General features: G+C 55.4%; 4 protein-coding genes across 9 annotated transcripts; 2 read left to right on the top strand and 2 right to left on the bottom strand.

The window, feature by feature from the left end:
- Positions 1-9,899: 9,899 nt before the first annotated feature.
- On the bottom strand, positions 9,900-34,198 carry SDC4 (syndecan 4). Of its 2 annotated transcripts, none has more exons than XM_087749759.1 (5): positions 34,063-34,198; positions 13,520-13,661; positions 12,524-12,576; positions 12,099-12,282; positions 9,900-10,857 (listed from the first exon to the last, which is right to left on the bottom strand). In XM_087749759.1, exons 2-5 carry the CDS (start codon positions 13,641-13,643, stop codon positions 10,706-10,708), a joined length of 513 nt encoding a protein of 170 aa, XP_087605885.1. In that variant the 5' UTR covers positions 13,644-13,661; positions 34,063-34,198; the 3' UTR covers positions 9,900-10,705. The 2 variants fall into 2 exon arrangements, with proteins under 2 accessions (XP_087605885.1, XP_087605884.1); XM_087749758.1 differs by lacking the exon at positions 34,063-34,198 and adding an exon at positions 27,786-27,940.
- A 2-nt stretch (positions 34,199-34,200) lies between these two features.
- On the top strand, positions 34,201-38,522 carry SYS1 (SYS1 golgi trafficking protein). 3 transcript variants are annotated; one of them, XR_015702949.1, is made up of 4 exons: positions 34,201-34,420; positions 35,045-35,112; positions 35,695-36,027; positions 38,391-38,522. XR_015702949.1 is itself a non-coding variant. In XM_009461569.2 (3 exons), exons 1-3 carry the CDS (start codon positions 34,259-34,261, stop codon positions 35,933-35,935), a joined length of 471 nt encoding a protein of 156 aa, XP_009459844.2. In that variant the 5' UTR covers positions 34,202-34,258; the 3' UTR covers positions 35,936-36,567. The 3 variants fall into 3 exon arrangements, 1 of the variants encoding a protein (XP_009459844.2); XR_015702948.1 differs by having other exon boundaries at positions 38,386-38,474; XM_009461569.2 differs by lacking the exon at positions 38,391-38,522 and having other exon boundaries at positions 34,202-34,420; positions 35,695-36,567.
- Positions 38,523-38,715: 193 nt separating this feature from the next.
- Positions 38,716-46,540, bottom strand: LOC104009595 (neuritin-like). Of its 3 annotated transcripts, none has more exons than XM_087749761.1 (3): positions 46,406-46,540; positions 45,795-45,942; positions 38,716-41,704 (listed from the first exon to the last, which is right to left on the bottom strand). In XM_087749761.1, exons 1-3 carry the CDS (start codon positions 46,446-46,448, stop codon positions 41,479-41,481), a joined length of 417 nt encoding a protein of 138 aa, XP_087605887.1. In that variant the 5' UTR covers positions 46,449-46,540; the 3' UTR covers positions 38,716-41,478. The 3 variants fall into 3 exon arrangements, 2 of the variants coding, with proteins under 2 accessions (XP_087605887.1, XP_087605888.1); XM_087749762.1 differs by having other exon boundaries at positions 41,563-44,191; XR_015702950.1 differs by lacking the exons at positions 45,795-45,942; positions 46,406-46,540 and adding an exon at positions 42,133-44,449 and having other exon boundaries at positions 41,618-41,704.
- Positions 46,541-58,396: 11,856 nt separating this feature from the next.
- DBNDD2 (dysbindin domain containing 2) lies at positions 58,397-65,495 on the top strand. Its single transcript, XM_009461568.2, has 4 exons — positions 58,397-58,564; positions 63,347-63,502; positions 63,973-64,116; positions 64,899-65,495. The coding sequence occupies exons 1-4, from the start codon at positions 58,522-58,524 to the stop codon at positions 65,105-65,107; spliced, it is 552 nt and encodes a 183-aa protein (XP_009459843.2). The 5' UTR covers positions 58,397-58,521; the 3' UTR covers positions 65,108-65,495.
- The last annotated feature ends 374 nt before the right edge of the window (positions 65,496-65,869 follow it).

Here is a 65,869-nt window from a genome sequence, read left to right as displayed (position 1 = left end):
CCGGGTGAGCTTTAAAGGTCCCCAAACCCTTCTGGGACTCTATGAATTGTTTCCTCGGCCCTTCTCGCCTCCGTCCCGCTCCCGTCTGCTGGATTCAGCCAGTTCTGTGTTTGCAGCGTTCCTTTTCTCGGAGGGTTGGGGCTGGCTCAGCTCCTGAGGCTCCAGCTCCTGCGGCTGCTGGCCCCCAGCTGCTCCTGCGCCACGGGGCTCTTCGGGAGGAGGACGCCGTTCATCAGATTTCTTTATAACAACCCCAGTCCTCGTTGCAGGGGGGTCCCTGCACACCCGCACCCATTGCAGGGGGGTCCCTGCACACCGTGGGAGCCGCATAGGAACCGGTGGTGGCCTTGAGGCCGCTCAGCAGCAGCCGAAACACCCCGGTGGTATCAGACACAGCTGTTTTGCTCCCGAACCCAAGGCTGCTGCCGAGAAAAATAACCACCACCATTGCACGAGTGTCCTGTGAAACGACCGCTGTCGCATGAGGGTCCTGCAGAAGCACCACCATTGCACAGGGGTCCTGCACAACCACCGCACGGGGTCTCCACAACCACAACCATCGCACGGGGCTCTCTACACAACAACCACCACACGGGGTCCCTACACAACCACAACCACCGCACGGGGTCCCTACACACAACTGCCGCCCTCGCAGGCGGGGGGCGGTGCTATGCAAATGAGAGCGGGCCACGTGGCGCCGGGGCACCGCCTCCTCTCCCCCGCGGGACACGTGACGCGGGAAGGCGGGGCGAGGCTAAGGAGCGGCGCCGATATGCTAATATGGGTGGGCGGGGTGGGCGGGGCTATGCTAATGAGCTTCGGCCGTCCCCAGCGGCCCCACAGAGCCGCTCGCCGCCCCTATGGAGCACCTACAGCCACATAGGGCCACCCCGGCCCTACAGAGCACCCAGGGCCTTATAGAAACCCCTACGGCCCCAGAGACCCCCCCCAGCCCCATAGGGACTCCCCATGGGCCATATACCCACCTCTGCCCTATAGGGCCCCCAGGCGGCAGCTCAGCCCCACCCAGCCGCTCGCTCACTCCCCACAGGGGGATGGGGGAGAGAATCAGAAGAGTAAAAGTGAGAAAACTCGTGGGCTGAGATAAAGACAGTTTAATAGGTAAAGCAAAAGCCACGCACGCAAGCAAAGCGAACCAAGGAATTCATTCACTGCTTCCCATCGGCAGGCAGGTGTTCGGCCATCGCCAGGAAAGCAGGGCTCCATCACACGTAAACGTGACTTGGGAAGACAAACGCCATCGCTCCGAACGTCCCCCCTTCCCCCTTCTTCCCCAGCTTTATCCGCTGAGCATGACGCCATACGGTGTGGGACAGCCCTTTGGGCAGCTGGGGTCCTAAATAAGAGATAAACATAGCTTTAAGTAGCATCAAGAGGAGCAGTGCCATCAATCGCACGTAGAGCTTCGGTGATGTGCTCTGAATATCACAGCCTCCTTAGTCTTTGTGGTCCGCTTTGCAGGTTAATCCTCCAAAGGAGAACAACGGAGAAAAGCAGCTCCACCTGGTGATCCAGTCCTTCGCTAGGCGAGGCGTGAAAAAGGTGGCGAGGGTGAAAGAGAGGGAAGCAAATTAAGTGCTGTCGCTCTTTCATGCACTTAAAGAATGAGAGAACTGTGGGTTAAGCATGTGCACGGGAGGGTTTGAGGGAGACTGCTGAACGACAGGATAATATTGCATCTGAATCAAAATAACATTTATGGAAGAATGTGCAGGTAAGCGTCAGGGGATGCTCCTAGTTGTCTAACAGTCAAAGCTTAACCGCCAGACTTGATGTTGCCAAGAAGTTTAATGTGGGATGGCAAGTGATGTGTTAAGCCCTTTCCTTTAGGAAAAACAAAAAAGAAAAAGAACACGGTAAATAGAAAAAGAACATAAATATAGGTATAAACATCTCGTTTACAATGCAAAGTTTAGTGTTTATTATAGCAATGGAATCGATAATAGCAAATGCTGACAAAGAGAAAAAAAGCTGAGCAGGTTTTTCTGAATGATGGTGACAGAATTGGATGAAAGGAGGAAGCAAAAATGCAATATAGCAGCCCCTTGGCATCACCGAGAACTCCTACAGAAGGAGGTGTTCCCAGCTGGATAACTGCTGACAAGAACTGTTCGCTGTTTCTGTCTCCTAAGGCCTGCACTGAGGACTAAGTGATCCTTTCCTACGCTGTGGATATCATTAACCACAGCTGGCTTAGCTCTGCCTTGGTTGTTTCCGTGGTATTTTAAAATCATATTTGCATGTGTGAAAAGGGAAAGATATAATGCTTACTTTTTAAATTAATTGCCATGGCTTAAGTTGAAGAGAGCAGAAAAATGTAAGCTGGCTGAAGAAGTGGGTTGAGCTTAAAGCTGTCTCTATCTCCAAACAAGAGAGATGTTTGTTTGTCCTGACGAGGAAGGATCATTATTAAACAGTCATCAGGTTACCAGATCACCAATGTATAATGCCATGTTACGTGCTTGTATATGGAACAGAGTATCATACGTGCATTTATTTCAGTGTGTGACTTTATGCACCTATGAAGCATATGTTGTAAGAGCGACAAGACACCACGTTACGATCTTAGGTGGATGGTACTCGTGTGACTAGCGCTACAGAAGAGGACGTGGGACAGAGAAGTGTCTGAACTGTGACGTTAAGAGAGAACTTTTGGTAAAACTCAATTAGTGCAACCCCAGGTTTCCTCCCAAACGTAATATCCACATCCTACACCCGGAGGGAAAAGCCGGGTGGGGCTGACAGCCGTTCCTCGAGGAGCAGCAGGAGGGATCGGCCCTTTCCCGTGGGACTGGTGAACGCTGACGTTAACGGCTCTGAAGGTGTTGCAGGAGCATAGGGGGTGTATTGGCACCGCATCCGATGGCAGACACTCCCAGGTGTTGCTGAGGTGCATTAATTAATAAACAATGGCTTTATTCTTTGTCCTCTCAGCTGTGGTTCCTGCAGGCCCTTGCTAAAAAGTGCCAGAAGAGAGTGCCCAAGGGTTATTCAGAGGGTCTGAGGGGGTGGGGGCTGGGTCCCAGGCCCACCCTTTGGGGTCCCTGGGTTTGCCAAAGAGCCCCACTGCTGTTCACACAGTTGCGGGGGATTTCCTTCGCACCCTCATGATCGCTTGGGGCTGCTGCTGGTATTTCCCATCACCCTGGGCCAGCTAGGGCCCCTCCAGGGCCGGGTGAGGGCCACGGGCTGCTCCTGAGCTTGCCCGCAGCAACCCGCGACGTCCCCGGTGTGTCTGGGGCTGAGGCGTGCGTCCATGGTGCTGGGAGATGGAGCTGCCACAGGGATGGGGGGTGCCTGCAAGGCAAGCACCTTCCCATCCCCACAGCATGCTTTGTGGCCCTTCTGGCATGCACCGAGCCCCTTCATTTGTATTTTGTTGTGCCCCAGTGCCCTCTGTTTCCCTTCTGAACCCCTCAATTCACATTTTGGGCTGCCCCTGAGGTCTCCGTGTGCCTTTCTGCATGCCCCTGGCCTGTGTGTTTGTTTTCAGCATGCCCAAAAGTTTTCTGTTTAGCTTTCTCCCCTGTCCCAACAGTTTTCCAGGTGCTTTTTTGTGTGCTCCTGGGTCACTGTTTTCCTTTCCCCTCCGTTTTACTGTATCGTGCCTCAGAGCCCTCTGTGTGTCCTCTAGTCCACGCAGAACCCATCCACTTTTCAGTGTCCTCACAACTGCTGGCCATCTTGCTTCAGCACCCCCAGCTGCTCTCTAGTCCACCTGAGAATTCTTCAAGTCCCTCAAGTTCCCTTGTACCTCTTCCTTTGCCTTTTGGTGCACGCCAGGGTGCAACCGCAGCACCTTCTCTTCTCCCGCTGTGCTCTAGAGCCCCGTTTATCCTCTGGTCTCATCACGGCCCCTCCTTCTGCATTTTGCTGTGCCTCAGTGCCCTCTGCGTGGCATCTTTTCCCCTCAGGACCTGCCCCAGGTGCTCTCCGGTTCCCTCAGAACCCTCTCCCTTGGCCCTTGGTGTCCTAAGGGCCCCCGCATTGACCTTCGCCGTGCACCAGAACCCTCCTTTTGCCTTCATTGCACCTCAGAGCCTGAGGCACTTTTGCTGCCATGACCCCGCGTTATTACATTTAATCTGTTCCCAGAATGAACGTATCATTACAGCTTTTCCCACCCACACTTTTCCCGAGCCACCAATATTTTAGGATGGAAGGAGAAATCCCTGCCCCTTCTGGTTTCCATGGGGGACAGGGGACATGCGTCTCCATCTGCTCTGCTGGGGAACGGGAGAGGGGAGAGCCCACCCCATGATGCCAGGGGCTGGTGAGCCGGGGTGCTCTCCCTGTGCGCCGCAGCCTGAGGCACAGCACCGTCTGATCAGCTCCAGGTGCGAAATGAAGCGGCTCCTTCCATCGGGGGGTCGGGGGTGCTGCCAGGGAGACGCAGCCTGACCCAGCCCGGCTCACCCACTATGGCTCAGCGGTGACTCGGGCGTGGGGGGAGCTCCCGGGACGCTGCCCTGAGCTCCGGAAACACGCAGCCCACGGGGAGAGCCAGGTCAGCACCGCTGGCCCTTGCTCAGCCTGAGCACCTCCTGCCACACGGCCACCCTGGGGGTCCCCCTTCCCCCCGGGCTCGCACCGGACCCCCCACCCTCCCCGGGTAACCAGCCGCTATGGGTGACCGTCCTCCGTCTGCTGCGGTGTCCGGCTGCGTGCTGCTCCTCCCTGCAGCAAAGCCCCACAAAGGCTCTTTTAATGCCTTTTGCAGGAAAATGGTATTTCCCTGTGGGTCCCAGATGCCTTTCAGAGCCCAGGTCACCTCTGTAAAGCTGCCCACGAGCTTTGGTGGCTATAGCTGGGACAAAAAGTGACATAGCTAATGCCTCGATAACACTTTCACTGACCCCTTCCTGTAAGGAGCACAAACCCGGGCTGGGGAGCGCCCCGGGAAGCGCTCGCGCCCGTCTGAGCAGTCAGGAGCTGGTGGCACCTCCAGGTGCGAGGCTGTTTCAGTCCCTGCTCCCCACTCCTGCCAAGGGCTCAGGGCCTTCAGCTGCACTGAGGCTCTTGCAATGCACTAGAGAGAAGAAAGAAGAAAGAAAAAAAGAAGAAAGGAAGAGAAGAAAGGACGAGAAGAAAGGACGAGAAGAAAGGACGAGAAGAAAGGACGAGAAGAAAGGACGAGAAGAAAGGACGAGAAGAAAGGACGAGAAGAAAGGACGAGAAGAAAGGACGAGAAGAAAGGACGAGAAGAAAGGACAGAGAAACAAAAGGAAAAAAGATGAAAAAAAGATGAAAAGAAAAGAAAGATGATGAAAAGAAAAGAAAGATGATGAAAAGAAAAGAAAGATGATGAAAAGAAAAGAAAGATGATGAAAAGAAAAGAAAGATGATGAAAAGAAGAAGAAAAGAAAGAAAAAAGGCGGCCAAGCCCCCCGGCAGCCGGCCGGGTTTCCCGACAGCGTTAGCACCGCTGCGGTTCAGTCCCGCACCCGAGGCCGCTGCCAGCCGAGGAATCGCAGCCGCGGCGGGGGCCCGGCCCTGCAGCCCCTCCCCAGCGGGGAGGCCGCCCCCAACGCCCGCTCCCCCGCGGGAGGCGAGGGCCGGGCCGGGCGGGTTTGCCCAGGAGAGGGCAGCAGGCACGGGCGAGCGGGCGGGAAGGGCCCCGGGGGGCTCGGCCGCGGGGTTCTGCCAGGGCTCGCAGGAAAAGGGGGCTGGTGGGCAGGCGGGGGGCAGGGAAAGCAGGCAGGCAGCGGCAGTCCAGAGTTTGCAGTCGAAACGCAGAACAGCGCTGCTGCACCCCAAGCGCAACCGCTGCGGCCAAAAGCCCACCCTCCTCATCCACGGGGTGTTTCTTGCCAGCCTGCGTGGGCGATGCTGCTCCATCCCAGGGCAGCGAGCATCCCGGCTTCCCCGTTCCTCAGAGCCCGCCCGAAACACCACCCTCGAGGAGCCGCTTTGGTAGGCGTGATGGGCTCAGCACCCCAAAGCCACCAGACCTTTGGGCAGCGCCGTCTGCGCCGGAGCTGGCACGGAGCGAGATAGGACAGGAGGAGCTGAAAGGTTTTGGCCCCAACGGTAGGAACATCCCTGCAGCGACGGGGCAGCTGCGCCCAGCGATAACGAAGGATGAAGGTTTTCACCGAGGACAACCTGCCTGGTTACCTCCTGCACAGCCCCAGCTCACCCAGTCAACCCCCAGTGGGCAAGGGGGGCTGTACTGGGACCCCCATCCCCTGGGCTTTCCCTGTCCCCTGCCTGCAGCCACAGGGAGCCCAGCTGCGCACCCTGCTCAGCACCCAGCAGGCTGGGGGATGCTTGGGAAACACCGTGTCTCTGGGGGACAGGAATTGTCCCCTCTTGGACTCCACGATCTCTGTGGGCAGCCTGGGTGTCCTGCCCGGAGCGGTGGGCGCCCTGTGGTCCTCCGGAGGGTTAGAGGCTGCAGGAACAGGCACTGCAATCACCAACGCTATTGCACACCACCTCCATGACCCATTTTGGCACCTCTCTGGCACACAGCACCCGCCCCAGGGCTGAGGCTCACCCTGCAAAACAAGGGACCCAAACACCCGTGAACTCCACCTCAGTGCCCCCCTGGAAGCCATAAAGTAAAGGGGATCGGCAAGGTCACCCCTCACCGTCCAGCTCCTCTGCTCGTTCCCCCCAGCCTCTCCTACCAGGGAGCGTTTGGGAAGGGCAGTGCTGCCCGCGGCCGCTCGATCACATCAGTGCCCAGGAGGGTTCCAGCTATTTTCAAGCCAGACGAAGGTCCTCAGGTTTGAAAACCAGAGCAGCGCTAGGAGGAAAAACAACTGAGCGTCATCTCAGGGGTCAGAGCTGATGGCCAGGAATTCGCGAGGTGTTAGCGCACCCTCAGCTAACACCAGATGCAGGCAGGCCGGCCGGGGAGGGCAGAACGGCAGACGGAGGGAATGGTGACAAATCCGTCCCAGGAACCGCGGCTCTGCAAGCACAGGCAGGCAGCCAGGCTTGCGCTCCGGGGATTTGCAGAGTACCCGTCCAGACTGCTTTGCAAAAACAAGGCGCTTTTACGCTGAGGGCGGTTTTGGAAAGTACACTGGATTCTTGCAACTGAGAGATGAAGCCCAGGACAGAAAGAAAAGAAAAAAAAAAAAAAGAAAAGAAAAAAAAGACAAACATACGTTGTTCCAAGCAGCACATCCAAGAACCTGTTACAGCCACATGAGGCACAAGAACACGAGGACCGCAGGCGTCTGTCACCGGTGTATTGACAAACAGCAGCTCCCCCGGAGCAAAGATCAGCCCTGCGGGCGCACGGCTTGTCCTTGGTACCAGCAGCAGATTCTCTGAGGACCTTCGAGAGCACGCCGGTGATGGACCGGGCAACAAGGAGCAGAGCAAGCACTTGCTACTCCCTCAGCCCCGAGGGAGCCTGTGTACTAGTCCTAATTTGTTTCCTCCATCCCTGCTAATCCTAACCACCCGGAGCAGGAGTTCCCACCAGGGAGAAGGGAATTAAGATCTTCTCGAGGACGATAATCCATTTAAATACAGCACTTCTGAGGAGACCCGGCACTTTTCCCAGCGAGCAGCCCTGCTCTCCGCACAGCCCACCCTCTCCCACATCCCCGGGGAGACAGAGATGGCTCCCATCCCTGGAGAGCACCAAGCCATCAGAGCAGAGGGGTTTGGAGAAGCAGCAGCTTCCTCCAGGTCTTGCTTAAGAAAAGAGCTGTTTTAGACCAAAATGGCATGAAGTCGCCTGTGGGCTTGCTCCCAGAGCAGCTGATCCCAGGGAAGCTCAAACAGCTCTGCCCTCACTTGGAGGCCTACATCAGTTAAACAGGGTTGGCTCGAAACTTGGGCGAGCAAGACTCTCTGCACGTTGCTCCCCTATGTTTGAGGGTACAGGAACATGCTGCTGTCAGACACATGCACAAGTCCATCTCTACCTCCCTCTGTCCCTCCCGGCCGCAAGGGGACAGCCCTCTCAAAGCACCATCACAAAACTGATCACCAGAGAAAGGATGGACTCACCTCCTTGTGCCATGCTTTATCTGCTTTACTTGCCTGGAAGAGCTTGAGTAGCTCCAGAAACCCAGTGACGCTGGTCCTACAGGAGTTACTGGTGGGTGAAGACAGCTTGGGAGCAGCTGACAAAGCCCCTTGGAGCTGCAGGTCACCACCAAGCCAGATCCCAGCGGGCCTCCCCTTCGGCAAACTGAAGTTACACAAACATGAGCTCCCCGTTATCCAGCTCCCAAAAGTAATTTCAGATCAGAAACAGTCCAAAAAGCCAATTTTAGAAAGTACCAGTTTATTTGAGGGGAAAAAAAAAAAAAAAAATCAGTAACAGTGGAAAATCCCCAAGAGCAGTTACACAAGCGAATCTAAAATTCCCGAGAAGCAGACACCACTCCTGCCTTCCTGGTAGTGCTGTCCATAGGCAGTAAAATCCTCCCTCTCCTTCCCAGTCTACAGTGAACTCTGCAGTTTTTAGAGCCTCCCTGAGCACGCTACTGGGACCAAGCGAGTGAGTCAACCTGGAGGAGAAGCCTTGGGAAAAGTCCTCTCGCAGCGATGTCCCAATACACGGCTCCCCTACCATCTCTGCTTCGCCTGCCCAGTGCTGAGAAGCAGCTGCCACCGGCTGAAGCTGAATTTCTTTGTTCTATCGCCTCTACAAATTTGGCCTCAAGCCTACAACAAAGCCTCAGTAAGGAGGCGTCAGGAGTCGACGACTTCTAAACAGCCTTCGCAACCATCTGGTTTTGTGCTGCCTACCCAGTTACACAGTTCAGGGACCCACACTCGGATTTTGCCTTAAACCACACCGGATTCAGAGCGCTGCAGTAGGACACGACTTGCGCAAAGGAGTTCTCTAACGCCTTCCTGAAAGAGGCATCGGACACGCGCGTTACCTTTCGCTCGAGGGGCACTGGGGGAATTGGTCTAACTCTCAGCAGAGGTAGGAGCTATGTACATGATATATCAAGAAAAACCCAGCGCAGGAGGCTGAGAGCCAGCCGTCTACGAAAGCTCAGTGCTCCCAGCTGGGAGCTGCCGCCGAGGCAGAGCCCTGGCTACCGCAGCCAGCCTTCTGCAAGAGGCAGGTACTTGGCACGGCACCACAGGGGACTCTGCCCCCAAAACAAAGAGCTGTTTTCTCCGTACCGCAAGCTTCCAACGCTTGCTCCAAAAAGCAACCCCAGAACAGAGGTGGGGATCTCTGCTCCGACTCACCCGGCACATCACCGACTGCAGCCAGCTTCCAGGCACGGCCGGGACACGGCGCTGGAGCCCCAGGGCTCCGGCTGCTCGCAGCTGCCTTCCCTAGCACGAGCCCACCTGCGCTCCAGACAAGACACCGGACAAACGGCAGTACAAACGAGACCGAGCCTCTTACACACAGTAAGGCTGCTGAAGAATTAACCCCAGCCTTTTCACTCTTAACTGTCTATTTCTCAGTAAAACATATAATATATAGCTCTATAGGACTGATTATAATATATTACAGGCTAGAAATACTCTCGTCTTTTCCCTACTTCAATCACATTATGAATCCAATTTTGCATACAGATTAATCCTAGCAGTTATTGCCTTGAACTTATAATTAAAATTCACAGAATAAAGCTTAAATAGTTTTCACAGAGACTCATTATATTAGTGTTTTACATAAGAAGGATAAAAGTTACCAAATGAGAAGAGCAGCCATTTCAGAAACTATAAATAATTCTATTTAAAAAAAAAAATCAAATCCTAAAAAAGTTATTGGAAAACCATAAATATCTTTTACCCTCTACAGCAGCTACTATAGAACTAGAAGAAACCTGTAACACGCTGTAGCTAACTCTGCTTCAATTCAGAATAGGAATCGTATAAAACAACATCTCTAGAGAAATGCCCGGCCAAAGGAAACACAAAGGGATTGAAAAAATAAATCTGAGGAAATTAAAAAAGTAGATTTTTTTATTATTATTATTTCAAAACAATTTCTACAAACTTTATATAAACGTTAGGTTATTTTCTTTAAAATTTTGTTATAAAAAAATCCTACAGGCAATCCTTAAAAAAAGGTAAGAGACTGAAGGCAAGGAAAGGGTGTCATCATAGCCAACGAAAACTGGCTGGCCTGATTTCGTGGACTCATGACCCTTGCCTGGGGCCGACAGGAAGAGACAGAAGTCTCCCGGGGAAGACATTCCCATAGGCTCCTTGTGGCATTCAGGGATTTTGAGCCCCTATGGGCCTTTTACTCCCTGATAAGGCAACATTATCTGTAGTGTAAGAGATTCATAAATAGTTCTGCACAAAAATGCTTCACATCAACAGCCTGCTGCAAGACATCTATTAGCAAGGTTTACAAAAAAGCCATCTTCTATAGAAGCAGCCAATCTGAGCACGGCACACTGGATGCAAACACATGGTGTTTGCTTCCATACAGTCTGCTTTGTGTTTATATACCCTCTATAAAACCAAGCAGAAAATTTGGCATCTTTATTCTTTTTACACTAGCTTTAGAAAAAAAAAAAAATACACTGAGGGTTTTTTTTTCAGACTCTTTGTATTTCATTGGGCCCTTGTTAGCTGAGCGGGATGGGAAGGGTCACGTAGGAAGTTTGTTTTTTCTCAAAGTCGCTTTGAAATTCAATCCAAAAAGAGCATTTGTTCAGCACATCTCGTCTGAGGGCACGGTGTTGCCATACAGTCTGTTTGTCCCTTGATGGGCTCAAGGTGCTGCTCAGCTTTAAGCATAGAACTCATTTGTAGGGGCTTTCTTGTAGATCGGTTTCTTCCCAAGGTCGTAACTGCCTTCGTCCTTTTTCTTCATGCGATAGACTAAGAGGAGGATCAGGAAGACAGCGAACAGGAGGCCCACCGCCCCTCCTGCAATGAGAGCTGGGGAGGGAAAAAGAGCATGGAATAAGTCCAAACTCCTGGACAACTCCAAACCATCAGCTACATCTCAAAATCTGCTCCAAGAGTACCAGCCCCCAGAACTGCCTCCAGAGTCAGTGCTGTCCCTGTGCCTGTCATCATGTGCGCTGGCATTTTCAGCAACAGCAGATGTTATTGGAAAAGGCCAGAAATTGCTTTCAGTCCAACCATAGAATAATCACAGGTTCCACATTAACCAGTTTGCGTTAATCTTCCAGTTTAGTGCAAGAAAGAAATTTTGACAAAAAGACATTCTCCCTGCGTGGAGACAAAACAAGAAAACCCACCCAAAAGCGCCCCACCACAACCCACAAGCAGCGTCAACTCCAGGAAAATGGTATAGTTCCAATTTGAATGCTTTGTTAACCACCTGTGTGAGCACGCTCTGGGGACACTCTATTTCAATTAAGCAGAACATCCCACCACCACCACCACTTCCCTCCAAAAAACCACCAAAAAAACCACAAACCCACAAAAAAACAAAGATTTTCTCTCTCCTCACACCAAGGGTGGCCACAAGACTTCAGTGAAGTTTATCCTTTGCTGTGATGCCTACTCATTGCACTAAATCAGCTTCTTTGTTAGGTGGCTTTGTAATCCACTCTTCCAGTCACTCCTCCGACTGGAAGGATGGCTGCAGATCGGCAAGATGTGCTGAGGTTTGTACTCAGACCATCAGGCCAAGACAGATCTGTCCCACATGCTGAAGGGAAGCCAGACACTTGGTTTTGCTCTAGATGGAGGTGCTTAGATTCATAACAGTTGACTAGGTGTTCAAATCCCTTAGAGGGGTTGTTTGGTTCCTGGCAAGGCTCAGAAAAGGCAGGACTTGGGCAGAGGTTAGAAGGAAAACATCCGCATTTGATATGAAAGTCTATGATGCCATTGATTTATGGCTAGATACGCCTCTTGTTGAGGTAGTATCGGGGTGCAGAGCAGCTGCCACATGACTCGTGTGGCGCTTACGTCCAACAGTCAGCTGGCAGGCTCAAAACCAAGCTGTTTACCCCAGCAAGGCAAGCAGTAGGCTCTTCTGCTGTTTAAGGACTAGAAGGCAGAAGTGACCCTGCTACAGGCAGTCACAGAGGGAATGCATCTCACTCCCCTTGTCAGCAGGAACTGCTCCCCAGAGAAACAGGGAACAATAGAAGCCATTTAGATTTACAATACTAATGATTTATCAGGACAAGGTGAAGTATTACCTGTAAGGACTTCTGTTCTTTCAAAGATGCTGCTGTTGGCTGTGCTTGCCATGGAGATCTTGTTGGACAGGTTCTCTTCAACAGGTACAGCTTGGTCTGGAATTATTTCATTGTCCACCACTGTGTTTTTCTTCTCATCTTCTATCTTTCTCTCAGTATCTCCAGGGATATAGTTGTCAGATATCTACAGAATATAGACAAACCGCACCCATCAGTAAGCAGCACTCAGCCTACCTACAACTGAAAGTAGGAGGGTGTGCAGGGAAAAGAAAGTTTGCTTAGTGCATTACGAGTACACTGTTCCTGCTCATGCAGGTAGATTCATCTTGATGCCATGTCTCGCAGGGGGGAAGGGTATTCAGAAAGCTTCACAGACAGACCAGAGTAGCTATGTGTTGCTTAAAACATGCACAGGCAATACCTACCACAGGAGTATCCATGGTGGTCAGATATATGGCATCTTCAGAGTCTGAGTAGTCTGCGCGGGGGGGAGAAAAATAGAAGAGGACACTAAGTTTTTCTCTCATTACATGCCATTTTTCCAGAATTCAGACACTTCCCGCAATACCAGTAGCTGCAGACAAACTAGGACTCTTGTTCTCTGATGACTACAGTTCCCTCTTATCTACTAGTACTTTCGCCATTTAATGGCTTTGATTGCACAAGACCATGAGATGTAATCTTAAGACCAACACCTCTCGCATGGGAGGGGTCTTCAGCCGGATCCATTGGCCCCTGCTGCAGATTATCAGGAGCTGCCCTGCAAAGCAGGTCTGCTATAGCTTGCTAAACTAATGCCAGTGGAGGGCAACGCTCTCACCACCCACACCTAAAGGATAGTTCGCCAACTCTCTAGTTACCAGATCTGCCCAGACATGTCAGGCACCGATTTCAGCACTTGTTCTTTCCCTTTTAGAGAACAAATGTTCACATAAAGGGGACACGGAGCTACAGAAACTGGTTTGGGTAGGGAGCTTTGCATGTCAGAGTTCACCTGAACACCAGTTAGTCCTTTACCTTGTTTGGCCTCAGCTGAGATACTAACTTTAAGTCTTTTAACATTGCCTAAACAATAGATTATTTTTAAAAAATTATTATTATTTTTAAGTTTCTCAGAAGTTCTTTGGAGTTCAACAGGAAAGAGATCCAGCCAGTGCAATGCCTTTTCACTTGCAGTGAGGCAAGCTTGGCTGGACTCCATCTGTCCTCCCCAAGTGATTCAACATCACGGTACAAACACTTTCACTGCTCTCATCCATGAGTGTCTATGATTCACAAGGCTTTCTCATCTCCACCTGACACTGTAGTTCCCTCTGGAGCTCTGGCTGTGCATTTAGCCCATCCATCACTCATGGGCTGGTGCCAGAAGAAATTTCACAGCATCAACTGAGGGAGATCCATTTCCCCCCTTCCCTGCTTACCTCCAGACCCAGATGCCTCATCTATGTCCAACCCATCAGAAGTAAAGTGAGGCCTGAATTCGCCAATGTCTTCATCGTCTGGCAAGTCTCCGGAGGCAGGGTAGCCAAGCCATCGGGCATCCATGGTCTCGGTTTCTCTCACCTGTAAACAGGGGTGGAGAAGTGTTAAGCATCAGGCAACTCCTCAGAAGCATTTCATAGACGGTCAGGAGTTCAGAGCCTGTGCTGTCACTTCCATCAGATGAACATTAAATGCTGAACTTCCTCTCCACCAAAAGCATTATCTTCATCAGCCTGGAAACAGCTGAATTCCCCTAGAATTTCTCAGAACAGAAGTGAGAGCCAGCCTGGGAGGGGAATTTCCTGAGGGCTCCAGATTCAGGAGGTTCACTTGAACCCACAGGGTGAAAATAACACAACGGGATCTGGGTCAGGAGTTTGTAGCAAAAGTATTTGGAAAAGCAATACCTTCAGTTTGTGATAAGGGGGGATTTGGAAGGACTTGCTATTCCCAGAGGAAAAGCCTGGCACCTATAGGTCAGCTTTTTGCATAGCACCGAAGCCTCACACCAAGGCAATTCGTTGCTTCTTGTATCGAGAACAAACCTATTTTATCACCCAAGGGTTAAAAACTGGTCTGTCAGTTCAGCTGAATTGCAGTGCAATATAATGTGACGTTCAAGAGCACTTGTTATCAATAATGACTTGCCTGAAGGAAGAGCTTCCCCTGCCTCACCTCTTAAATTGCACATAAACAAACAACTCTGTAAAATGAAGTCCTGATCCTATGGCCCGATGACCGCAGTTACAGACACGGGTTAGCAAAACGGCAGAAGGGCTTCCCAGAGAAGCAGCTGTTTGGCCACAATGACAATTTCCACACCAGAGCTCACTTGCACATGGACCTCCAAGGAGCCACAAGCCCAAACCTCCTGCCCTCACCAGGGTTATGCGATTTCCCCAGAACTATTCCTCCTCGCCCCACAGCCCGGGGCCAGCCGCGGTGAGGGTACCGCAGGTATGAGCTCTCGGGTTGCTCAACACCAGCCCAGATTCCAGCAGCTCCAGATGCTTCCACAGCCATGAAGTCATCGCCGTGGTGGGGGACTCGACCTGCAGGTGGATGGGTCCCATAGCTAGGGGCTAAACTGTCAACATTTTTCCATGCTGTCCCCACAGAAGGACTGGGAACATGTTCCCTGGGTGTCTCCTAGAACTTGGGCTCAAGTCCTGAAGGTTTAACTACCCAGGAGAGCATTTTTAATGCGCTCCACAGTCCTGCACATCCGAGGGCTCTTCTTAATGTACAGGTTTACCACGAGCTACAGCCTCACAGGGGGTGAGGATCAGAGACCTGCAGGGACAGTTAAAGCTGGGTGGTACCACCTGAGCCCCAGCGCTTGCTGCTTCATCAGGGCAGCATCGAGACCCTGAGCAGCTGGCATCAACCCTCCTGCTCACCCGGCCTGGCATGGCCTATCCTACAGCCCAGTGGTGACACCAAGTGACAAATCACAGCCGCTATCCATCTCACAAGTGAAGGCCAACCATCAGCCACAAGCTGTGCGTCAGCTTCCTCTGGCCCACAGCCCCAGCCCTGCTTCCAGCCCAGATTTCCCTGCCCATTAGCATATTGGTTTTGCCACGAACAAGGCCTTGTGGTCAGGACAAGATGTTTCTCATTTTGCAAAAGGAGCAGTGGCTACTAGATGTGCTTTTCATTAGCTTATTGAGGCATCTTTGGTTTCCCCAGCAACTCTGCTGAGTTGAAATGAGCAGCCTAGAGGGCATGAAGTGCTGAGGCCAGCTCTCCTCCCAGACCCCCTGTCTCCACTCTGTCCGAGCCTGGCACTAGGGTGATGGGAAGGGGGCTGGGGAGGAAGGCCAGCTGGGAAGAAATCACCTCCCAGCCTGGAACCAGGCGTTCCTAACGTTATGGATCACTCGCTCCAAGGCAAATTCATTTCAAGATATGTGAAACCCAGCCAAAGCCAGACCTGCAATGGAAACTGCTGCCAGCACGCAGTAGCTGTTCCCGTGAGAGCTTCTGGCCATTCCATCAAGGGGCAGGAAGAGCCCGATTCCCGCCTGCCCGAGCCAGGGCACCCGCGCTGGGGAGCACGTTTGCTGCAGATCCGTATAACCCGGCTGCCATGCCAGGGCAGATCAATGTTGGCAAGAGCGCTCCGCTGAGCCGCACCCCTGTGCCAGCTCACGCCATGCTTCACTATGAATCACAGCCAGCTAATGTCCTAACGAGGGTGGCTCAAGAAAAAACGCATTTAGGCCACTGAGTGGCTGGACAGCAGGCTGGCCTTCCCAGGTCAGCCTAGCCGTGAGCAAAGCCGTGGCAGACAGCCACCGTGATTAGTACATACTGTGCAATGCACCAGGTTTGGCTATCGGAAAACACTATTTAAATCGGGACAGACAGTGTTTACAAGCCAGAGGACATACATAACAAGGAAATTACTGACTCACAAGCACAAATAAGATTATATGGGAGCGTTCCCTGAACTCACTCTTCATCATCCTCTTGAGCAAGGACAGGGAAATTCCTGGAAGCCACAAGAGCTTCTCAAACCATACAGGAAACTTTTCTTGTGGGCAGTGAGCCTCACTTTACAGATTCATCTGTCGGGGAAGTTAGAGGGCTGCTGGGCACCTCCATACTTACCCTCCAGGTTTCAAGACATGCTTTCCCAGGGAGCAGGCTCCTCCTGGGAGCTGGGGCACAGGCAGCCCAGGAAGAGTTAACACTGGAGTGCCGTGCTCCAAGGGCAGGTCTGGAGCAGGCACATTCCTTGCATACGCACCTGGGAGAGGGCACACAGGCACTTTCACAGACTTAAAAAAGCAAGGGCTGCGGGCTTCCCAAGTGCCACATAAAGAGCTCCTTGGAGAATTGCTAAAAAAGTGCATCCCTTTCCAAGAGGATTCAGTCCTCCCTACAACTCCAGCACCAGGTGAAGAGGCACCACGGAAGGTGCCTGTGCTTCATCTCAGCTGGCAGGATGCAGCCAAGAGGAAAAAGCTATGAGACTGCTGCAGGACGATGGCCAGCCCTTGCCAAGTCGTCTCTGGCCGCATTCAGTTTAACACCTTCTGCAACTGCCAGCTGGAGAAGGGCACCGGCGCTTCTCCGAGTCTGCTTTCCACCACCTGTTATTCCAGCACTGGAGCCAGGCCAGGGACTTGCTGGGAGAGTCAGACTGGGCAGCTGCGCAGCCCCACCTCGCCCCGGCAGCCGAAGTCAAGCCCTACTATTAATATGCTCCTCTCCAGGAGGGGTCTGTACAGAAATCAACCCTTTCTGCAGGAGTCTAGTTCCAGGATTTCTTCCTCATGTTAAGCAGCTTTATCCCCAGTAAGCACCAAGGGGGATTAACCAACGTGCTGGGGAGCAGCAGCTTTTCCTGCCTGCCAGCAGCCAAAAAACATAAGAGTTTATTCCCTGCCAGACAACCAGCATGTCAGGCACGTGAACCATGAGCGTCATTCCTGGAAAAGCCGGGCACAGAGGTCTCATGTTTGAGCCCGAGACAGGCCGCACTACTGGATGAAGCCAGACGCTGTTTGCTAAGTTCAGGCACAGCAATCACACTCCTGGCACCCCCGGCAGGGGCTTGCAGCCCTGCTGTGCTCCATCTCTAGCCCACCCCACTCCATTTCGTGCTCCTGGGGCTTTCACTTACAGCCCCAGCATACCACTACCGCTCCTCAAAGCAAGAACCTCTATTTACTGAGAAAGCAAGCAAAGTTTCTGTCCAATGTGTGAATTTCCCCAGCCGCTGGCTAATTCTGGGAAATAACAAACCCAAGCAGCTCGCCTGCCCCAGCCCACACGTCCTCACCACAGCCTTTGCAAACCCTTTCAAAAAAACCCCAAATGATGTTTTGGGGCAGAGACAAAGTTTTCCAGACACGGAACTAGTTTTTACGGCTGGCCCTTGTCCCTGATCAAACACACCAGAGTTCATTAAAAGCTTCTTTGAAGGGTCACAGCCAGCAAGCCGCAAAGGGAGTCAGACCTGCAGAGAGCCGGGCATCCAGAGCGCAGAGAGCTCTTTATCAATTTCATAACTTTGGCGTGGAGACCCAGCACTCGCTCCTGCAACTCCCTCCCCAGCACTGTGTACATAAGTCTAGGAGTAAACAGGAGCAAGGTGAAAGTCAGCCTTTCCCAGACAAAAGCACATGGAGCTGGGCCAGCCTGGGAGGTGGCAGAGGCACAGACCGGTTAACTCTTTGTAGCCTGCAGGGACAGACATATGCAAGGGGCTCCTGGAGCTTTTGTCAGGGTCTCTGTGCTAGGGGACAGTTGAATGGATCACCTCGCAAGCAGTATTACACAAAACATCTTTCCCAGGCCTGAGCAGGTATCACCTCATGCCACCACGATGCACATCTAGATCAGCTTAACGAGAAAGGGCTCCTGGACAACGTGGGCAGCTGCCCGCACAGCCCAGCGGGGAGCCTGCTTATAAAGAGATGGTTCTCGCAAAGCCACCTCCCCAGCCCTCGTGCTGCCCTGCATCATGAACCAAAGAGCACTGGAAAGGCCCCACTGGATCCAGTGCAAGGATGCAAAGCTCTGTAAACCACCAAGCCTGAGAGCGGGGATTTCCATACAGTTCACTTCCCCCGAGCTCTTGCAGGAGCACACAAACCGGGAAGGTTTTAAAGCTCACGCAAAGCGTGCGAAGGAGCAGGGGTCAAGAGCTGAGCTCACCCCCTCGAAGCACGCCAGCCCCCCGAAACCAGGAAAGCGGAGGAGCCACGCTGGAAACGGGGCGGCTCAGATCGGTGCAAGTCACCCAAACAGAGCTGACCTCCAAGGGAAGGAGGCACGCAGCGAGGTAACCGGCAAAGACAGCTCTATCTTCCCATCTTAGTAAGCATTAAAAGTAAAGTTATTAGAAGCGACACGAGCTTCCGGCAGAGGCAGCTCCTGCCAGACTAGGAAGGGAAGGGTCTGTATTTCCACCTCTGCCAAACCACCCTTTACTCCCTCCCCTCCCTCCATGCTCCAGCTCTGTGCAGGGGGAAAAAAAAAAAATAAATAAAAACCCCAACAAAAGTCACTTTTGTCCTGAGAGAAAAGCAAATCCAGGTCACACCTAACTCCTTCAACACATCAGCTGCAGGAAAAAAAAAAAAATCCACTTGTGCTAACTCCTTGTGCTCATGCTTGCAGGGTACCATTTTACCTCTCTCTCGTCCTGGTCAGTCTGTCCCACGTAATTCGCAGCACACACGGCCCGCACTGGCCTCTGTGCCAAGGAGCAGGATTTAAGCAGCTCCCATCCAGGCACGTGTGTGTGTTCAGTTGCACGACAGGCTCACCCTGAGCCTTCCAGACACAATTAAATACTACCGTGCCTTTGCTCAACACTTTTCTAGCAATCCTAGAGCAGGACCACAGGTAGAGTGGCTTTGGGCAAAGCCAGCCTTGCCCGTCCCCTCTCCGAGGGCCACTGTACAGGTACACTCCCATCACAGTGAGCTACAAAGGTAAATCCATAACGTCGCTGAGGACCAAGGGGGAAATCAGAGACAGAAGCACAGACCAGGGCTTGCAGGCAGCTCCTGGCTGGCAGCAGGGGATAGCACTGCATCTCCAGTACCCCAGGACCAGTTACTGCGTGCTCTCTCTTTGTGCCTCTTATCAAAGAGGGAAAAAATATATTTATTTTTTGAATTGTGCTTGGTAATACAGGCAAGGAGGAGTGTCTGGCTTAATAATATAGAGTAAGACCGCCACGAAGGCTGACGAACTGTTCGGCTGGCAAAAGCGTCACTCATTACCCGTCTCCCTGCAGCCACATAACCAGTCCCGTGTGCTCACGTCCTCCGCGGGGGCAGGCGCAGCGAGGCACGTCCAGCACTAATGCAGCCTCACGTCCAGCACTAATGCAGCTCCCCCACTCGCCCCAGCTCCCCGTGTGATTCTTTAAGCCGTGTCACCGCAAGCAGCTCTCCTGGGGGCTCATGCGGCAGCGGAGGCATAACCCCCGTGACAATTACACCGTAATCCCGGGCTCTGGAGAGCAACCCGCTGTCACGGGTGCCTCCCCTACAGCAGGGATGAATCCTCCTGGGCTCTGCTTGCTGAAAATAGGCTTTCCTGCACTTACAAAGTCAAACCTCAGTTACCTTTTAACTCACGTGCATTTGCTTACACACAGCCTGCTCTCTTCAGACCGCACCATACGCGCGTGCCTTTCAGGCCTTGCCATAGAAGCAAGCAGGAGGAGGACAGAGAGGTTACAAAGGAATGAATTCTTGTTTAACTGCTCTTGCCTGATTCTCAACCAAGAGCAAAGCCATAAAGGTTGAGTCCTTTGCCAGACAGGCACATTCGGGGATCCCTTTACTGCAATGGTGGCAAAATAGCTGCTCTAAATACTCAATGCCCACCTCCAGAGACCTACAGAGCCCGAGCGAAGGAGATGACTGCTTCCCCCCTCCAGCTAGAGGAGATAAAGCTCAGCAGGCAGTTGCAGATGGCTGTGTGTCAATCACTTGCCCTGAAGCAAATAAAGATAAGATTCAGAGGAAAACTGCAGGAGGGGAAAGCAGCTCTCATGTGACTGAGGAGGAAAACAACTGCGGCAGAGCCATTCCCCCCCCCCCCCCCCCAGGTTCTCCCAGTCATGGGCAGCAATACACACCTAGTTCATAAAGAGATTATATTTTTATGGTAGTTATAAACCTGATCATAGGTATTTCATACATTTCACTACCCAGGGCTCAGCTCTGAAGTTGGAGAAATCTATTCAACCTTAAAAAAAAAAAAAAAAAAAAAAGACTCAGTTTTTCCAGCTCACAACTCACTCTGAGTTGCCCCACTCTATACCAGGAGGCTCCGACTGCAACCCTGTCTGTGGAAGGAAAAAAAAAGGATATAAAGGCCCCAGCAAAGCAGCTTTTCCATCAGGATGATTTCTCATGCTGATACTTCATGCCTGAGATATTTCATATATCATATTTCCCCCTCACGCGGGGGAGAAGCCTGCCCTCACTGCCCTTTCCTAGAAGACAGCTACACCCCAATATTTCCCTGGACACGCACACAAGAAGAATTTCCACTGGGTAAGAAACACATGATGTGCATTTTGGGGATCTTTATGCTACCTCATGCCGGAGCGTTAGCAAAATTAAGCCAGGCAGACACCCAACTTCAAAGGGTGCCTTTCCTAGCTGCCTCACCATACAGCTAATCTCAGCTTGTTTGTACAGTCAAGATTCCCAATGCTGCACCCTACAAATGCTTCCCCTCCCACAATCCATTTTAATCTAATCAGAAGTACTAGCCCAAAGATTTAGGCTTAGCCCAGGCAGTTGAGCTCTGCCAGCACTGTTATGCTATTTAGAGTTTCGCTCTGTTGGCAAAACGACCAGCAAAAATTGTAGCAGAGGAAGTTACCAGCGTGAAAGCACTTGAGACGGAGTATCTGCGCAGCTCCGCTATCAGGCTACACCCGTGTAAGCGTTTATACAAACAAACATTTCAAGAGCAGGGATTTTCCTAGTTAGCTACAGCAGCAGAGGCTGGGGTTTTGGTGTGTGGGGTTTTTTTGTTTTGTTTTGTTTTTTAATAGAGACATTCCCAACTTGTGCAGAGGTTGCCTTGGCTTGGGCCCGGAAAGCAGCAGACGGGGGATAACGCAGCTGTACTTTGGGAAACCTGTCACTCCCGGGCGCGTTCTCCTCTCTCGGAGAGCTCTGGACTCCTGGCCAGGCTTCCTCCCCTCTCCAAGCAGGGGGCGAGCAGCTGGCAGCAGTTTTCCAGCACTCCCTGACCACATCTCGGCACCGTCGCAGCCAGGAGCAGAGGGACCCAGCTATTGTTTTGGTCACTCCTTCCTTGGCTCTGCAAAGCCTGCGCTCGGCTGGACTAGCAAGTCATTTAGTAACCAACGCGCAGGACCAGCGCCTCATACTCAGCCTCGGGAAATTTAGAATTAGCGCCAAGAACAGCCCGCACATAAACAGTCTCCTGCAAGATCCTGGCTCCAGAGTCTGCGCCACTGCACACTGTGGATTTGCAATAAATATTTATCTTGCTGGGGAACAGAGTCTTCCAAGCAAAAGCTCCTGACATCAGTGAGGACTGTACTTCCATTTGGGGGAAAGTAGAAGTTTCCCTATTTTTAAAGGGGGACACTAGCCCACAAAAGAAGCTTCTGCCACCCTCCTAGCACCACGCTGGCCAGGGTCCGTCCCTCCACCTATGGGTCCCACTCCTCTCCAGGCCAGCGTGGCAGCACCCCATCGCGGCAGCACCCCATCGCGCCAGGCACGCTCCCCTCAGTCACCTCGCCTTATGCGCCCAGATTTCTGGCTATGGTGCCATGCAGGCCATTCCGGTGCAAGTCCAATGACTTTCACTGTCATTAATGCAAGTTAACATTTCTTTTTATTGCTATAGTTCGACTGTAATGGCAGCAGGCAGGGTTAGCCTCGCAGCAAGGTAAACGGGGCAAGGCCCCAGTGCTTTGTATTCAAGTTTTACAGCAGACAGCAGCACAGTTTTAGCTGAACTGTGGTGGAGACACCTCTTCCCCTTCGGCAGCTAAGGCAGAGCAACAACAGAAGAGACAAATCCTTCCCATGGCAGGCTTTGCTTTCCCTGACAGCGTGCAATTTGTTTAAGCAAGCTTTGTTTTTGCTTGACATGACACTAGCTGCTTGGGTAACAGTGCTACGGGTCTCCCAGTCTCCCTTCCTGCCCCGAGGAGTGTCTCTCTCAGATTTTAATTAACTGAGATTTTAATTAACGGCTTTGATTTTTAAGTTATCCCAATAATTTGTCTAACAACAGCCTCTTGGCATTTTATAAGCAGAGTCTCAGTCTCAAAGGATTTAAGGATAAAACTGACAAGAGGCCATATTTCCAGCAAAAATACGACTTTTACAAGAAGTGTATTTTTGAAGTCAGCCAGCCTTCAGAAATTGAGAGGGACGCAACTACATCTTGCATGTTTTCCCCTCCTACGCTAACATTTTCTCCAGATTCAGGATTAAGTATTTAACTCCCTCTTTTGAGACTTTCTGCTCCTTTAGCTTGCTTTGAACACTTTCAGTCATTTCAGACAGTACTGCAGCTTCCCTCTCTCCCCCATGCAACTCTCATTTCCAACTGGATCTGTCTGAAAACGCAGCAACCACAGAACTGCCACAGCAAGTTAGAGGCTGCTCAAGACAAGGACATTTTCTGATCTGCCTTTGCCAACACCAACTCAGCTACTGGCAGCAGTCGTATGACAGAGCCTGATAGCTTTTTGCCCACCGTAGCCACAACCCAAGGCAGACTAGACAAGAGGCAGCAGCGAAGGCACTCGGTGACGAGGGCAGCACAGACCGTCGGCCAAGCAGCACCAGCTTTGCTTGTCACCCCTTTTCTAACCCCATAAGACGAGATCCACCTCTGTGCTGCAGCGCCTCGGATGTCTGAGTCATAGCTTTGGGTAAGGGGCAAGGGCCATTACTCAGGGGGTGACAGCAGAGTCTCAGGGAGCTGGGAGGCCAGGGAGTGCCAGAAACTCTGAGTCAGAGCATGGCTGCTGGGAGTCAGGGCTGACGGTGATACACAGCAGAGCTGGGCAGAGGCAGCAGCATTTACTGGACAACCATTCAGGCACATGCTTAAAGACAAAAAAAAAAGTCTGAACTAATCTAGAAGTGCAGCCCTAACAGCTCATTAACATAGGATCTTTTATAGCCCCTCAGAGCAGTAGCTTATTACAAGTTAAAACTCTTTAACTAGGCTGCCCTGTCTATTCAGAGCCACCAAGCCCAGTCTCATCACAAGAGTCTCATTCTAGCGCAAATCATTTGAATCCTTAATCTAAAGCATTTGCATTCCACCGAGTCTCAAACAAACAGCCACACATGCTCTGCAAGAGCAGCCTGGAGGTCAGGCGTACGCAGGGTTTGTCCCCACAGGTTTTGTAGTGCTTCAACTACATTAGCTTCTAGTTTGAGGCTGCAAAAGCAGCACAACCCTGCTGTTGTTACAGGGCATAAAGGAACAAGCTGTACTGAGTGGAGGGGGAGAATGCAGCTGCAAGGATCTAAGAGCAGGCTGAAGAGGATAAATGTTAACTCAAGAGCAAGGAAGTGTTTTGAAAGATGGACACTGTTTTGTCTAGCTGGAAGTGATAGCTGAGGAGTTTTGCGGGATCAGCAAGCCACAATAACTTAATCAAGTAATCTTATGAGTCATCTTAAGTCATTTACATTGCAGACCATAGAACCACAGTTATCATGCCGCCTTTGTTGATAAAGTCACTACCACTGAATTTAAAAAAAAAAAGTTAGTTTTAAAGACGAAGCCCATCAATCCACCCATTTGAGGGGAAACAACACACTCAAAATGCAACACAACCTGGTGTTAATTTACAGCCAGCCAAGTGGGTTCAAGCAGCCAGCACATTTTCAACAGAGCATTTACCAGCACGAGGAGTCGGAGAGAAGGGAAAAGTAGCTGCGGTTGTGCTGAAGTCTGCATGCCAAGCAGCCAGCTAGCTTACCTCCTCTCCATCAGCACTCTGACGGTCAAGTTAGCAGTTTCCAGCTTCGTGGTGGAAGTGGGACACAAGTGTGTCAGGAAGGCAGTGAGCCACCACAGGAAAACCATGGCAAGGTCGCATCAGGCTCCACTTCAGGCATTTTGAGAAGAGCAGCAAATGGCCTCCCCACCCCAACCATTCAGACAGCTCAAGGCAATAGCAAAGCCATTAACAGAGGCTTGGATGGGAGGGGAGAGGGGAAGACACATAGGAGAAAACATTGTCATGGTTGTTGGACTAGATATAGGCCTCTGCAGGACATCGAAGTGCCAAGGCCTTGAGAGACAACAGCAGGAGGGGCAGGAAAGAGAGCAATCACTTTGGCCAACAGCCTCAGCTTCCTAGAGTGAATGAGTCTCTGGTATCCCGAGTCTGAAAAGTACCAAGTTCAGCCCCGATTTGCCTCTTGCGTAAACTGTTTGGAAAACTCCAAACCACAAGAAAGTGCTCTCCAGCATGGGAGCTAGCAGGCACTTGGGACAGACGAGAACTGGGCAGCAGCGCCAAGAACTGTGGGGGTGACGGCTCCCACCCGCGTGGGTACCTCCACGTCTAGTGTGGACACGGTGCTGGGCTGCAGTGACCGCACACCCCTGGACTCCCACCCCAGGAGCTGTGCATGCAGTTCGACAAGGTACCAGGTGCTAGAGAGGCTATTTCTTTCTATATGTTCCAGGCTTTTCATCCCGACAGCCAGCTCTAGGTTCGGCTACCAGAAGTCATGGGCTCCTTCCCTTCAGGACTAAGGGACATCGCCTTAGACACTGTAATTTTGCTGCTCTGTGTTTTAGGGACGCTGAAGCAAAGCAAGGATTTGCTCTAGATGTTCAGCTGCCCCATGAGTTTGCCAAGTCAGGAGGTAAAAGAAAGTAAAACGTGCAGATAGCAATGTCTTGATTTGATTGGGAGGGACAGATGAGAAACTGGGCAAAGAGCAGAAAGAACAGGCCTCGGGGATCAATGGCAGCAGGACAAGCCAAACCGGTTTTAACATTAATAATGCTGCACTACTTTCCAAACACAGCTATCATCAACAAGACACCAGCTTTGCCAATCAGGAGGCCTCAAAGCATGATTGCTTTAAACCAGCAAACAGAGCTCACAAACAGCACGCAGCCTTCCCCCCCCCCCCCCCCCCCCGCCCCGAGCAATCCTCGGCCAGCAGCTTCTGGGGTGGATTTCTGCTTGTCTACACCACTGAGGACACACATACACGATATGGTGCTGCACAGAAGCTTTTTCTGCTTACTTCATGGCAGAAAAGTAGGACTGCTGCAACAAGCTTACAGCCCATTAGGGCTGTTAGGGCTCCGCTGAGCTCCGGGCACTCAGAGCCCTCTTGCAGCTCAACGGCAGGAGCAGCCCAAGCCTGCAGCAGGCAGACACCTCCGCGGCAGGGGAATACCCCCTGCTTCCCTCCTCTGCTGCCAGGGGCACTTTGAGATGCTACAAGCGCAGGGAGAGCCCAACAATGCTACTCTGCCCAAGCAAGGCAGACCTCAAGGCCTTCATCAACCCCACTGATCCCCTGTCTTGGCTGCACTGGTTTCTGCCCATCCCCAGCTGCAGGCCCCTAAAGCATCTTCTGCAGGAGCTCTGTCCTCACACAGCGCAAGCAGAGGGGAGCAGCCTTTGCTTTCTGAAACACTCGACCAGAGAGGACCGGGGGGACACCAGGAGATGTCAGGCTTCGGCTCGAACCCCCCTACACCCCACGGGAACCAGATGATGTTCTCACACAAAGATGCTGGGCTGTTGTAACACAACCCACCCACAGCCTAAGCACCGACGTCACACTTCGGCACTTCAGTAATATTCCCCACCCTCTTACACATCCAAGATTGCTTCACATGGAGAAATCCCATCTACACCAGAAAGCCATGCAAGGGGAAAGGAGCCAAGGCATTTTTGTTTGTACAGGCTTGGGGAAATATTCAAGCACCGAATCACTCTCAAAACCCGTGCTCTTACATAAGCACAAGAAATACAATCCCTGTCTTGTTAAGAAAGAGCTACCTGTCTTCACCCTGCCCGCACAGAAAAACTAAGAGCCACATGCTGTGCAGCCCTGCACGTTTTGGCAGTGCTATTAAAAAAAAATAATAATATGGGAGGAGTGCCAGCAGAACTCTCCCAAACAGTATGTCATCGTCTCCTCCCCAGCAGCCTCTAACCCAAACAATTTGTTTGGATAAGGCTTTATAGTAGGCCAGTGTTACTTCTCAAGCACACACTCTATCTTAGGTAGCTTAAAAGATACAGACAAATACTCCATACAAGTTCTATATAAGGATTTACAGAATATATCTGTGCAAAATTTGTTGTTTTTGCAGAAATCCGATGCTTGCAGACCACTCAATTCCCCAGGGACACCAAGTTGCATTTCATACCAAACATGGGCAATGCAACTTCCAGATGCTGCCTGCCCCAAAGGTTTGCCCTACTAGTTTGGGCCAGTTCTCAAACGAGCAATTCACGTGCTTAATAGCAGGGATTAAGACACCAGATTAGAGCAAAGTGGATTTGGGCTGGTTGGTCTTAGCAGAGAGTAGCTGTCAATTACTACAGATGCTCTCTGTGGAACAGTTTTCTACTCTACCACCAGCAACCCCCCAACCCTGTGTCCCTAGTAGAGAGCAACCGAGCAGCAGAGCCTTATCAGTTCCCATCTGCCCACCCAGCCTTCAGTCCAGAATGAAGCCATGTGGATGATTAAACCTAGTTTTGAGAACCCCTGATCTCCTGCAGTTACCTTAATCTCAGCAGCTCTTTCAGACTAGCAGAGGAATTTGCCCTGACTGCACCATCAGCAAGATGGACATACACACAAACAAACAAACAGCAGGGAAGGCAGAACCCCGAAATCTCTGCTTCACCACAAAGATCCCACGTGTGCCCGGCTTGAAGCATCCAAACCGTTTCACCTTATTATATATTTAAGAGACTCTTAAACGGTAATGAATCGTTTTCCACTCCCATGTGGGAGCGAGGAAGGTTTGATACACATAGAAGGACACCAGGTACCAGCACAACCAAACTCAGGTAAGCTCGGAAAGCCTACCCAGGCACTGTATTGCATTGCATGTATCTAACCCACCGCACGTTCACAGCAAAAGAGGGATTAAAGGACTGAAGTCCATGACCAGCAGTTGGAGATCAAAGCTGCAATGGAGAGCAATTCATTTCCATCACATACCCTTGTACCCTGCACTGCTCTAATCCCACCAGCCCTGATTACCGAAGAGCAGGACGAGGCTCACCCGTGCGCCGCGGGGAGAAGGGGATACCTGAGGAGCGGCACAGCCACCGGGGCAGGTAGTGACCGGGCGAGGGGGCCACCCGGGGCACGGCCGGGCCAGGACACCGCTGCTTTGGCATCAGCCGGAGGAAGCAGCAGACAAGCCAGGAAGGAGGCAGCGGAACCGGAGGAAGGAATGGGAACTGCCCTGTTGCCATTAACCCATTTTGCCCCCGCTTCCCCGGAGAAGGACACACGGCGAGGGGCAGACCCCCGGGCGGGCAGCGGTGGCATTAGCCCTCAGGCTAGTGGCGAGCGGGACCTGCCGCAAGCGCACCCCCGTCCGAGAGCCGTGCCGAGCCCCACGGCCCGGCGAGGCGGGGAGCAGCCGGGTCGCCCACCCCCCCGGCACCAGGAGCACCCTGCCCTACCGGGGCCCGGCGGGACTCACCGACTCGGCGGCGGCGGCTTGCAGGAGGAGGCCGAGCAGCAGGGCGGCGCGGAGCACCGGCGGGACGCGGGGCAGCGACATGGCTGGGCTGGGCTGTGCCGGGCGAGGCGCGGAGAACGGCACCGTAGGAGGCACGGCGGAGCGAGCTCTGCCCGGCCCCGCCGCCGCGCTTATAGGGCCGGCGCGGCCCCGCGGGGGCGGAGCGCCCCTGCCGCCCGCCGGGAATGCCCGCGGCCCCGCCCCGCGACCCGGCACGGCGGGGGGAGCCGGGGGGCGGCCGGCTGCCCCGCACCGGTAGGGGCGGCCCCGGGCGGGCGAGCGAGCGGCCCCGGTCTCGCCTGGGAGCCCGGGCACCGGGCGGCTGGGGTGGCGGGGGAGGAGGGTGGGTGGCACCGGGACTGGGGGGCTCGGTCAGGATGGTTGCGGGAGGGCTTCGGCCCTGCCGTGAGACCCGGGGGGGGAGAAGGGGAAAGGGAAGGGGAAAAAGAGGGGGAGAAGGGGAAAGGGAAAAGAGGGGGGAAAGGGGGGAGAAGGGAGGGAGAAGGGGAAAGGGAAAAGGGGGGGGAGAAGGGGAAAGGGAAAAGGGGGGGAGAAGGGGAAAGGGAAAAGGGGGGGGGAGAAGGGGAAAGGGAAAAGGGGGGGGGAGAAGGGAAAAGGGAAAAGGGGGGGAGAAGGGAAAAGGGGGGGGAGAAGGGGAAAGGGAAAAGGGGGGGGAGAAGGGGAAAGGGAAAAGGGGGGGGAGAAGGGGAAAGGGAAAAGGGGGGGGAGAAGGGGAAAGGGAAAAGGGGGGAGAAGGGGAAAGGGAAAAGGGGGGGGAGAAAGGGGAAGGGGAAAGGGGGGGAGAAAGGGGAAGGGGAAAGGGGGGGAGAAAGGGGAAGGGGAAAGGGGGGGGAAATGGGAGGGGGAGAAGAGGAAAGGGGGGCAGCAGGCACGCAGTATCCGCTTTCGCAGCACTCCACAAGTGACAGTCTTACGTTTACAGAAAACTGAGGAGGACTTTCTGTGACTCGCAGCATGTCATCGCTGCGGTTATCGGGCAGGGCGTTACATCACAGGTTCTTGTTGGAGATGGAAAATGAAAGCGCTGGGTTTTCTCTGTAAGTGGCAAGTGCAAAAAACCCATACAGATAGAGGGGAAAAAACCCAACAGCACAGTTTAACTATGGCAGTTTTTCTTCTCTCATTAATAACCTTGCCTGATCATGAACATTTGCTTGAAAGCATCCATTTCAGCCCCTTAACAACCCGAGGTGCACCTGCAATACCATACTGGTGTGCCCTCTGCATCAGTCCCTTGTTCATACTGCAGCCACGTCAGTTTGCACTTGGCCTCTAGTTCGTACAATATAAAATATTTTCTTAACAGGGAAGCAGCGCACAGACTACAAAGCATGTGTGCCATGATGCCGTCTGCCAGGTACAGATGCAAACTCTGCTAGATCTGGTTCTCAGCCCGCTCCAGCACTACAAAGCTCTCCTGAGAGACCTTGTAGCCTTCCTCCTGTCCCACCTTAACAGGCTAACCCTCAACCCAAAAAGATCTCTAAGGGGAAGCAGCCTTTCTAACTGCCTGTTCCTTTGGGAAGAAATAGGTAGAGAGGGTGTGAGCTGAGGTCGAGAGATCTCCTCAATGTTTCTTAGGACCGTGCCTGCATAGATGACTGTTGGCAGGAGAATCTCCTGGCAGCACCACGCTGAACTGGCTGTGGAGCTGGTTGGCATAATATGAAGTGGCAAGAAGTTTAAAAAAATAAAATAAGATCTGAAGACAGCACACATCCAGGTAAGGGTAGGAACCAGCCTGGAGGAGGCTGTGACCCTCTGTGCTCAGGGCAGCGATGTGCTGCTAACCCTCTAGGTCACCTCAGCATCCAAGGCCACCAAGGACACGAGGGAGGGATCTGTGCTGCAGGCTGGATTACTACCCTTCCTTATTACCCTCGCTTCATCACACAGAGGAGCTGATGAAAGTCACTCCTGGTGCAGCTGCAGAGCCCAGCTCCAGTGAGTCTCCAGCTCTGGACACCCAGCAGAGGTGGGCAGCAGAAGACGGAGAGGAACAAGAGCACATGGGCTCAGTCGAATGTGCAAAGACTGGTCCATACCATGACAACATCTGCCAGACAGGAGACAGCCTCAGCAGCACAAGGTGGCCAGAGCACTCCACTCCTCCCTAGCCCTCTAAATGGCACCTGTATTTGTGTGTGTGTGTGGCCATGACCCCTCTACACCTCTTTCCAGGTAAAGCAGTCACCACAAAGATGCTTTCAAAACCAGCTGTCTGTATTGTGGCTACAAACACTGCTAACTTGCCTGTTAACTTCCTCTTCAAGCAAGCACAATACACCATGCTCCTCCTGGTAGTCATACCCTCAGCACACCCCCCTGACACCAAAAAGTCCCGCTGCATGGCACAGGACAGCATTTTCCCTCCTAGGGAAGTTCTGCTTTGACAGAACGGAGAGAAGCCAGTCTGCCTACCTGGCCCAGGGACCACGCACAGTGTCCATCAAAGTCACACCTGCACGTGCAATCCTTCGAGCAAACTGATAGAAATCTTGGGCTTCTAGAAACGGAAGAGAAAATCAAACTTGTCCCTAATGTATTTTCCAACCCTGAGAACAAATTTACATAACTTTACCAATGACATTTTCAAAGTGCATTGTGTAGATCCAGCTCCCTCACACACACACATACACACTTTCTGCGACTGTGTCTCAAGAGAGGAAATGCAGCCACAAAAATCATAGTATGGTTCTGTAAACCCATGACATAAAATAGCCTGCTTCATTTTGCCCTTCAAATGTCCCCTCTCAAAATGCTGACATTTTCCTCTCCCTGGAATAATGCAGAAAAATCACAGGTATATGACACTCACCGAGAGCAACAGGACAAATGGGCCCAGAGAGAAAAAATACACAACTGAAACGTACTTTTCTGAAACCTCACTACAAGTGAGAGAATCAGAAGAAAAATAAAACACACGATGAGCCACACATTTGTTCTGGGCGATGAATTCTCACATTCAAGGTGTGTCCGTTACCTTCTCCATTTAAAAATTACAGTTGGCAGAGAAATAACATAGGCTGGCCACCATTGTTCCTAACCCAGTGTTCAACACTGAACAGTTACCTAACTCTTGCATTGAAAATACAAATAAACACCTGCCAGTTCCCAATACATGACACAAACATGCTGGAAGTGGAATGGAGCGTCCAAATACAAGGCACTTGGAGGGTGAAGGAAATCACATTTTTACATGACACAAAGAAATGTCTAAATAATCTTGAGAAGGCTACAGGCAGAGCCCTTTTAGACAGTTTGAGATCATAAATGCTACTGCACTGGCCAGGAAAAGAGATTCTTCAGCCAAGCTCAGCACAGTTCCTATAGGCAGATTTTAAAACAAGCTTAGAGCAGGATTCTCAGGCACTAAGAAACCTTAAGCAGAGCTTTAAAAAAATCTCAGCTCCCTAAGTCCATTCAGGATGCTGAGCTCTTTGGAAAAACACATCTACAGACTGCATGGGTAGAGGAAGAGGAGCAACTGAAAACTCTCATCCCACATTTTGAGCTGCTTAACACCGAGTTAGTCTGGAAATGTATAATCTTAGCCTTCCTGTCCCTTTAGCAAAGGTCACCTTAGCATAAATCCTACCTGCCTGGCAAGAGGGAAACAAACCCCAGCAAAGGTCAGTTCAGATAGCACTGCCCTTTGTACACCAGCTGGTAACCAGCTGATCACCTAAATAAACAGCTTCCTGTTTTAGGCAATGATTCCTGAGGAGGAAAAACAATACCATCCTATACAGCCATTTCTTACGGAAAGAATCCCTGGCTAAATAGGGCATTCTTTTTCCACACTCCTGATAAAGAAGTGACCATGATAGTTGCATGTGATCTGGGTACATTCTCAGGGCATCTGCTATGTCCTGGGCACGTCGCCACTTCTTCTTCCACCTGCTGCTCTTCATGACACGCAGGTGTCTCGCACAAACCAGTCAGCTGGTTAAAAAAGGACATTCTAACCAGAAGCCAGGCGAGCAGCACCTAGTATGGCACCCTACAAAGCATAATCTCTGTGTTTCGACATCCTTTTCCCCTTTAACATGTGCTTTCTCCACAGCTGTCTCTGAATTTAGTTTGAACGAAAGAGGAAGAAAAGGAAAATTGAAAATGCCACTTATTTCCCCCAAAATGTTTGCTTTCCAGGTCCACTTTAAACCCTTCCCACAGAGCAGGAATGTGGGGCAAGGGTCCCCAAGGGAAGAACACAGTCCCCTTAGCTGGAGCAGCCTGGAGAGGAGGGAGAGCTGAATTCAGGAGCGCAGACGAGCAGACGTGACCATGCAACATGCCATCGCGAAGTCAGCCTGGAAATGAATTTATGAACCGGGCTGCAGCTGACTCACAGCACGAATGTCTTTGCGCCACAGCACTTCACTGCATCTGTGCTGGTGCGCTGCCCGCAGAAGGCGGGAGGGAGCCTCAACTCACACCTCTGACGTGACTGCTGCTGTGCCGATCCCTTCAATTACCGGGCAGCAACCAAGCAGGGAGGAGTCTCGAATTTGGAAGGAATTTGAGTCAGCATCTCCGAAAACACCAGGTCATATGTTGTGATCCCAGGGACTATTGAATAAATCAGAAATATTGTTGCTGATGACTTTGGCTGTGGAAAGACACCAGCAATTATACCAACAGTCCTACCAGGGCTTCTATCACACTAGCTTGGAGTTTTAGTCAGCTATGACTAAACCACCACAATTTTTGCTGGCAAAGGATAAAGTCAGTTCTATAAAGCTTGAAAAGGAAAGAGGAAAGTGAAAATTAATATCTAAGCGGTGGTTTGCATGTCTCAGAGAGCCAAACGCAGCAGATTTCAGGAAAGGAAACCAATTTCTACCAAGAGTTAACAGAGGAAGTGTTGAGTCTCGCAATTTATGCTCAGCAATGTGTTGGCAGCAGACAGCCCTGATAGGGCTGGGATTTTCCCATGTTCATTTCTGCACTGGCTAAGGCTGGTAAGCTTCTGCAGAGATAAATTCTCTGAAGGCCCAAGTTGGAACTCAGCAGCAGTGGCCCACGTCCGCCACGTGATGCCTCTGCCTTGCACAATCCTTTCTAGGAGCAGCAGGTCCGGGAACAGGGAGGAAAACGTGTCAAAGCTGCCTCGGCACAGTGACATCCACAGAACAAGGAAGGGAAAACACGCAGCAAAGCTGCATAGGGAACTTCCCATATGGGGACATGGAAAAAACGTCACGAGAGAATGTCAGAGATCATAATCTGAGTTCCTATAGCCAGAAACATTCCACACCCACGACTGATGTGAGTCTACCACCTCCCATAAAAACTGGGTTCCCCTTTTGTCCTCCTCCTCTCTTTTCCAGGTAACAAGAGCTCTGCGACAACTCCCCCGTCCACCGGAGCAGCCCGGGGGTGCCTCCTCACCTTTTTCCAGTGAAGAACTTATCTCCAAACTGCTCTGTTGTCCCATGCAGCCTTGGGGATCTTAGTATTCAGTTAGTGACAATTCTCACGTCCGAAGCTAAGCCAGCAGGACACCTTATTGAGGCCACTAAATGAGCTCCAGCACCCAAGAGCAGATGACAGAGGGGGTACGGCTGAGCGTGAGGCACTCTGGCACCTGGCCATTTCATGAGGCGCGAAGAGAAGAAACCACCACTTACCAGAAGAAACCTCCCAAAAGAAGCCAAGCCCTACACACGACCAGCCCTGCAACGGAACGGTGCTGCCAGGGCATACCGGGACTCATAACATCATCTTGGTGCCCTATGGCCTAAAGCTAAAATAAGCACAGCTGGGCAGCAGCTACCAACAGCCTTGGCACCTGCGGGAATTGGCCTAGAGATGAACGGAAACATCCCAGGAGAATCATTTCTTCTATGTTCGGTATCTGTGTCTTTTTAGCAAGGGCTGCTCAGCCAAATTATTGAATCCACTGAAACAAACCCAGCACGGTGCTGCAGAGGATGGGAAAAGCCCAAAGCCGAAAACCACAGCCCAAACCCACCGCGGACAACCTTCTCCTGTATAATAAACCAGAAACGTGCTGCGGCTTCCCGGGCACACCGCTTCCCCTCCGCGGGCCGCCCGGCCTGCACTCGAGCTGCTCAAGCGCCTCAGCCCTCGCCCGAGGCCCAGGCGCTCACCCCGAGGCCTGACAACCGCGACCACCGGCCCCGCACGGAGCCGGGCCGCCTTCACCGGCGGCCTCAGCTCCCCGAGGCCGACCTGCGGCCCGGGCGCTTACCTTGCCTGGCAGCGGCACCTCGGGGACCCCCAGCCGCGGGGCCGGTGTCGCCGCCCGCCATGTCGCGACCCGCGAGGGGGGGTGTCAGAGGGCGGGGGTCGGGGTCAGGGGAGGCAGCGCCGGGTCCTCCGCTGCGCCAGGGGGCGCTGCCGCGCGGCGGTAAACGCCACTTCCGGCGCGCTGTGGCGGGCGGGCGATGGCGGCGCAGTTCCGCAGCTACGTGTGGGACCCGGCGCTGATCGTGGCGCAGATGGTGCTGCTGCAGGCGGGCTACTACAGCTCGCTCGGGCTCTGGCTCGCCGTCCTCGGCACCCTGGGCAGGACCGGGCCCTCCCTCCACCAGGTCTTCAGCGACGAGGTGAGGGCGCGGGGCCCCCGGGGCGCCGCCGTGGGCACAGGCCCCTGTGGCGGGGGTCCTTGCTCGGGAGCTCCCATGCGGGGAGGCAGGTCCCGCTCCCCGTGTAGGCATTTCCCGGTATTCGAGACAGCTCCCCGCCATAGGTAGCACCCCGCTATAGAGACGGAGCCCTCCCGCCGTGTAGCTGCCCCCCAGTATAAAGACAGACCTGCTGTCCCTGTAGGTGCCCCCAGTATGGAGGCAGACCCCTCCCTTTGAGTAGGCGGTACTCCCGGTATAGACACAGCACCTTGCTGCGTAGGTGCCACCCCCAGTATAGACACAGACACCCTGTATATGTGCCCCCAGTATAAAGACAACTGCCCTCCCCCATAGGTAACCCCTCTGTGGGGACACACACCCTGTTTAGGTGGTAGCCCGCACTATAGAAACAGACTTGCCCTTTTCTGTAGGTACCCCCAGGCAGAGAGACAGGCCTCTTACAAGGACTGCCGTAGCTGCTCAGGCTCCTCTTACGGATCATAATCAGCGCAGGGCAGTGCCGATGCGGCTGGGCCCTGGGATGAGATTACGCGCTGTGGGCTGTGATTTGTGCCGTGGTTTCCTACTAATAGTCCCGTGTAGATTTTAGGCTTCTCAACCCCGCCTGGGAGGCTCTCCATGATGGCTTTCATCCTCAATGCACTCACCTGGTAAGTCAGCAACCAGCTGGAGCCCCTCTATCTTGTTCTTTCTTAACATTAAACCTTAAGAGAATTCAGCGTGACCTATTGCCTCTCTCAAAACATCTCCCCAAAGCCCTGTGTGTTGAGCATGTCTGCTGTTGGGAACTGCTGACTCCTGACTTGCTAGATCGTGGATAAGTCATTTCACTTCACTGCCTCAGTTTCCCAGCTGGGAATGAGATTTGCTTTTGTGAGAGATTTTACTGAAAGTTAGAATTAATGGATCTCAGCAAACACTGATCTATAAACAAGAATGTATTTTGCCCCTGCCACTGGGCAAAGATTACTGGGGGAGATAGTTTAAAAATTCCTGCCTGGCTCTCTGCACTAAAAGCTCATTTCTCTGCCATCGTAAATTAAAAAGCTATAAGCATGTAAGTCTTGCTGCAGCAGCCGGGAGAGAGGTCAGAAACAACCTATCCTTAGAACATTCAAGAAGTTTTAAAACAATTGAATAACCAGCACCAACAACTGCTGATAGCTCTTGCTCTATCTCCTTTTCCATAGGCACGGAGCAGTTTGTTTTTAATCTCTGCCTTTATTTTGCAGTGCTCTGGGCTTGCTGTACTTCATCCGCCGAGGAAAGCAGTGCCTGGATTTCACCGTCACAGTTCACTTCTTCCATCTTCTGGGCTGCTGGATTTATAACTCGCACTTTCCCTCGACCCTGACGTGGTGGCTGGTGCACATCGTGTGCACCGCACTGATGGCTGCCATCGGGGAGTACCTCTGCATGAGGATAGAACTCAGAGAAATCCCCCTCAATTCTGCCCCCAAATCCAACGTATAGACTCGCTTTGGCAACAACATGCTGCATTACGTCATTGTTTCCAGCACAAGTGTGTCTAATGCCTGAGAATCATCACTGAAGAAGCACAGCAGGTCTGTTTAGACTTTTTTTTTTTTTTTTTTTTTTGGACCTTGGTGACTGCACGAGTGTGAGCATCTTCTCTGGCATCAGCCGACAACAGGGGAGGAGCAGATGTTTATTTTGTTAACACAAAGCATTTAATATGACTGTATGGCGAGTATGCTCTTAAACTCTTCACTCATGAGACTGTTAAAAGCCAGGTAGCAAAACTCGATGCATGAGGAGCATCTGGAATTTAACAAATGTACGAGTGCCCTGTACGGGTGATGCAATGGTCAGCTCTTCTTGCGGGAGCTGGCGCAGTGAGCAGTGGGGCTGGGAGCTGCTGCTTCCGATCTGTAACTTGTTTGGGCTTTGGTTGGAGAAAAAGTCAAGGAAGTGAATGGATGGGGAGAAAGAAAATAGTTGTACTTACCTGAATCACCAGCTGAGACACTAAATAACCTATAATGTTAGATGGGTTTGTTTGCTGTTTCCATGTTTAATACATAGAGATGTCAGACAGCAGTTTGTTGAGGAAATCTTTTGTAATAATAAAAATATTATGTTGCTGTGAGCGTGTTATGGTTCTCCTGGGAAGCTGGGCACTTCAAGAAATACCATGAGTGTCTGTATCATGGCAACAGAAGGATAGGGCCAGAGAATATGTGGCTGTAAGATGCCTACTGTCTAAGGCACATAAAATTTCCTACAATAAATGTTTCATGCCTCTGCGCTGTAAAGGCAGGCATCAGTGAGTGCTGTCTCAGGAAGTCAGCCAGCATAATCCTCGCTTCAGGAGGAGTGTCAGCAATCCAGGGTCTCTACATCCCATTTCTGCTATCCCTGGAAACATTCAAGGTCAGGTTGGATGGGTCTCTGAGCAACCTGATGTGGTTGAAGATGTCCCTGTCCATTGTGGGGGGGTTGGACTAGATGGCCTTTAAAGGTCCCTTTCAACCCAAACCATGCTGTGATTCTGTGTCCAGCCCGAGGCTGGAGCTGTCCTGGCAAAGCCTGCCAAGGTGTCTTGGAGCCACGCTGCCGTTCCCACTTGTCTGTGTCTTCCTGGCAGGCTTCGGAAGTCCAGCAACAGATCTGCTCTGGTAGAGGTGATGTTTAGTTAAGTGAGAGACTGCTGTTTGTTTCTCAAAATAACAGGATGTGCCTTTATTTAGAGGCACTTCAAATAAACATCACCTGTGGGCAGGCAGGGACACCACCTTCCTGCTGAGGGGCTAAAGCTGGATGGTTCCTCCAGATCCCACAGCCCAAGCAAGCAGACCTCCGTCCTGCCTGGGATGGCCAGTTTGTGTGATCCCAAGTGAGGACAAAGCCACTTCTAAAGACAGATTTTCTCCTGTGCAGTATCTTGCTGCAGTAACTTTCCTTTGTATGTTAATATTTATAAGTGTTAATTTGCTTAAATTATTTGCTAATTCAGCTTGTTGAAAAGTGGTGGGATGATTTGAGATGCAGAAGTTGATAAACTCTTTGAAGCTGCTCTTTTGACTTTTGTTACTGGGGGAAGCTGTATTTCAATTCCTGCTCTCATATTCAGATACTGTAAATTGAGGCAGGATAACACCCTGATGTTTTAAATACTTGCAGGTCTGCCACAGACGAGGATTGCCGGTTACATTTGTTTAGACAGAACTTTTAATATTCTGATATTTTGCCAGGACCTCTTCCTGACCAAAACCCCTTTAAGCACAGTTTTAGAACAGCAGCAGTCTTTCCGAGAGAAGAGTTTACACAAGTTTTTGTCTGGGCAGGAGCCAACCCTGCTGGAGGGCCACCCAGAGGTCACTTCTAGGGCTTCCCCTGCAACTCTGCTGTGCAGTCAGCCAGACAGTTCATCCCTTCTCAAAAGCTGCTTGTTCGTTATATATAAGGATACTTGCCTTTCTTGCAGTTGCCTTCAGCCTAGATATAAACTGGTCTTCCAGTAGGTGCCAGTATCTCCTTCAGAAAAGACCAGTGAGCATGCTGCGATTGGGATCAGGGCCCAGAGCAGAGGGCATGCTCTGCCTCAGGGCTGACAAGCACTGGCTTGGTATCAGTCGTATTTTAAGACTCTTTCAGGGTCGTTTTGTCCTCTCCTGCTTCTTGTTGCTATTCTTAAGAAAGAACATCCCAGTCTTGCACAGGGAAACTTTGCAGGTTTAATTCAAGGCTTAACACCACACCAAAGCGCACTGTGAACTCCTGTGTTCTTCAGGGGTGGTCTTAAGGCAAGACTAATTACTTACTAGAAGACTAATTACAGTGACTATGAGAGAGCAGAAGGAAAGCCACATTCATCCCATTTCTTAAAGGAGAACAGGCAGTTGATCCCAGAGTTGCTGTGAGACTGTATTAACAAGGTGCTATCTTTGTTCCCCTGTAAGAACAGGGATGAAAACTTTGGACCAAGGAACGCTTGCCTCCTTACTTTCTGAATACATGAGCCATGCTGTAACTGCTTCAGCAGCCTCCCTTGCGGGTGCGGTGAAGTCTGGGTACAGCTTTGTATCTGGAGACGCTCAGAGAAAGGCCACGAGAGGAATCCTTGACAAATGTGGATTTAACACTGAGGCTGTGGGACATCCGACAAGCTGCGCTGCATCAGCGTAAAGGGTGCTGTAGGATTAGAAATCTTTTCTGAAAGTCTGCTGACTTTGCCCTTGAGGGCTGAATCTGTATATTACCTTTTTTTTTTTTTTTTTAAGGAAATCTACTGTAATTGTCCTAGTCATAGGGGAAGTTCTAAAAATGAACTATCAGTTGAAGAGGGAACCTCTGAAACTCATCACTCCCATACTGTGAGACCTAATTTTCACTCACATGCTTTCAGTCAGATTTAGGAGCACCTTTGGCTTTAAAAAAAAAAAAAATCTGCTGCTCCATACCTGAATGGTGGCAGATGGTCTTTGTCTCTTAATGAATTTTTGGGTTTTGTGTGCAATAGAGTTGAGGGATTTGCTTCCAGGGAAAATTCTCTCCAACAGCTGCTCTTCTTAGAGACAGTGGTACTGTCAGCTAGCCATTTGCATCCATGGTTTTGCAAAAAGAAGACTTCTTGGAGATCTCTGCTGAGACTTTTTACATTCCCCTTCCCCAAAGCTGTTTAAAAGTAAAAAATGTTAACAGAGAAGATGATGCCAAATGCAAAGAGAAGCTAAGAGTTTGGGGATTTTGTGGGATTCTGCTTATTTGTTTTGAGGATTGTGCTTATTTGTTTTCCTAAAGGCATTAAACACCTATTCTAAACAAAAAGCAGGTGCAAGATTTGGATTCAAAAGACTCCAGCCTTGTTTGTACACAATACCCACCTGTGTCAGCTTTCCCCAGCTACAGACCACAGGCAGGAGAGGGGTAGCAGGGAGAGGGGAACAGGATCAAACAGCATAGGCTGCTGTTGGAGCAGAATACGAAGAAAAACCGAAGCAGCTGAGTGCTTCACTCCAGGTTCTGCAGTCCTCTGGTTTACCCTTTCCCCACTGCATATCTTAAGGCTTCGTGCCTGAGATGCCGAGTACGTAAGTAACACCTCTGTTGTCTGTTGAAAGCCTGGGTGCCTCGTGCTGAAGTGCTGTCTGAACACCAGCTGCACCTCCCTGATTTACTGCCTGGAATTTGCCTCAATTTATTCATTCCCTCCTGCTGCTGCAGGAGCAGAGTGTTAAGTGATAAGGAAGGTAAGAGGAAAAACATGTGAGTGCCAAAGGAGAGCAGCATGACCCATCATTAAAAAGTCCAACACCACTGCTGGTAAAAAGATCTTTTGCTGTAGGAGCAGCTTACCCACGCACCTGTAACGCATCCAGTGGGATCCCTGGGGCTAGCAGGGCCCCAGATCTACTGCTCACAGTGTAAAGCATGTTTTCAGGTTTGGAGACACCATTTCAGAACCTCCTGATCCATTTACGGCTGGTGGTATCTACTGCTGTGCCCACTCCCACGGCAGGCAGTGCTCAAACCACCAGCGCGAGGGTCCTTGTTCAACGTTTCTCAGGACCACGGGGAGCCACGAGGCTTACCCAGCTCTGCGCAGGACTGTCCTTCACTGTTAGCAGCTGCCTGCCCCTGCTGCAGACAGAGCAAGTGCCCTGGTAAGGGGCCAAACAATCCGTGAAAACAGCCAAAGTGATGTGTGACACATCTAGGAAAGTCAGGCTGAACTACCCTGCTAGTTAAACATGGAAATTTCAGATCTGATGAAAGACAGCTGGGTCCCATAATTTGAACATGGAGCTCACCACCACATCCAGCTGTTGAGCCCTGATTTAGAGTATGATGAAAACCAGCTCTTTCCCCATTCCGGAGTGGCAGTACCACATGGGAATGCATTGGAAGTGGTAGAAAGTCCCATGAGGACTCGCTGTGCTTCCTCTTAGCAAGGAACTGGCCCGAGACCCTCAGGAACAGGTTACAGACCCACACTGGGTGGCTCCTATGGCCCTGCGCAGCCAGGCAGGGCACAGAGCTACATTACTGTCCTTAAAACAGAACTGCCTCGCACTGCTCAATAACATTGCTGTGTTTTTCTAACACAATTGCTTGCAAGCACCTCTTTATTACAAATACTTTCACGCTTGTACTGAAGCTGCAAAACTAACATCGCTCTGAGCTGCAAAGGAGACAAGAAGAGGCCGTGCTATCGAACAAGAGCCAGGACAAATAACTTCTACCATGCTGTAGGCTCTACAACAAGCTTTAACATTCTGGAATTACACACTGCCACCCACAGAGCTGCTTACAAGTACCCTGGGGAAAGCTTTAAAGCAAAAGAGTTGTTGCTATAAATCATTTTTGTCCTGTTAGCTTGACACTCCCTCTCCCCCCAAATATTTTTGCCCTCTATTTCCGTAGAACAGGGATTTACACATAACACGGGAGTTACTTGGGAATCCAGATGTGTGCAAGAGAAGAAGTCATGCACCCGTGATTATTCTTCAGCAGGGGTTTCACCATGTCCTCAAAGAAAAAAGGCCAGTACAGGGCAGTAGGGACTCCTTTCTGCCTTTGACAGGACATACACCGTCCCCTGCACCCCACAAGTCAGTGGTAAAAATGCCCATCTTGTTTTCAGTGCCCAAATAAAAAAATCTGGAGAGTTTAATCTGGTGGAAAGAGTCAGCAAAGTAAACGGGTTTCCTTCCAGTAGCCATAGAAGACTGCAGAAGAATCCAGCATTCACGACCAATTTATCATTTTTCCCCAAATCCTCTGCCCTGTATCTACAAGTTCCCAAATCCTGCAGTCAGCCAGATCTGTGTCTGCATTGAGGCAGAAGGGGACAGGCATTATCCCAAATTACAGAGAAACAGCAAAACCCAGGAGATGCTGCCGAGCTCTTCCACATCTGATAGGCACAGGATGGAGCCAAGCGTTCGCTGAGCGCCGCACCGTGTATTCCTCAAAGGCTTGGAAAAGTGATCAGAAAGATGCCACGACACACGCTGCCACCACCTTGGTTGCAATACTTACAGAGCTGCAGTTTATAAGTTCAGCCAAGTGACGATGAGGGGGATGCCAAGGATGGAAACGTTGGGAACATGGGTCCAGGCAAAGCTTTGGGCTGTGCTGGGGCTGCAGAGGTCAAACAAGCTGCCTTGAAATTTGATTTTTCGAGACTCCCTTCTCAGCATCTCCCAGACAGCTGCTGCTTCCTTCTGGCACTCCCAGAGTGCAGTCAGGGCACACGTGTGAAATTCATCCCAGTACCTGCAGCCAGGGGAGACACCGCACCATCAGTCCCTTGCACAACGCCAAGGAGCCGGGCAGAGCCTTGCTGCCCCAAGCCTGCCCTTCCAGCAGCGACAAGCTCCTTATTTTGTCATTCCCTCCTTCATCCCCGTAGCATCTTGGCTAGAACCCCAAACCTCAAAACACACTGAAGTTATTTAATGCTTTCCCCCCACCTAGAAGTCAATAAAATCCATTATTTTCCATCAACAAATGTTTCCCTTTGGCACCAAGTACCCCGAGTATCTAAAACAGGCTGCAAACAAAGGCCCAGCGTGTTTCATTCATAGCTTCCTCCAAGCCAAGTCAAGGCCAAAACACGAGCACAAAGGAGAAGGACAACGTCTGCCGCAGACCATCGCAGCTTTACAACTGAGGTATGGGCAGGGGCGGGAGGAGTTACTCACCGTGTTCTCATTAGACAATCTCCACTCGTCTGCTGGGTACTACCCTGCGTGAGGAGAAGCCGTTCAATGGAAAGATGCTCTTGGGGAGCACCAAGGAAAAACAAGATGGGCAAAGATAACCTGCGGTCCTGCAGGAATGAACTGGGAGCTGCTCGCTGAGGACCCCTTGGCTCAGCAACTTGGAAGGTTTGGGTTTTTTCAGATCCAGAGCTAGAACCAGGCAGGGAAAAACCCCAGCAGAAACGGGGCTGAAAACCACAGCCCCCAAGACAGGCACAGTGGACACCACCCCACTGGTCCGGCACGCTGGGGCCAGAGCCACGTGGGACGACCCCACACTGCATTTATCCAGAGCAGTATCCAGCCTGCCAAGGCTTCGTCCCCTCCCGGAGCTCCTTCCTTACCTCTGGTGAAGAAGCACGGTGGCTCTGAAGAAGCTGATTTTAAGCTCATTTCCAATGAGCTCCCTGCCTGCAGGTGTCAAGCTGAGCAGGGAGCAGTGGGCTCCAGCTGTCCGGGGACAAGGACAACAGGTACCAGGCTGGGCCATGTTCCCCTGTGTGGTGTGGTAAGGACCAGAACGGGCATCCCGCTTGATTTTTTTTTTTTTTTTGGCTGCTAAGTGTGGGAGGATTAGACTCTGTACTGGACTCCCAAAGGCTGCTGTAGGTGCTGCTCTGTGATGGGGAGGGCACCCACAGCCTGGCAGGCTGCTGCGTGCACACTAGCATGTCCATTAAGTCTCGACGGAGCTGAATTCACAGGCAAAGTCTCTGTTTTGTAGGTACAAACCCACAAAATAAAACAGCAGGAGCCAGAAAGCCTCAGCAAATGCCATGGGCCACCCTCTTCTCTGGACGTGGTTCCTCTCCAAAACAAAAGCTTCCCCAAGGGACAGAGAAGGCTCTACACCACACTTGCCACAAACCTTCCCCCCGACTTCTTTCAAAGAGAGTTTCTTTTACCTGAAAAGAGCTTTGCAAAAGCATTTCATATTGCAGCTTCTTTGGAGCAACACGTCCCGGCACCAGATGCCAGGGCGAGGCAGGGACCAGCAGCAGGCAGCACCCCTGAGTCCCAGCCGCTCCCCAGCCCCTGCCAGCCCGCAGCACCGAGCGACTCGCGCCCTGAGGCACTCTCCTGCCCTTCCCTCCTCCTCGGTTTTGCTGTCCCAGGTTAGCTGGGGCTGGGCACCATCTCCAGGCCATAATTTACCTGCAAGCTGGGGACGGCCTAGAGGACAGGAGCAATTGCTCTGCTACCTTCCCCATGCCCGCCAGGACACCAGGCACGCGTGCCACCCCTTGGGAAGGGGAAGCAGCCCAGACGGCCGAGCAAGCCACCAAGGAGGTAGCTTGGTTTTGTTCAAGAGCCCTGTGCTGGAGACGACACCGCATGCAGACACAAGGTGCACTCTAGTTTTCCTACCAGGGCTTACGTCGGAATGCCAGCTGTGAGGGAGTTCATTAAACCGAGTCACTGTGGCAGAATAAATGTCCCCAGATAATGAGAAAAGCTGGTGCCAACCCAGGTAACCTCCCACACTCGCTCCCGAGCTGCAGCAGCAGGCAGCTCTGCCAGGTGAGGGTTAAACCTGGCCAGTGTCTTCAGGCAAAGGACAGCTGGGGGCTGACAGCTCCTGCCCGGTTCTGCTTTCAGCTGGGATGGCAATTCCCAACGTTTCACCCTTCACAGCCTCCATCTGCTCGGCCAGGCCAGCTCTGGGGCAGCTCTGCGCACGCAGAACCCAGGCACAACCAGCCCCACGCCGGCTCCCAGCTCCGCGTCCATCCCTCACCTGTGCTCCCGGAGAGGGGACCATGGCACCAGGAAAGCAGATGGCAGCAGAGAAGGATGAGGGTTCAAGGCCAGGAGTTCAGAAATATTTCCTGGCAGGAAGCTGGGACATCATCACCTTTTTCCTCCAGCCACGGCATGCCTGGCTAGCCGTGCGCCAGGACTGGCGGGAGAAGCTGGCACGTCCCTGAAGGTGCAGAGCCCCAGCCCTGCCCGCAGGGAAGGTCCCAAGACCTGTTCTTTGCTGTTAGTGCCCCAGAGCCTGTAAAAAAACCTCACCTCAGACATTTCATCTGAGATTCAGCAGGAGAGGAATCACTCCTCCGGCAGTCAACCACAGCACGTGCTGGGCTGCATGCTCAGTTTTTTTCTAATAACAAGAAGCCACATGTTCAAAAAAGTAAAAATTACAGCCCAAAGCAGAGCAGTTCCCGTTTCAACCCAGCCTTCAGCCGCATCCCAGAGAGGATTTTCATCCTGAGCTAGGCTGTCCCATGGAGAAGGGAGAAGAAAGAGCAAGGCACAGCCAACCTCCCATCGGCACATCTGCTGGCAGGGGAATGCACGGACAAAATGGATAAATAAAAATGTAAAAAAATGGGGACTAGTTAGTTTTCTGTTCTCCTTGTGCAAAAGGATTTTGTTGAAGTGTTTTCTACTTCTGGCAACAACCAAAGTTAGATATTTCGGCTGGGGCAGGCAGGAGGGCTGGGGACCCTCTGCTTGCCTCGGCGGCAGCACCAGCTCCTCATCCCGGCTGGCTCAGAGCCCAACCTGCCTCCACCATCGGTGACTGCCCTGTCCCACCGCAGCCCCCAGATGCCAACCAGCTGTGCTGGCACCGCAGAGCAGGTCCCAGAGCTGCCACCCCACCACAGGGGACCAGGCCTTCCTCTCCCAGCCTGCGGGGTGGTTTCCAGCAGCTTGGAAAGCCGGACCCGCAGGGCACCCAGCCCTCCACCTTGTCCTGGCAGGTTCACACCACCCCAAGGCACCTGGGTTTTCCCTAATTGCTGCCTGCATTTCCTCAGAACTCCTTTTCGCTCCCCACAGCTCCCTGCTGGGGACACAGAGCTGCCTCCATGGATCTCCGCAAACATTTTATTTCCACCTTTCACTTGCACCTCTCGCCGCTTCTGCTCATTTGCTTTGTAAGCAGACCTTTCCCCAAACCCACCCAACTGCACCCCTCATTACCCTCTCTTACTGTTATTTCAGTTCTGCGAACGTTAATGTCCTCCGAACACCATCATCTGGGGGCACTTGCTATAAATTCACAAAAATCAGGGGTGGGGCAAATTCAAGCCAGAAGGACCAAGGGTCTCAGCAGGGAGGGAGGGAGAAGGCTTGGTTTGGGCAGCAGGATCTAACTGGAGGCTGGTTGCAGGCTGCTCCATGCAGCGCTGGACCCCAGGACAGCCTGGAGACGTGCGAGTCCCTGCCTGAGACCCGGGTGTCCAGGGGAGCAAAGGGGGTCGGGTCCCACCAGCCCCGCTCCTCCCAGCTGCGGGTGTGCAGGGCGTCACGGGAGGAGTCCTGGGGGCTGGAGCTATTGCTAAGGGCTGGGGGTGCAAACTCCGGCTGGGGCCGTGCAGCAGACAGATGGACAGACAGACAGATGGGTGCATGCAGGGAGCTTGCTGGGTCTGAAGTCAGAGCAAGGCGGGGAGCATGTGTGCATGTGCATGCAATGGCAGGAGCCAGGCGTGCGGGAGGAGAAGAGTTCAGGCAGCAGCACCCGGCACAGGGGCAATGCCAAAAAGCCACCCTGGCCATGCACCACAGATAACCCCCAACCCGCCCTCCTCCGGGGACCAGCCCTACGGGGGGGACACGCAGGGGTCCCAGCACAGGGCTGTACTCACCCACAAACTCGGTGCAAGCCCTGCAGCTCAATGCCGTCTGCCTCCTCATACGTGGCCATGTTTTCCCCCAGCTTGAGGATGCAGTCCGAGAAGCCTTGGTAGATGTTGGTGCAGGCGGTGCCCGATGCCAGCAGCCCAGCCAGGTGCCCTGCCAGACACCGAGGGGGTCGGTGTGAGCACCCAGACCTTTGGGGATGGCCCTGGGCATGGCGAGCTCCCCCTTCCACGCAGGACACACATGGACCTAGTGCCGTCCCTCACCCGTGCCCAGCCCTGCCTGCATTTGCAGAGAGCCTGAAACAGCCGCTCTGCCAGGGCAGGGAGCCAAGGCGGGGGCAGTCGGGGCACCCCGCTGCCAGCCTGCCCTGGCTGCTCCCCCACACCCAGCCCCAGCACCCCCGGCCCGGGGCGGGGGGCAGGGACAGGCAGGGGGACACCGCCGGCTCAGCCCCAGCAGCCAGGACCCACCAGGGAGAGACGGCCCAGGGAGGATGGAGGGGACCCCGCATCGCCCCCCGCCTGGACACCCCAGAGGCCACCGGGGAAGCCACCCCTCCCCGGCCCGGGCACCCCAAACCCCCTCCCGGGCACCCCCGCCCGGGCAGCCTTACCCAGGGCGAGGAGCAGCACGGCCGTGCCCCGCCGCTGCCCCATCCCGCCGCCGCCTGCGCCCGGGCTCCGGCTCCAGCCCCGCTCCTGCCGCTGCCGGTACCGGTGCTGCTGTCAGTACCGGTGCTGCTGCCCGCACCCCCATGGCCGGCAGCGCTCCCCGCCCGCTCCCGCCCGCCTCCGCGGGGAGGGCGCCCGCCCCCAGCCGCCGCTAATGAGCGGCTTTGGCCGCGGCTAATTAAGGAGGGGGCCGGGCCGCCGCTAACGGGCGCCCGGGGGCAGCCCCGGCCCCATCGCGCCCCGCAGCCCCGGCCCCATCGCGCCCCGCGGCTCCCTGGATCCCGCAGCCCTGGACCTCCCAGCATCGCATCCCCTCGGGCCTCTCTGCCAGCACCCACGGCTCCCCGCACCCTGCACCCCCGTCCTGGGACCCTGCACCCACGGGCCCCCCGGCACCCCTTCACCAGCACCCTCCCCGCCGCAGGCTGCGCTGCCCGCTCTGCATGTCCCCCTGCGTGGGGAACGGGGACCAGTGCCGCTGCCAGCAGCAGGAGTCCGGGCAGGGCAAGGATCGCTGTGCTTGGGATTTAGTCTCTTGTAATGGCACAGGGTAAAGCAATGCAGGACGTGAAGCAAAGCCCTGAGCGTGTGTAACTTCAAAGCCTTAAACATCAGCACCTACAGCTACAAAATCTTCTCCCCTGATCCTGGCACCAGCCCTTCCCAAGGCTGGCATGGCCTTCAGGGGATTAGTTGGGATTTTGCACCTTTAGGGCCTGATCCTGGCTCTTGCCCCGTGTGTCCCTTTCCTTCTCCTCCAGCAGGAAGGGGAGCAGAAGGTTTCCTGGCTGCTTTCGTGGCGTCACTGCAGGGGTCGGTCACGTCAGGGCTCACTCTCTGCTGCTGACAGCTTTGCTGTTGGGGACACCGCTCTCCAGCAGCCCATGAACCCCACTGGTGCCCAGTGCCGTGACCTCCATAAGTGGAACCGACCCCCTCTGTGCACAGGTACCCGCTGCCCGCAGGGCAGCCGTGCCAGCACCCCCAGCCGCCTCCAGCCCCGGGAACCCAGAGCAAGTGGAAACCACAACTCTGCAAACACCAGGAGTGCCCAAAACAATGCATCTCTGAGGCAGAGAGCTTGGGTCTGAACAAACATAAATAAATATCTTTATTTACAGAAAACCAACTTAATATCCTACAAATCTTCTTGGAAGGTCCCTGCCACCTCTGCCAAGCCCCGCATCTCCGTCAGCCCTGGAAGAAAAGCAAGCGGCACGGCCCTTTGGCTAAGGAGCAGCGCCTCGCTGAGCAGAGCTGGGGGTTCCTGAGCTGGCTCAGCGGCAGCAGCTGCTTTGGGTTGGGGTTTGCCCTGACGGGCATTAGATTTGCCAGAGCCTGGGGACACGCTGGGGAGAGCGAGACTGCTGCCAGCGCTAAGCCCCGGCTGGGCTTAGGGTTAGACTTGGGTTGCCTGGCCCTAAGAAATCGCTCCCTTCCCAAAGCAGGCGGGTGCTCCGGGCAGCACGGTGATGGTGGTTGTGCCGCCAGGACGAGGGGAGTGGGCAATTGCGTCCCTGCAGCGGGGCCCACCCGACCCAGCCCCAGCCCGGCGGCAGGCGACCCACCCTGACCGCGGGCAGTGGATGGGGAGCACGTGCCTGTCCTGCTGCCGGTGGGTCCGTCTCCATTGCCATCTCCCACTCCACGTCCACCTCCATCTTCTCCTCCATCTCTACCTCCCTCCCCGCTTCCACGCTGCTGGCAGACACCTCTGCAGCCTCCAGCACGAGGTAGCACAACCTAAGCCGAAAGCCAAGCAGAAAAGTGCATTGATCCTGCTCTGGCCAGCCGAGCAGAGCTGTGGGATGGGGGTCTCGGCACCCCTGCCCCCTCTTGCTGCCGGGGGAGAGCCGTGGGACAATGGGGCCCCTGGGCATGTCCCCAGCACAAGCTGGTTGGAGGCTGGGTGGCTCCTTGGCCACCAGCACCCACCAGCACCCACCAGCACTGACGGGCCAGCGCCTGCAGCCAGAGGATCCTGCGCTTCGTGCGCTTCAGCAGCTTGGGGAGTGGCAAGGTCTTGTGGATCTGCCGGAGCAGAGAGGGCAGGGGTGAGTGGCCCTGCTCCCTGCCCCGTGGGGCCCCGGGCACAGAACCCGGCCCCACGCCTGCCTTGGCGCCCAGAAGCTCCTTACTCTGCGCAGGTGGCTTTTCGGCTCTGCACTGCTCCATGGGCAGGGCTGAGCTCCCGTGGCTCCAGCCTGGAAAGGGGCAGAGGAGGCACCGGCTCAGGCTCAGGACAGGACCCTCTGCTCCCGGTGAGCATCCCTCGGGCACAAGCCTGGGGCGCCCTGGGCTCCCCCAGGGACATGTCCCCCTGGGTAGGGATGCTCAATTTCAGCAGGGGATGAGCAGCCCAGAAGGGCTTCTCTCAGCCTGTGGCCTTGCAGGGTGGGTGGAGAGCGTGAGCCAAGCCCTGGCCCCCCCAAGCTCCCCAGAGCGGGTTCCCCACCCTGCGCCATCCCCGCGGTGCCTGCTCCAGCCTGCCTGGGCAGTGGGGGGTGCCCCCCTCCATGGAGCAGGGCTGTACCTCCAGCAGCACAAGCGTCCTCTTCCTCCGGGCCTTCATGACGCCACCCAGATGGGGACCGAGGCTCTGGGAGAGGCGAGAAGGGCTGGGTCGTGCGTCCGAGGCACCAGGAGCAGGGGAGAAGGGCTGCGTCGTGCTCGTCGCCAGGCACCGGCAGCTGCAGCTGGAACATGGGCTGTGACATCACACCTCTGTGACACGGGAGCTCCGGTGCTGGCTGCGCAGCAGGGGATGGGGACGATCCTTAAGTGGGTGGGGGCAGCTTCATGGGGAACGTTAGGGAATTTTTATCTTATCCCTCGAGGTGAATTAAGCACACTTTTTTGCTTAAATATAAAATAAACTGAATGAACGCTGCGTTGGGCAGTCTTGCGGCCAGCAGTGGTTCTTCAAGGAGTCTGCAGAGATGCATCAGGAGCAGATCCCTTATATCCACTTGCCCCAGCACCCATCCCTGAGCGGTTGCATGAGGCACCTCAGCCCGGACGTGGGTCCGTCCCCCAGCCCAGCTCCGCTGCCCAGAGGTGGCCCCTGAGCGCTCCCATCCCAGGATGGCTGCAGGACAACGCTGTGGCTGTTCCTGCTCTCATCCCCAAGGCAAACTCCACCCCCTTGCAGGGAGTCCTGCTGGCTCTGGCATCCCTGCTGCCAGCCAGCTCAACCCCTTCTGCAGCTGGGCTGTCTTGCCCTCCATGCCAGGTCATTCCTCGGTCACAAATTCCCATTGCTGAGCAGTTACAATCTCAATTTCCCCTTCAGGGATCAGCCTGGGAGGGTGACACAGCTCGAGGCTCACTGTGAATGGGGTTCCCCCTTCCTGAGCCCAGCACCCTGCCCCGCAGCCCCAAGGGGGCTGCTCCAGGCTTCCCCATCTCCGGAGCTCCCGGCACCCCCTGTGCCTGGCCGGGACCGGGGAAGGGGGCAGAGGGCAGCCCAGGACACCCGGGTGGGCAGAGGGGACCTGCCAGCCCACCATCTGCTCCCCACCACCTCGCCTTGACAGGCGAGCAGGTCCAAGCTGCAGAAGGGCCAGGACGCAGGGCCAGCTCCGTGGGGCGAAGACTATCTCCTTTGCTCTTTCCTTGTCCCATGAGCAGCCAGTGAGCCGACCGGAGCACTGCTGATGTCCTCCAGTTTGGATATGGCCATGGGGAGTGGAATTCATCCCTGTCCGACCTCTGGATGCAGGCAGGGGTAGGTCGGGGCTGCACTGCCATGTGCTCCAGTCACCTCGTGCAAGGACCTGTGCCCAAGGCGCGCTGAAGGCTGCCGAGGAAAGGACAAGATGTGCTGCCATCAGCATGGGGTGAGGACTCCCTGGTTTAAATGGGAGCTAAAAAACCTCAGGATGGTTAAACTCAGACATCCCTATGCTCGTGTGCGTGCACACTTGCTGCACGCAGCAGCACCCCTCTGCCCCTGTGTCGTGGTTTAACCCCAGCCAGCAACTAAGCCCCACCCAGCCGCTCGCTCACTCCCTGCCCCCCGGTTGGGATGGGGGAGAGAATTGGAAGGGTAAAAGCGAGAAAACTCATGGGTTGAGATAAGAACAGTTTAATAATTGAAATAAAATAAAGTAAAATAGTAGTAGTAGTAGTAGTAGTAGTAGTAGTAGTAGTAGTAGTAGTAGTAGTAATAATAATAATAATAATAATAATAATAATAATAATAATAATAATAATAATATATACAAAGCGTGATGCACGATATAATTGCTCACCACCCACCGACCGATGCCCAGCCCGTCCCCGAGCGGCGATTGCTGCCCCCCAGCCAACATCCCCAGTTCATACACTGAGCATGACGCCATGCGGTATGGAACAGCCCCTTGGCCAGTCTGGGGCAGCTGTCCTGGCTGTGCCCCCTCCCAGCTTCTCGCTGGCAGAGCACGGGAAGCTGAAAAGTCCTTGGCTAGTGTAAGCACTACTTAGCAACAACTAAAACATCAGTGTGTTATCAACATCATTCTCATACTAAATCCAAAACACAGCACTACACCAGCTACTAGGAAGAAAATTAACTCTATCGCAGCCAAAACGAGGACACCCTGCTGGCATTTTCCTACTGAAAGATCCCTTTCCCTCCCACCTGCCCTGTCTCCCCCCGCCGCCTCTCGCCCTGGGATGTGGCTGTGGTGACTCACGCCGGTGGCCGATGGCTCTCGGGGCGGTGGGAGGAAAGGCCAGCGAGTGCATTCGCCGCAGAGGCGGCGTGGAGGAGCGCTGCCGGCTGCGTCCCTGGGGACCCGGCCCTGAGAGCCACCACCGGGGTCCCTGGGGAAGGGGAGCAAAGGATGCTCCCGACAGAAGCACCTTCCTGCTGCTCTCGGAGAGGAGGAAAACGGAGCTGGCCCTGCCGCAGGGCTAACAGGCTGGCAAGAAGCAGCGTGGCAGAAGCGAGCAGTTGTCCCTACCTTGCATGGTGGGTCAGCACCTCCTCTCCTCCTCCACGGTGCTTCTGACAGCCCTGTCTTGTCCTCAGCACCGTGCTGCGCATCCCTCAGCACCTTCGAGCTGAGGCTGTAGGACCTCACCAGGCTGCTTGCTGCCAGACACACTTGTCCCCAGTCTGGCAGCCCGTCCCACATTGCTGTCTCAGTGTGCTTCCTCACCACCGTCCCCTGCTCATGGTACCGAGATGACTGTGAGCAGCGCTTTGCCAAGTCGGGGAAGGCGTTTTCACCCAGCAGTGTTTAACCACAAAACAGAGGCAGAGCATGTGTCATAACTGTCGGGCTGGAGGAGGCGGTTTCAGCTCTGCTCCTCCTCCCACCTCCCCTGCGGGTAAGCAGGGCCCGGGGGGTCTCGGGACCCCGGGCTGCCAGGACAGCCGTGGGGCTGAGGCCACACTGGGATGCCCAGCGCTTGCACAGCACTGGCTCCATGGGCAATTTCCCAGGGCCGCCCTCTGTCCCACCAGATCCCTGCATGGCAGCACTGGTAGCGTCACCTTGGCGAGGGCTGCAGCCCGCCGGTCCCTGTGTCCCCAGCCACCTCTGGCCCCAGACCCTGTTCCCACACCACGGGCTCACTTTCCCAGGGCACGGGGCTGCAGTGCGTACCCGGGTGGGCTCCCCACTCTCCTGCAGCCGCTTCGAAAGGGCTTCGAAAGGCAGCGGGTAGAACGGGAGTGCGTGTGCGAGCAGCCTCCCACGCCGCCCCATGGGGTGACCTTCTCTGCCGGTGCTCAGAGCCTGCAGCGCAGCGCAGGAGACGGGGCGAGCTCCCACACCCTCCAGCTCAGCCCGACGAGGAGGTAAGGGCTGCACCGTCCCCTTGCCTGGGTGGGAAGGGTCTGGCCATGCTGGCGAGGGGCCCCAGGTGTGGGGCAGGGTGCGGGGAGCACACAGTTCAGCTCCTTGCTTACCGAGTTGGGAGGTGATGGGGTGTCCATCCCCCGGGAGGGAGTAATGCATGTTTAGGGGAAGCCCACAGCTCGGCAGGACTGTGCCAGGGGTGAGCAGGAGGGAGAGGCAATGCCATCACCTCTGCAGCAGGCTTGGGCACGTGGCTTTGCACAGATTTGAGTGCACAGGGTGACCCTCCCTATGCCAGGCTTTGCCAGGGCCGGGGATGCAAAGCTCCCATCAGGCAGGGAAGGGATCTCTCTCTTCAGAAAACCTGCAGCAAGCAGGGAGCTTGCAGACCCCATTCGAGGGCTGATCCTGCACGACTGGGACAGTGCCGCAGAGCAGGGCCATGGCACAGTGCTGCTCAGGGCTGGCTCACACTGCCTTTCCGTTAAAGCCACCTGAGTTTTAAAGCTGATGGGGGGAAAAAAGCATGATTATGGCAGAAAAAAGCATCCTGCAGGGCTTCAGCATTAACCCTCGCTGTGTTTGTAGCCCCTATGGCAGTAAGAGCCGGTGGGATTTCCCCAGCGTGGGGAGCATCCGTAGGGTGCTGAGGCCGGCAGCTCATCACAGAGATGGGAGGTGAAACTTGCGGGGGTGGTGGGAACTGCAGCTGAAGCTCAGAAAGCCAGATGGGTAACACAGCACCCAGCAAACCTCCACAACAGCCCGGACCACCCTGCCACACCACCCCTTCTCTCCCCTCCCATGGCTGCGGGGACCAGCCACGGCCTCACCTCTCCTCTCCATCATCCCTGCTCCCCATACCCCTGTACAAGGGGGTTTGACCCCTTGTCGCTACGTCCATTCTGCCCTGGTGCTCCTGCCTGACCCCAGCCCCTAAGGAGGGGTTTCCCTTACCCCTCATTATCCCTCTCCACATTCCCCACAATGGCCCTGAGCTGTCACAGTGAGATGGGGACGGGAGCCAGCCCAGCCTGGCCCTGCCATGTGCTAATGCCATAATGCCTAATGCTCTCCTGGTGCAGGAACCGGTGCTGCTGGCCTGGGATCCGGCATCGCAGCCACTGACCACCCGGTGTTCCCCATCCCCTGTAACCCTCTGCTCGGTGCTCTCCTAGATGCTGCTGCTCTCGGGGCTGGATGGGTGAAGCAGCGTTGCTGGGACCTGGCCACAGCCCACGCAATGTCCCAGGACACGGGGCTGCCCGATGACGGCAGCCAGAGCAGACCCCGCGCAGGATGGCTCAGCCCGCTCAGCCTGCCCCTGAAGAAGCGGGAGGTGATGGAGAGGAAAGCCCTCCCGGCCGAGGGCAGCCCCGGGCAGCCGGGCTCTGGCAGTGCCCTGCCAGCCACCCTCCGCCAGCCCTGCCTGCCTGGGGGGGAGCAGGCAGCTGCCCAGGTGCTGCCCAGGGCTGCCTGGCTCTCGCCCAGCTGGGTGAAGCCAGGGGCTTCTGCAGGGATCCAGCAGGCGCAGGGAAGATCCCCTCTGCCAGGGCGTGTGCGGGATGGTGACATCATGGCGGGTGCTGCCGATGGAGCAGCACTGGGCTGCGGGCAGCCTCCGGGCACCGCGGCTGCCTGCAGAAGGGGCTGGGACACCTCTGACCCTGAGGCCACCCCCCAAAACTATCATGGAGCCAGGAGCTGCCTGCACGCCGTGGCCTGGACATCGCTCAGCAGGCAGCATGCAGGCAGGCAGGCCAGAGGGATGGGGACAGTGGTGGCCCTGCCAGGGCACTGGTCTCCAGCCAGCCCTACTGCACAGGCAGGGGCTGAGCCTGGTGGGGGGACAGAGCTGGACAGGGGCCTCCCCCTGGCCACACCGCTGCCCGCAGCCTGTATTACACAGGCGCAGGTGTATTACGGACTGCCTGCCCCCGGCTTGGCAGTGGGTGCAAACAAGACGGGCAGGGAGGGGGCCAGCCTGCAGGATGCTGGGGCTGCCCCCACTATGCTGCCCGTGCCCTGCTTGGCAGCCAGATGTCCCCCCCCCAGCCCCTCGGAGTCCCCCAGCCCCTCACCTCTGCCTTCAGTTGGCACTGCCCCTCCGCAGCCACCTCCTGGGGCTGCTTCCCCATATGGGAAGGGCAAGGAGAAGCCTCCTGCTGACGCTCCAGCCTCCTGCATCCCCACGATGCCCACACCTGTCCCTACCCACCTTTCTGCCTCCGTGATGCTGTCTCCCACGGGACCGTCCCATGCATTGGTCTATTCCCAGCCGCTCTGCCCTGCAGTTGCGTACTGGCAGCGCCGAGCCCCGTCCCATGCCGGCGGGCTCTGGTCCCTGCTGCTGCCGACAGCGAGCACAGCCTTTGCACTGCCCCACTTCCAGCGGGGCTCCCTGACGGTGCTGCCCGGGGGCCAGCAGAAGAGGGTGGAGGATCTGCAGGTGGAGGATTTCCTGGGGTGCACGGCAAGTGTGGAGCTGCACCTCAGCCCCTGTCTGGTGCAGGGCATCCAGAGGAGCCCACGTGCCGGCTTTGCCTGCCTGCAGGTCTGCCTCGGGGACCAGGACAGGCAGGTGCGTAAGGTACCATCCTATGGAAAAAAGGGAACACTGGGGAAGCCAGGAACCCCCTGCCCACCCTGCCCAAACACACAGGGTACGCGGCAGTCACCAACACAAGCAACCATCCTTTGTGCTCCCGCAGCTCTTGTTACCCAAAGCAACTCCATGGGCTCTGCAAATGCTCTTGCAGAGTGGGACTGGCCAGGCCTGAGCAGATCCTGGCCTCCTGATGGCTGGATTGGTGCTGGCTGGCCCAGTCCCTTCAGTGGAGGGGGTCAGCGGCCAGGGAGGGCCGGGGCGGGCGAACCCCAGCTCTGCCACGGACGTGCTGCACGGCCTCGGTCATCTCCCTTGATGCGGGAGGATAAAAAGGCGCTGCGATGTCTGGCAGGGCTGGTGGGTTTACCAGGGGCGAACACACCGTGGCTGAGCATGGCTGCCAGCGCGGCTGGGAAGGAGCCAGCCTGCCCAAATTGCAGGGCAAGCAGGCGAGAGCAGACGGCGGGGGGGCTGCCCCCACCCCAGCCTGACACAGGACCTCTCCTCACTCTGCCCAGGTGTCTGCTGAGGTGCTCCAGGAATATCCCTTCTTCGCCCTGGGCCGGGGCTGGGTGTCCTGCTGCCCGCACATGACTTCCCAGCTCTACCAGCTCCCATGCCAGCAGCTGGCCGTCGGGGACATCTGCATGGTGTGGAGCCCAAGGACATGGGGACACGGCAGCCCCAGGGCTTGGCAGGAGCCTCCACCGGCACCATGCCGGGACCGCTAGTGCTGGGACCGGGCTCTCCTCCCTCGGGACACAACATGGCCAAGGAGCTGGCCAGCTCCTGGCATGGAGCGGTGCTGCGAACCCCAGCCAGGGAGCACCTCGGTGCAGCCCGGCTCCCCCTGCCTCGTCTCGCCTCCCCGACCCTGCGGAGATGCTCATTTCTCAGCAGCCACATTCCTTCGAGGGTGTTTATGGCTTTTTTGTCTCCCTGCTGTCCCAAGCTAAAATCGCCCCTTTTAAGGGAGCCGCAGGACCGCCGGTCACTGGAGCCTCGCTGGCAAAGGCTGCTCCCTTGCAATGTACCATCGCGTTTACTGGGAAAGCAGCCTTGCCTTGTTTTTCTCTTGACTCCACAATTTACTGATCGAGTCAAGCTCCGGCTCACTCCCAGCCCTGTCCACGCACGCCTCCTAGAGAATAAGATCTATTTTCACCAGCGAGTGATTCACCTGCCTGGCACTGGTTCACCTGTCCCTTAGCAGCCGACTCCTTCCCAGCTCCATCCATGGCCGCAGCTCCCTGACTCACGTCCCGAACCTCTAATAGATGGGAGAAACCTGAGCAGGAAGGGCAGGAGGAACAAGTCACGTTACATTTTCTCCTGGTGACGGGTGCACTTTGATGCTGACTCCCCTGGGGACTTTTGGCAGGAGCTGAGCTCTGTGTCGTGGAGAGAAGAGGCATCATTCCTACCTGAGCTTGTGACCCGGATCTCCAGGGGACACCTCCCAAGGACCTGGGCATTTGCGGTTAGGGCGAGGGCTCTTGACACAAGACAGTGCCGTCAGCCTGCACTGGAGGCACAAGGGAGACGGGGATGCTGCGGCGGCCAATGCAGACCTTGCAGGTATCTGGCAAGACTTATTCTTACGGCTGCCTACCAGAAGTGGAGACTCTCCACCGACTTTGGTGTCACCTCTGTCCCCTCTCGCCTTTTGGCCAGGGGCAGGCACGCTCGGCCACGAGCGAAAAAAAAATCATTATGTGGAGCTGGCTTGCCTGTGTTGGTTTAATTGGAATAAAATGGGTGCCCTGCTGAGCGGCACGGCTTGTGCTGAAGAGCCGGGATGAGTCAGGCTCCGTGCCGATGATATCACTGCTTTTCCACCCCCTTCCCAGCAAGGCAGGATGGAGGGTCCGCAGCAGCGGGGGGCTTGGTGCATGTCACTCTGTGTGGGCAGCACCCAAACGTGCCATCCCCACGGCAGGGACTGGGGCTGCAGGGAGCCCTGGGGAGCTCGGGGTGCTCTGGGGGACTCGTGCGCACAGAAACAGCCTCCACGCCTCGCAGTAGTAACCGGTGCCAATTGACACAGACATGTCACATAGCAGAGACCTGAGCTAATTCCCCGGCCCGGCCTCCTTCTCTCGCCGCTGGCAGAGCAGGGCAGGGCCAGGGGTCAGCAGGGATGGTGGCAAACGGCTGATGCTGCCCAGAAGCCATGCCAGACCACAGGGAGCTGTGAGCAAGCCACAGCCGGCAGGTACCCAGCAGAGATTTGCTTCCGCAGCTCCTCAGAGACCATGAGCCCCTGCTTGGGCTGCACCAGCCTGGCCCCCCCCAGCCCTCCAGGGCCAAGCCACAGTGCTGGCATCCTACGCTCAGGTGGAAACCATCAGGCAGGACCAAGGGTGCTTTTTGGATAAGGATAAACACTCACGTGGGCACAGCTCATCCCTCGGAACCACTGCCGTGTGTGTGAGCTGAAGCCAGCAGCTACAGGCGAGCACACAGGGTGCGGGTACCGGCTCCCCAGCACAAAGCCGGTTTTTGGCAGCAGGAGCTCCCCGGAGACAAGGGGGGACAGCAAAGCAACAGTAGCCAAAACAGAGCTGGGACACAAACAATACCCAGTTATCTTTAGTCATCCAGACAGTGAGAGAAACACACTGAGAACGGGGCAGGCGGGACACGCCACAGACACTGGAAACTCCCTTTCAGCCAGAGAAAAGGGCAGAGTGGATGCTCCCCCTTCTCGGCTTGGCAGTGACCAGCTGCGGTCAGAGCTGGCGCTGGGCACGGCGAGGCACTGACTCACCCTGCTGAGATACAGGAAGGAGGCGAGCGGCCAAGTCCGCTTCTCTGCCAAGGAGCAGCCCTGATGTGCAGGGCTGAACGTGGGAGAAAGCACCCCAGAGTGGGGTCTGCTGGGGGGCGAGGGTCTCCGAAGGCCTGGGGTGAGCTGGGGAGGGAGCCCACGGCCCATCCACGCCGTGTGCTGGCATCTCTCCCGCGTGATCGTGTGAGCTGGGTGTTTAGAGAAGAGAAGCAAAAAAAAGAAAAAGCAAGCATGATGGTAACTGTGCTCCGGGCCCAGGCCCAGAGCCCCCTGCCTCCAGCCCTGCCCACCCCTGCCACGCGTGGCAGAGCTCCTGCCGGAGCAGGGCACCTGCAGCCGGGCACGGGGGGCACAGAGCTCTGCCTGGGGCGGCTGTGGATGGGGGGGACCCTCTGCAGGGACCCTCCTTGGGGACCAGGGACCCTGCGTGGGGTCTCTCTGTGGGTCCCGGGAACGCAGAGACCCTCCGTGAGGACCGGGAACCGTGCCTGGGGACCCTGCTCTCCCTGGGGACCAGGGACCCTGCGCGGGGACCCCCCGCAAGGACCCTCCCTGCGGACCGGGCACCCCGCACAGTGACCCCCCCCCCCCGCCGCAGGACTCCGGCAGCCCGGCCCCCCGCCCCGGCCATCCCTGGCAGCGGCGGGCGGCCCCGGGGCCGGGACCCCGGCGGGGCAGCAGCCGGTCGGCGCCGCCGCGATGCCGCGGGGCTGGGCGCGCTGGCACCGCCCCGCGCAGCGCCGAGCACCGCCCCGCAGGGCGCAGCATGGGCGAGCGGCGGCGGCGGCGGGGGCCCCGCGGTGAAGCCCAGCCGCCCCGGCCCGGCCCGACCCCATCCCGACCCGCTCGCAGCAGCGACCGCCCGCCGCCATGTCGGGACCCGGGGCGCAGAGCCGTAACCGGCGGCTGCCCGGTAGGTGCCGGCCGCGGGGTGGGCGGGAAGGGGAGCGGGGCACCGCACCGGGCGGGCGGGCAGGGCTCGGGCTGCCCGCATCCCCCCCCGCAACACTCGCCCGATGGCCCTTGCGAAGCAGCCGTGCCGTCCCTTCCACCCCCGGAGCGCCAACCTGCTGCGCCGGCACCGCTCCCCCGGCCGCTTCGGGCAGGGGCTGCCCGGGAAGCTCCCTGCCCGGGATGGGGATGCTCGGGGAGCGGGGGGCACCTGCCTGGGAAGCGGCTGAGCTCGGGGACCTGTTGGGCCATGGGCTTGTTGCCCAGTGGCATCGGTGTCCCTCGGCGCCCCGAGGCCCCCGGGAGGAGGGGATCCCCCCGTACCCGCGGGGTTCAGGGGAAGAGGAGGCTGAGCAGAGCAAAGGCATCAGCCAGCGCGGCAGGGTGGGCGGCAGCCGGGTGACAGGGGGCTTGCGGGGGGACACAGCCTGCCACCGATCCGTGCCCGGGGCTTGCACGCCGTGCCTGCCCTCCTGGCTTTCTTGTCCTCACGCTTCTTGCTGCACAAATCGAAGCAGGGCCCCGTAAATAGCAGGGTCTTATGACACAGCCTCTGCTGGGGAAGGAGCGCTGGGCGGCAGGGATATTTTTAGTCCTGAGACGCAGGGGATTTGGAGATCGCTTGGAGGAGTGCAGGCGATGAAACCGCGGCACAGACAGGGGTTACAAGGTGCCATGTCCTCCCTCTCTAGTTCGTCCCCCCCCTGCTTTTCCCAGCGAGCGGCTCTGCCAAACCCACTGCCTCCCTCGCACTCGCCTGGTGCGTTTCCTCTCACTGGGCCTACGGTTATTTTTTGCTGTGCTGCAACACAAGGTCAGACGTGCCGCTCAAGAAAAGACCATGCAGGGAATTCACGCTCAGGCGGTCGGTGCGTCCAGGCATCCCATCTCCGCATGGCCTGACCCTGCATGATTGTCTGGGGCATTCCCAGCTCTCCACACCAGCTGCTTCTCCCAAGGCTAAAGGAGCCGAAAGCCCTTGGGATGTACCCTTGTCCCGCAGCGGTTTTGCTGGGGCAGGGTGATAGGGAAAGGCTTGCGATCTCTGCAGGGCTTCCTGGAAGATGCTGGGGCAGCCGAGGAGCTGCACCTTCCCCCCACCCGATCTCGCAGCACTGCACGCAGGGACCGGGAGCATAAGGCGCAGTCCAGCAAGCCGGGCAGTGGTGGGGTGCCCCGGGCCTCTCTGGAGGAGCAAGGTCAGGGGATCGGTCTGTGGGAAAGTGCAGGGAGAAGGGCAAAAGCTGGCTGGGCCAGCCTGCCCCAGGTCTTTCATTCCCCAGGGGACTGGCCCATGCTTGGAGCAACCCCTTGCTTAAACTCTGCTCACCTCCCCATCACCCCCTGTCCCTTTCCACAGCCCAGATTATTTTTTCAGGACCTTCTTTAAATGTCTCGAAATCTCTGCAAGGTATTGCAGAGCCATGACCTCAAGAAAAGGCCATCCCCATCCTCTCTTGGCCTTGTGCCTCCGCTAACAGGCCTTTTCCCACCCCCCAAAACACCCCTCCTATTCACGAGCAGAGGGGGGGGGGTGTACCAGGGTCCCATGGCCAAGGAGGAATGAAAAACGCATCCCCTCCCAGCGGAAACGCAGCCAGACAATTGAACCGTGCTGTGCTCCCGGCCGGGACGCTGGGTCAGAGAGCACCCTAAGCTGGTGCTCCCAGCACCCTCAAGCCCCGTCTGGCCCTCACTCCATGATAACTGCACCCCGGGAATTGCTCCTCTCCCAGCCCGCTTCAGTGAGGGTGTGGATGGGAGAGCTCCCAGTGGTTTGCTTCGCAGCCAGCCCTCCCGCGCCTTTCCCCACCATGGTGGTGGCCGTGAGCCCACACCATGCGAGGGCTGGCTCCTTGGCAGGGCAGAGGGACCAGTGGGGCCAGTGTCCTCACCGACAGCCCACCCTGTGGGCAGCTTCCCTGGGAGCAGGCGAGAAGGAAATCCCTGCCTGCACCTCCTGGGGGGGATCCTGCCCTGCCCTGCCCTGCCCTGCCCGCCCAACCTCCGCATCAGCGTTTGGCCCCGGTCCCTCTCCGAGCTGTGCTGGCTAACGAGCCGTGAGAGCCGGAAGGATTTGAAGGCAGCGGGGCGCTCGGTGCCGTCGCAGCCGTGCTGGGCGGTTCAGCCAGCGGGGAAGAGCCTGGCTCTGAATGCAGATAAGCCTCTGGCCCCTTGGCTGAGCAGGCTGTAGCAATAACCATGACAATAGTAATAAAAGCCAGGCCACCAGCAGGTACCGACAGATCCCCCACGGTGCACAGGGGCCGCATTGTGTGTGCGAACGTGTCCCGCGGTGGGAACATGCCAGCCGGATGAGACAATCCCCACGGCTGACAGCCGGGGAGTGTGACCGGCCGTCACATGGGGAAGGGCCGCGGCAGGGAGCGCCGCTCTCCTTTATTTCCCCAGCGAGGGTTGCTGAGGAGCGGCTACACTAGCAGGGCTGTTTGCTCCCCCCGGGCCCGGAGGAGCCCCGGGAGGGGGGAAGGCTCCGTCCCTGACTCTCACCACGGTCACGGGTCAGGCAGGGCTGAGCACAGCCCAGCTGCCGTCTCCCGCTGCCGGCGTTCCGTACATAATGGGATCTCAGTGCTCGTGCCCGACTTCCCGGCAAGAGCTCGAAAACAAGTTCATAAACAGGTCCTGCTAATTTCTCCCGCAAGAGAAATCCAGGCACCCACAGGAATGCTGCCACCAGGACCCATCCTGACTCTCCCCAAGCACCCTTGCCCCGAGTATCGGTCACACACCGGGGCAGAGATGGGCAGTGAGAACATTAATGGCACAGATGAGCCACACTCACGGCACTCGGGGCAGTGCCCGCTAGCATTTTGGTTTATTTTGTGTTTGCACTGAAGGAGGATTTAGAGACCATGCTCCCTACCTCCACACTGCGGTCCTTTTGGCAAGACGCTGCACGGAGAGCCGGTCCATCGCCCTGAATCTGGGAGCCAGCACAGCCTCTGCCCCGAGCCTGGCTTCCCTACGGCTGGAGCCTGATGGGCTCTCCTCGGTGTGGTGAACCGCAGCAGTTTGCCGTGGATTTGGCACAGCTGGGCTGGGGGGCAGAGCTCTGCCTGGGACGGACAGGACAGGGCTGGCTCCAGCTGCTGAAGGGAGCCAGCTCCATAATCAGTGTCCCAGTCACCCCCTCCTTGTCCCTAGCTCCGTTCTTTTTTGCAGATAGCACAGGGGAGGTGGGAGGTTTTGCATTACCCCAGCAGCATTGGTGTCAGTGCCAGTCAGCCTCGTGAGGAAACCTTCACCGCAGCTGTTAGCCCAGGCGCTGTGCAGCACGCCGAGCCTCTGCACCAGAGCAGGCGCCCAGTGCTTCGGTCAGACATACCAAGGCAAAAACCCCTTTGGGCAGCCAGGATCACCGCGCGGGGCACTGCAGGAAGGCACTGAGCAGCTGGAAGAGGAGCAGAGCCTCTTCCAGAAAGCATGTGGTGACTGGCCCTGAGTCACGCTGCGTCCCCGCACTGTGCCGCAGGCAGAACGCGTCCTCCCTGGGCAGGCACCTGCAGATGATGGGGTTTAGCTGAAGGATGCCCCAGAAACGGGGTGCAGAGGAGGTTTAGCTGAAGGATGCCCCAGAAACAGGGTGCAGAGGAGCCCTGGAAGGACTCTCAGGAAGATGTGACATTGACCTCCAGGACATCTCACCAGGCCCGCTGCCTCTCTCGCATTTGGGTCCTACGCTGCTATATATTGCTGACAGCCAGCCCCCCTGCTGTCCTCGCCCCCGCTCCTGCCAGACAGGGTGGGGATGCTGCTTGCTCCGTTCCCTCCTCCCCAGCCCGGAGGAGCGGAGGGTTTGGGCCTGCTCAGGCAGAGCAGAGGATGTTTGTTTGGTTTCCTTGGTTACTGCACTGCCTGCTCCAGTAATCACATTTTCCTTGTGCTGGCTGGGCCAACAGCAGCAGAGAGGAAATCTGGAATGGCTGAGGTCAAACACCAGCCTGGGAACAAGCCGGGGCCACCAGCCATTGTCCCTCTGTGCCACTGGGTCCTTGCTGTTGCGGGTACCTAACCCGAAATGGAGGTACCAGGCCCAGGGATGCAGCAACAAGCTCCTTCAGCAACAGCCCGAGGGCTTCCATTACTCCCTCCTGTGCGAGCTGGGACCGGCACCAGCGTTGAACTGCGAGAGGAATTACAGGAATGAAAATGTTTGCGCAGGCAGAAGTCAAGCTGGCTGTGCCAGCAGGGGATGTGAACGGGGGAGCCTGCGAGCGTGGGTGCGGCTGTATTTATAGCGACGGTGGTGGCAGGGGCGCACACGTGTGCAGGGGTGACAGGGTTGCTGATGCCTTTTATTCCTTATGCATCACTCAGCCCAGAAAGCCTGGAGCACTAACGCCAGTTCTTGTCCCTGGGAGTCTCCCCTGCTTGTTAGCATTCACAGACAACCCTCTGTTTTGTAGCAAGGAAACTGAAACTTGAACATGTGCGAACCATGGCTGATCTCATAACAACACCCTTTCCCACTTGATAATTCACTTTAGCAGCCGCGAACATAGCATGTGAGCTCCCAACTCCTGGCTGCCCTGCGTCTCAGAAGTGAGATCTGAGGCTCCAGCACAAGTGCTGGTGTCGTTGTCGTTCCAGCATGTAACATCTATTCGCAATGACTAAATCAATGTGCACTTGTAAAGCACGGCCGTACCGCGTGAGCTGGGACAGGCAGAAGGGCTGGGACAGCCCTGCCTCGTCCGACCCTCCTCACCTTTCTCCCCAGCCGACATGGAGCAGGCGCAGCGGAGCCTGGATGCAGAGCAGATGCAGCAGCAACAGCTGAAACTACGGGACCGGCAGAAGTTCTTTGAGGAGGTTTTCCAGCATGACGTGGATTTCTTCTTCCCTATGTCTCACCTGCAGATAGAGCATCGGAGACGTAAGTGCTGCAGGCACCGGCACGGGGCTGGAGGTGTTTCAGGGAACGACAACACGGGTGTTAGAGATCAGTGGGACATCCCCAGTCTAAAGGCAGCTGGGGACAGGCATGTCCTGCGCTGAGACAGGACCACACACGCCGCCTGTGGGTGTGCTGTGGATTACTCACACCACTCAACTGAAGTCACTGCACATGGGTACCCAGGCTGGCGCCCTGCGTAGTCACTGGCTTCAGACAGGCTCCTCCAGACAGCAGTTTGGAGCAGGAACAAGGACTGCAGTCAGGCAGCAGGGGCTTCCAGAGGCATGTGTTAAGGAAACACAGTTTTCCTGGGGGACTCTTACCAGCAAGTGGAATTCAATTCTCCACAGCAAGGCTGGCCTCTTCCTCGGGGTCCTGCCTGCACAGGGCTCACAGTGCCCTTTGCCTGGCACTAGCACTCACCTTTCCGCTGGCCTCTGTCTCTGCAGCCCCCTTAGGCAGCATTTCCTCCATGGAGGTGAATGTGGACATGCTGGAGCAGATGGACATGATGGACCTGTCAGACCAGGACACTGTGGACGTGTTTCTGGGCTGTGGGACAGAGGAGAGCAGCGTTGCTGGGCCCCTGCCAGGTATGTGCAGTCCAAGGCTTTTGCGGGCCAGGCTGGGAGCCCTTCCCACCCCCAGTGCCCACACTGCCTTGTTCCTCAGCCCTGGCCACCCTGCGTGCAGATCCACACACCCCCGTACAAAGACAGACACTTGATGCTGGGGTCTCTGAGGTTGGAGGGACCATGCCAGTATCCACCTCCACGGCCCAGAGGTAGAGACCCTTGTATATACGCACTGCAGAAGACAGGAGAGCCCAGGCATTTTCCAGAGACTGTGGGGAAAATTCTCTTGTGCTGAAGCCCCTCTGGAGCAGCCAGTGTCTTGTCATGATTTCTCAGGTCCCCACCGCGCTGCAGAGCTCACTGTGCTGAGCAGGAAGGCTGCAGGACCCCTCCACCTCCCAGCCAGACCCCAGGGAGCTGGGCTTGGGTCCCGCAGGCAAAGCCTGGGGTGCCAGCGCCTTCCTCCCCGCGCACGCGTGCTGCGGCGATTCACCGAGGCCAAGGCAAACACCTCCTCGCCTGCTGCAGCCGACGGCCTCGCGCAGCATGGCTCCAAGCCGCGCTTCACATGAGAGAGAAGAGGCTCCACTGCCAAAAACGGGGAAGGAATGTGCGGCATTGCCCAGAGCCAAGCCGGGGGTGTGAGGTGGGGAACAGCCACGGCAGCCGCGTGGGGAGCAGCCAGGAAAGCATAGCCTGCTGAGGAATAAGACACGTGTGTTGGAGGGGCTAGCCATGAAGCTTAGGGAGCAATAAACCTCCAGAAGCCTTTTTCTTTCTCTTACTGCTCTCTTCTCCAGGGGCAGATGCCGGCCAGTGCCCAGAAGAAATCACCCTGCAAGCGCCCAATGCAGCTGAGAGCAAGTCACGCATTTCCTCCACGTCCTCCGTCTCCACGGATCTGAACAGCCTGGACACCAGCGAGGAGGGGGCCGAGACCCCAGTGGTGCAGTCGGATGAGGAGGACCTGCAGGAGGACAGTCCCAAAGAGCAGGAGGCAAGAAGCTAGCAGCCAGCTTTGCCCTGCTCCCAGCCTCCTCTGTATGGACCTGCCAAGCCGGAGGAAGGAAAGCTGCTGGCGCTCAGTACACCCCATCCTGGACTGCTGCCCTGCAGCAGGGGAGAGAAGGTTTTCCCCTCCTCTCCCTCCGCAGGTTCTCCTGGCAGCCAAGGGAGAAGGAAAGGGGTATTGTAGGCTCCCGAAATTAACTCTTCAGGCTTTGCTGCTAACACTCCCTGCTTCACTCCCCCGAAATGCTCAGCATCCCACAGCCCCACCATTCCCAGAAAGCCATCCCTTGGGATCCCAGCTCCCTCCATCCTACTGACAAGGGTCCTGTCCAGACAAGCATTTAATGATGGCATACAGAGAAATAACACTCCGATCTAAACAAGCAGCGGGTGTGTGTGTTATTGGGAGAAAACAGCACTGGGGATGAGGGTTAGGTGGGGATTGCAGGAGGGAGTGGTGTAAAGCCGGCATGCTAAGGGTGCCACGCAGGAGCGAATGCAGCCTCCTGTTGCGCAGCCCAGCTCCAGGACAGGGACGGTTCCTGCACCCGGGGCGGGAGCAGAGAGCACGGACCTCGGCAGAGAAGGGCAGCTGGTAGTGGAGCAGGTCACCATACCGAACAGCTCGGGTGCTGCCTCCAGGAGGGAGAGCGCCAGCAGCTGCAGTGCCGGCACAGCTGATCCCAGCAGACCTAAGCAGGGCTGGTGAGCTGTAGCTACGCCATGAGTACACTGGGGGATTTCCCGTGCAAATGGGCTG

Source organism: Nipponia nippon, unplaced genomic scaffold, assembly GCF_047370975.1.
Source record: "Nipponia nippon isolate SJK-2023a ecotype South Korea unplaced genomic scaffold, ASM4737097v1 scaffold_13, whole genome shotgun sequence".
Taxonomy (NCBI): Eukaryota; Metazoa; Chordata; class Aves; order Pelecaniformes; family Threskiornithidae; genus Nipponia; species Nipponia nippon.
Note: the sequence above shows the minus strand (reverse complement) of the source record. Positions and strands in the feature narration are given on the sequence as shown.

Excerpts from the sequence above, each read along its gene's own strand:
- LOC104009595 (XM_087749761.1), bottom strand. The coding sequence starts at position 46,448 with ATGGGGCAGCGGCGGGGCACGGCCGTGCTGCTCCTCGCCCTGG. Across the intron at positions 45,943-46,405 it reads CGTGCTGCTCCTCGCCCTGG|GGCACCTGGCTGGGCTGCTG; the intron begins GTAAGGCTGCCC and ends GGTGTCTGGCAG. Across the intron at positions 41,705-45,794 it reads GGCTTGCACCGAGTTTGTGG|GTACTGGGATGAATTTCACA; the intron begins GTGAGTACAGCC and ends CCCTGGCTGCAG.
- DBNDD2 (XM_009461568.2), top strand. The coding sequence starts at position 58,522 with ATGTCGGGACCCGGGGCGCAGAGCCGTAACCGGCGGCTGCCCG. Across the intron at positions 63,503-63,972 it reads GCAGATAGAGCATCGGAGAC|CCCCCTTAGGCAGCATTTCC; the intron begins GTAAGTGCTGCA and ends CTGTCTCTGCAG. Across the intron at positions 64,117-64,898 it reads CGTTGCTGGGCCCCTGCCAG|GGGCAGATGCCGGCCAGTGC; the intron begins GTATGTGCAGTC and ends TCTCTTCTCCAG.
- SDC4 (XM_087749758.1), bottom strand. The coding sequence starts at position 27,866 with ATGTCGCTGCCCCGCGTCCCGCCGGTGCTCCGCGCCGCCCTGCTGCTC. Across the intron at positions 12,283-12,523 it reads CCACCATGGATACTCCTGTG|ATATCTGACAACTATATCCC; the intron begins GTAGGTATTGCC and ends TATATTCTGTAG. Across the intron at positions 10,858-12,098 it reads AAGAACAGAAGTCCTTACAG|CTCTCATTGCAGGAGGGGCG; the intron begins GTAATACTTCAC and ends TTCCCTCCCCAG.
- SYS1 (XM_009461569.2), top strand. The coding sequence starts at position 34,259 with ATGGCGGCGCAGTTCCGCAGCTACGTGTGGGACCCGGCGCTGATCGTG. Across the intron at positions 34,421-35,044 it reads ACCAGGTCTTCAGCGACGAG|ATTTTAGGCTTCTCAACCCC; the intron begins GTGAGGGCGCGG and ends AGTCCCGTGTAG. Across the intron at positions 35,113-35,694 it reads ATCCTCAATGCACTCACCTG|TGCTCTGGGCTTGCTGTACT; the intron begins GTAAGTCAGCAA and ends TTTATTTTGCAG.